Genomic DNA, 72,089 nt, shown 5'->3' on the forward strand with positions numbered 1-72,089 from the left:
AGGGCAGACAATGTCATAATTCTAGGAGTTGTATCATTGACAAATTGTATAAAGTAGAGTTGCAGGCTATGAAAGCCAACACTGTTAAGAGGCGTTAAGTTGCAAGAGAATACTCTAACTTCGAGTTTGTAACAAAACAGTTGTAATATTTCTTGTATTAATGATAAATTGGCCTTCTGAGTATATCGTGATTCTTTGATCTCGCCATAGCCCTGATCAGGGAGTTGGGCCCACTCTCCTGACCAGGTGCTATTGGATTAAATGTGTGTTAGGTTTATTTCTGTAAGTTTATTATTTCTATGAATGTTTATAAGTGCATTGTTGTGAGTCTTTATTGTTGTTACTCGTATTTGTTGTTACAGTTATTACTTGTTGTTACTCTTATAGTTAATGTTCATTGCTGGGTAGGGAAATTGTGGCCTGCACATACAATGGATGATAGCCTTAAAACAAATGGTAGAACCATGGGTTGACAATTAAATGTGGTTTGGGTGAATTGCATGATTCATACTTGGACACCAACAAATATGTCAAGCCAAAGGGGCCACATCACTCCATGACAACTCCAAATCAAGGGACCACAGTCGCAACAAGAATCCCGAGGCTGTAGGAACCAAGTAAACCAGCATAAGAAATCTCACTAGAACTCAATAGTGACCACCCGCACCCACAACTCGAGATACCCTTACAAGGATAAATTACGAAGGAAAAGTAGTGCCCCGTTGTTTCGTGTTCCCACTAGAGAAGAGAATTTCAAACCACAACTCCTCATTGAAGGACAGTTGCCATTGCCACCACCACATGTATCGCCTCTGCCATCATATGTCTAGTGACTAAGCTTTGTCACCCATTTTTTTCCTGCATCTTCAGGCTCCTCGCTTGCTGCCACAACAGACCCTGCTACCTTTGGTATCTCCGCCACAACTGAAGCAATAACTGAAACCACTTCCTCTGATGACATCGTGTTGGAAAAACCCTCCCTGTGCCGCTATTTCGATATCTGTTGAAACCCTAGTAATCCTTGACCCTCGCAGAAAACTCTCTCCATCTCCCAAAGAAACAAGCCCTAATCATATATAAATATCAACCTTTAATTTGTGTATACTATGATAGTTATTCCAAAATATTATGTGAATGTCAAATATCTACCATTGAATTAATAATTATTCATAATTAAATTAAAATTTTGCAAGCCTTATTCTAAAATAGACACACATATTGACATAAATATCATAGTTATTTTCATCTTTGTACTATTTATTACTTCAATTTAATTTATATTTTTATGTTCATAATTTCCATTTCTCTTATACTATTTGTTATTTTTATTTAATTTTATAATCTTGTTTATTTAATTATATATATATATATATATAATATCCAATTTTAATGTCACAGCCAAGCCAGACACCAAATTGGTGTATAAGACTCCATGTTTATAGGACAAGAAACCCACTTCCGCACAACGATTTGACTGCTAAATCTATCAAAGCATACATACTACCCCTCTAGTTTTGAACATATAACTTCTTAGAAAAAATACATTCTTAACTATTTTTTTCCGAAGGTGGCAAAACCTATCAAACTCAGGGTCAAACCAACAGTGAGGATAGCCATCTCTGGCTGCTATCCGTGAATGTTGGTTTGACTCATCACTGTTATCAAGGAAAACCATGCCACCTGTAATAACCCGCTGGTGGTCCGTAAGGGAGCAGGCTTTCACTCTTGCCAGATGCCTCTGGGTCTTGGGCCGTTAACCTGTTTCCTTACGTCCGAGGAAGACGAGCTCTTATTAATCCCACTCAAACTTTATATATATATATATTATAAAATATTTTTTATAATTTTTTAACCCTAATAAATCAATTAAAATTAATATCTTTTATAAACCACGAATTTCAAAAAGTGAGTTACTAATTTGAAATCACTTACGCTTCCTAATTTCGAAAGATTTACACTGTCACGGGCAGAACATAAAGAGTCTCTATAGGGCTTATGAAAGTAAAGAGGCTTAGCATTATGACGTGTTGAGGCTTAGCTATTTGTATGGTTTAATTAATGTTTCTCATGATCATGTTATAGCTTCGAGGGGATTTTAAATATGTTTTAACACTACAAAAGCAGCCCAATTTTATTAAATTTGGCATGTCAAATTTATAATAAATAGGGCCACAATTTTGATTTCTTTGTTATATTATTGTCACGGTAACAATTGAATAGGATTAATAGTATATATGTTATATTGTCCATATCAGAAGTACTTGTTCTGGTAATGAGTCAATAAAATGCAGTTGATATGGGAATGGTTATTTTTTTTTTATAATTTTATTTTAATTATTAGCTTTATTAATAATATATAGGAAAGATAGAGTCATGTAATATTTTAAATCTATTTCATAAATTTAAAGTTTTTTAAGATTTGACCAAATTTTTTTATTATTGATATGCAATGTAAATTTAGATTACAATTGAGATGTTTTGGATTGTTTCTTCTTGAAACCTCCATAAATCTAGAGTCTCAAAAATAGACTATAGTTACCTTATTTAAACTAAATAAGTTTGGATATATACTAACAAGACTATTAAACATAGATAACAAAACCTGGAATTAATGATTCCATGTCCTTAGAGCCTAAGGTAGAGGCAAATTTAGTGAAAGTGGGAGGTGATTCTCCTTTCTTATTTATAGCTTCACTTATTTTCTCCATTGTTTCTATTCACCCTTTTAGGGCCTCTACATTTGTTGTAGCAGGTCTCCCTTTTTCCCTTGTCCTTATCTTACTACTTGAAATCCCTAAATTGCATGTATTAGGTGCTCATACTTCTTCTCCAATTCATCTAATTTGTTGATAATTTTAGACCTCTAAGAGCTTCCAACTTCTTATTTATTAAGAATTTCATAATATTGACTGCCTCTAGCTTCAAATTTCATGGTGATAAAAAAAATTATGTGCTAGTCCAGGTCAATAAACATTAGAATTTCTTGTCTCTTCTTTTTTAAAATCTAGTGTTAACTACCTATTGAAACATTTGTTCATCTACTTTGTCATTGGAGGCCATGCCCCTATATTTTCTTACCTTAATTTCTATTTCTTCCAATTCTTTCCTAACAATTATCCAAGATTTTCCTATTGCAAACTTCTATTACAATAGCCATTATTGAAATTTGAAACCTATTCAACAATGATTTCAACTGAAAATTAGAGGTACCCTTTCATTTCTAGGCCTACCTCTAAACAAGTCATGGCTTGGTTCCTTTGGTTCCGTGTCTTTGTTTTTAACTATCCTCCAAACAATTTCCTAAATAGAGATCCAAGCTGAGTTTATATGCCTCAAACTCCAACTACCACCCTAACTTCTGATGAGAAATGTAATGAAAAGAGATGTGAATAGAAAATTGAACTAACACCCAAGAAACTTAATTTTTGTAACACATGAATGAATCCTTGCTCGTTGTATTCCTCTATTAATGTTACCGCTATAAAACATTTCCATGATGAACCATGTTTCCCCCATCGATAACCAAATCGAAGAAAAACCCTAAATAGGATATAGTGAATCAATGCCTGGGAAAGGGGTAATGTTGTAATCGATAATTGCCATTCCCATCTCATAACTCACTCCTTTACATTCGAAATCATCCACTACCAACTATTATTCAAGTACACACTTTCCCTTATACACACCATTCCTCCATAACACTCTATCTAAAAGAGTTGACATTTTATTTTTAATAATTATTTATTCTTTTCCATCTAAATTTAAAATACTACTCAATATTATTACTTTCATTAAAAATATTTTATAAAATTAATATAAATTATATTACTTTTATCTTAAAAATAACACATGGAGAAAACTTCAAAAATGGAATTCTTATTACTTTTCCCCTCTTAAGGTCCTATAATTTATAGGATCAAATGATCATTGAATAATTGCTTTCAGTATTTCAGATTGTAAATAATATTGCTTTCTGCAAATGATTTCCAAAAAAGATAGAAAAATGAAAATAAAAAATGAAAAGAGGGTATAAATACAAAAAGTAAAGAAAAAGGAAAAAGAAAAGAAATGATAAATGAACCCCACAAAAAATGAATAAATGTGAAAGTGATGCTAGTTTAAGTGCCACTACTAGCCTTTTGGCTTTGTAAAGAATAAATTCATGAAATTGTGTGCAGCTTGTTTAAATGCCACAATCCCTTTCTACTTGAAACATACAGTTTAATCATGTTCAAGCTAAGTTTCAATTTATGTTAATTAGATTAGAGTGAATAACTTAGCCAAACAGTGTAATCTTGGCTAAGATTAGATAGGTAGAATAGGTGAATAAAGTTAATCCAACAGTTTAATCTGGATTAATGTAGTTGATTAGATTAGTTTAGTGAGTTGAAATAAACATTCTTAGTCTATTAAGAATGAAAAATAGATAGGGTTTTTTATTTTAAATGCGCCCTTATTTGCTTTTAAAAATAAACAATAGAATAGGAAAATAATGGTTTTTCAATGTAATAATATAAATGGTTCATTGTCCAAAGTATTGGACTTTGGTGTTATAATGCATATGCCTGAAACATGTTGTGGGGCCAATGGTGCTAAACCCCACCCATTTCACGATCTTCGATCATCCATCCACACTGATCCAACAACCCATGAGCATTTTTAGACCCCCCCCCCCCCCCCCCACAGTGATAATGTTTAATGGCAAGGGGGGTCTGAAAAGTCGTTTCCAACCCCCTACGTGTCAACACCATAGGATTTTGGACCCCAACCCTCGCTTACCAGATATCGTCACCCCCCTCTCCAAAAGCGGTTTCGCCTCCCAGCGCAACCCTCCTTCCCGCCAACTGTCGCTTCCACTTCTCATCTCAGCTACCATTCCCATCACACCATGTATCCCTCCTCCCGTCACTCCCGCCAACGGTCCCATACCATTCGCCTACGAATCCTCAGCTTCCACGTCCACGACCATCTCACCCGTCATTATGGTTCTTTTCATTCACCTGCGCCATTACAGAAATAAATGCAGTATCACGACCGTTAATCCAATGGTTAAGCCCGGTCCATGGCTAATAAAAATTGAATTTTCATTTGTTATTATACCTTTCTCTCTTTGCCTCATGAACATTGCTTCCATCCTTGTTGTGCTCTAATCTCATTGCAGCATTCTTGTTGCCTGTGTCTGATAAATCCACAGAGGAACTGTCACTAAAAGTTCCCACCAATTCCTGAAACTTGTTGTGAATTCCTTCTGTCAAAGTTCTTCCCCTATCCATTTTGTTACTACAATGGCACCCAAAGTCGCCCCTGTAGTGAATCCTATGCTCACTCCCCCTATGGACTTAGACCACATTCCACTCATTGACAGAGATTACAAGATAGCCGAAACATAGCGTGAATTTGACCTTTTCGAATTACGTTGTTGGTTTTAGGATTATCTCGATCAACATGATGAAATAAATCTCTGGCAGTCCAGACTTCCTCTGTTTGTTTTCCCCCAGTCCTATCATTTTCCCAAATTCTTTTTAAAATGCCAAGCCTCTTACCTTTCAAGTAGGAGGGCTATTATTTCTCCAAATGGTGAAATTCTCTTCACCATTACATCTGATAGCATAAATCAAATGCTACAGGTCCCCCACAGTGATTCCCTTACCCCTTTTTCCCTTGAAGCTCTCAGAGAAATTTATCAAAAATTAACCTTCCCCTAGAGAGCTAGAATTTTTGAAGTTTTCCTCCCAGAAGAGTCTCAACTCCCTAAGAAAATCCCCCTTATCCCTCTTCTATGTTCCCTCAAAGGACCATACATATTATCTATGTTTTTTCATTCATTCTTGGTTACTATTCAGATGAGTGGGTAGATGAGCCTATTCTAGGTTTTCTATCCACCTTTTCTTTAGAAGAAGGAATATCAATCACCTTTGACTATGGTCACTTCTTAGCAGATATAATTAATTAATAATTCCTTTAGTTTCTAACTGAAGGAATGTTCAGATATTCTTAAATTTTCATTTACATGTTCATTTTCTTTCAAACAGATAAGTTTCCCTTTGTAGTACAAAAGTTTGATCAACAAGGAGAGCCGCAGTCTATTGTCTTCTAGACTTCCTTAATCAGAAGACAATCACAGGAATTCAGCTTCACAGACTTCATTGATTAGTTTGTGTATCTAGCAACTTGTTTTTTGAGTGGCCAGCAGATTCCAAGGATAAGTGAGGACATTCAGAAGGTTTTACAACTCAATAAACAAGTGAAAACAGGGGACTGTTACCTTTACCAATCATTCACAGAAATTAGTGTATGGTTCCGAGCTGCCACCATATAAGCTTCATAAGTATTTTCCAATGAGAATATTTCCCTTGGAGTACATCTGGAAAATAATTCACTCTGACAACATTCATTTCATGGTAGCCAAGAAGAAATATAAGTTTTGAATCAAACAACAAATAGGACCTTTCATTTGCAACAATAGAGCAGTGGGAGAGGAAGCAAACCTCCTACTGAAACAAATGAATTTCCCTCTCAATTTCACTTGGTCTTATGACCCCTTTGGGGAAATTTCCAAGTTAAGAGTGGAACAAATATCTACACCCTATGTGCATACTCAGAGGCCAGAAATAGAGAAGTATATGAACCAACACACTTGGGTAGAGAATACATTGTAGGAGGCCGAGGAGCAGGTACTTTCCAAGATAGCTTTAGAGACTCCCATACCAAGAGAAAAGATAGATAAGAGACTGAGAGAGGATGATTCTCCATCAATTACAGAAGTCTCAACTAAAGAGTTCAAAATATACACAAAGAAGATTAAAACAGGCTCTAAAATAGACTTCCCATCACTGGAGGACACACCAGGCACTATTGTACTCTCAGGTTTTCAAACTTTTAAGTTGGATAGTGGTACCACAGAGTCCCCATCATCCTCGGCTACTAAATAGATTCCAACTACTATACCTCAGACACCAGAGTCATCTATAGAGCAGAGGAAGCTAGATATTTTTCAGAGATATAAAGAGATTAAATAGAGGAATGAAGCCATTCATGATAATATATCTACTCAATTCAGGAAGCAATCTTCCTCCATCCAGCACAGGCTTATTTCAGCATATGATACAGAAAAGGGAAGGATGCATATGGCATTCTTGCAAGCCTAGGTCCCTCAACCAAAGTCAGCAACAGATTTCAAACAAACTACTTTTGAATTTGAGGCAAAGGATGTCCATCCTTTAGATCAAATAGATATGCACAGGCAGGCTAGAGAAATGGTATACTCTACTTTCACACAGACTTCTATCACTTCTTCCAAACTACAACTTACTTTGAATAATGTGTAGTCTCAGCTTAAATTGGAGAAAGTGTCCTCACTTGCCAAAGATACTAGAATCAAATACTTGGAGGAAATGGTGATCAAAGTAGGCTTTGATCCAGACAATTCAAAATCCATGGAGGAGATAATCAGGAAGAAAAATGCTGACATAGCAGCCCTAAAGAAGAAATTGAAGTTGCCTGCAACAGAAGACCCCTAGGCCAAGGAACTTGGAGAGATAGAGTTACAAAAGGAAGAGATGTTGAAGCTTCTAATGGAACAAAGTGCACAAATCAAAGAAATGGAAGCAGAAATGGAAAAGATGATAAAAGAAAAGGAACAGAGTTCACAACTTGCAGTAGTTCCTCTTGATGCAGTTCCCATTGCATATCCACTTCAAACAGGTGTACCTAGAGTAGCCACGACAACAGGAACATCATCTTCTATTGTTCTTCCCACATCAGTTGCAAATGACTTAGTTAAGTTGGCTGAATCCATGGAAAACATGTATATACAGGGAGAAGATCTAAAGAAGCTGAGGCATGAGGTGAAAGTCCTATGGAATAGAGTACAAGATTTGAAAATGCCTTCATGACATAAACACAGAAGTCCCAAACATTGTCCCAGAGATTGCAGAAGATGGAAAAAGGTTGTGCCATTGGAAATACATTGTCACAAGTAAAAGAGAATATCTGGAAAAGGATCAGTGAAGACATGGAAGCCATTTGGCCTCCAATCCAAATTATTTTTGAGCAATAGGAGTTGATTGAATGATCAAATGAAGCCATCGACCAGGTCAGAAATCAATTAGGAGATAAACCCAATGAAGCCATTAAGATCATCAAGCTTCTTAACTTCAAGAACAGTCAGGAATTGGAAGAGTTGGAAATTCAAGACAAAACATAAACGATTTTGGAAGTCAGGAAAGTGTTGACTAAAAGAAATCTAATGAGACAGCTTGAAGAGAAGGGTCGAATTATGAACACTGGTATACATAAATTCTTCACCAACCTGGAGCCCCTCTACAAGAAAGGACTTCCAAACTTATTAGTTATTAATGATAAGCTCAGTGCATGGTTGGATTACATTGAGAAGATTATGACCAAGGCAAGAGACAGTTCAAAGGTTATAGCTGGAATATTCAGTATGACAGGAAAGGAATTCTTGGAAGCATTGGCATACGTTCTTGACATTCAGTATGCAATTAAAATTCTATTCATTTCCAGGCCGACATTTCCCAAATATATGAAAGTCGACGAAGTGTACAGAAAGTTGATGAAGATGAATATCCCGAGTGAAAAATGTTGAGATAAACTTTGTGAGTTACTGGAGTAAGAAGTAGTTTCAGGGTCACAACTCAGTGTTACAGCACATGTAGAATTTGAGCGTCATACAACTAGCTATTCCACCAATTTAATGCCACCACTTCAGACAGTTTGAATTTCGCTGATGTCATTGTAATAAGTTAGATTGATTCAGTTTTATTATTTTTATATACATTCTAGTCATTCTGACAAGATATTTTTTGTAAATTAATTATAAATACTTCATCTTCAGAAGTATCAAGGGTTTCAGGGTGATAAGAAGCATGGTTCTCAACTATGATTTTGAACAAAGCCGCCACCATGCCGTACTGCACTTAGAGACAAGGAAGCGCCATTCCCAGAACGCACAGAGTAATGGCAGGGGGGGTCTGCATGCTGCAGATCTTCCCTCTCTTTCAAAGCAGTGGCAAAAACTTTGCAGATCCGGCCCAGATCTACCAGATCCAACCAACATTCGAGACCCCAGGCAGTCGATCGGTGGCACCAAGCACAGATCGAGCAGAGGGGTTGTAGATCTAGACATGCACAAAGAAAGACGACCCAAAACGAGGCCAGATCTGGAAGATTGTTTACAGCCAGAGCAGGTAAGATCAACTCGTTTTCAGATTTTTATTAAATCCCCTGTGGGGAAAACCCGATTAGTGTGGGTTCATGCAGGAGGCACCATCTTGCAGCTGAAACAGCAGATATGGACAGAGATGGGATATCCAGTCCAGATCCAACATTTGGTCAGTGGTAGGTGGTCCCTCCAGGACTGTAGAACGATGAAAAGCTATGAGATCAGCCCAGGAACAATCATTGTTTTAAACCTGAGGCTGAGAGGAGGGGCTCTGCCTCAGGGACAGCCAAGCTCATCAGGGGGAGTCAAGGGGAAAACAGCACCCCAGCACCAACCCAAGGGAGGCTTATCCTACAAAAACATTTTACAAGGCAACAGAGACTCAGGGCCCTCGACAGATCACGACGGAAATAAGCCCAAGCCTTACATTGTAGAACAATTGGGGCAAACCCCAGCTCTGAACCTTGACTCTACAGGGCTTGATGATTTTGTTAAGTCCTATGAAACGCAGGCCCTAATATGCCGTTTTAACAGTTTTTGGCCTAAACCAATGGATCTATTCCACTGGATCTTCACCAATTGGACCATGGAATGTGACATACATCTATGCTCTAAGGGGTTCTTTATAGTAAGATTCACATCCAAGGAAGTCAGAGATACAGTCATCAGCGCTGGGCCGTGGTTCTAGGGAACAACAGGGCTGTTTATGACCTCATGGTTTCCAGATTTCGATCCAAACAAGATGACTGTATCCATAGTACTGGTGTGGGTGCGCCTGTACAACCTCCCCCTTCACTTCTGGAGTGAACAAGTCCTGGAAGGTATTGGGAACAGCATAGGGAAGTATATCAAAACAGATCTGGAAAGGATTGATGAAAGGATCTACACCTTCGCACGCATTTGTGTGGAAGTAGATCTAAGCAAAGGGTTGCCGGATAACATAAGGCTGATCTACAAACAACAAAATTGGTTACAGGCAATAGACTATGAAAATACAGCTTTCAGATGTAGGCTCTGTAGGCAGACAGGACACCTGCAAAGCTCATGTCCAGAAGCCAAGAAAGTAAACAGTAAAAAGAAGCAGAAAGGGAAGCAGAGGAAAGGATGGCAATTCTCCACCCCAGACTCAGAGGATGAAGAATCAGAAGCAGAGGAGGAAGAGCCCACTGCAGAAAATGCCGAGGTTACTCAAGAAACAGAGACTCAGAAGGGTACCACATCAGTCACCAAGGACTCACAGTTTCACTCAAATCAGGCAGAGAAGAATCAGGCAGAGATGACAAGTGCGGACCAAAGCATGGGAGGCATTAAACGGCATCACCAATCAGATTCTTCAGACTCAGACAAAGAACCAGGCCCACAGAATGCAGAAACACAGTTAGTCATTGCTTCGATCGAGCCCACTCAAGGAGAGTGGCGCAAGGTCGAAAAGAAAAAGGGGAGAAAAACTTGAAGCGTGAGTTTTACTCACTGCCGGAATTCAGTTTTTCTTTTCTTTCTCTCTTTCTCTTTTCTTATTCTTTGTGCACGTTAGTCTTCTAACGTTGCGTGGGGTGCGGTAGCACTCGAGCCCATGTGGCTGTTTACGGAATGCTTAAATGCATCTGCTAGTGTAACTTTTCATTAATTTTTTAATAAAAGGTTACCGTTTTTTCCTTTGGAAAAAAAAGAAGTATCAAGGGTTGGTTTTTGTACAAAGAACATTATTGTATATTTTTGAAGCATCAATAGATTTACCAGTAATACAGAAGCTCTTTCACAGGATTCTTGTGTCAAGTTGTTGGTGAAATGCCTCTATCGTCTTATGTGTTTATATTTCTTTGTTCATAGCACATATTGTTTTCCAAATATGAATTATTCAATACATAAGTAAAGGGAAAAAATTGTTTAAATCTACACTCTGCACCCGACTATGAATAATTTCAATGTTTTCTCCTGATATTTAAATATAGAATTCAGGTAACAATGCTCTATATTTAAAGTGAATCTTAATATGTTCTTCCTTCCCCATTTCAAAAACTAAAAGAATCCATTCAATTTGGCTACCCTGCCTTGTGAGATCTATCTGTAGAAACTACTATCAATCTGTATTTTCTGTAACAGAATCCATAACCCAATGGTAATCTAGTTATCAACCAACCATTCAAATACAAATCAAACCTTAAAATTCATAACTATCCTAATATTCAATCCAACAAAGTTAAATCTTACCGAGAGAGCCCTCTTTGAAGCTTGCAAGGCTAGATCCGAGCTTCCAAAGTTGGTTTGTGGTTACCTTGGTGATTTTATTCTGCAACCTCATAAAATTACTGAGTGCTAACACCCCCCACAAAAAATGGTAACTTTCATTTTGTGAAATAGTGAAAATTACATGTTGTAGATGCATAAGGCATATCAAAATTGGTTGTTTGTTCACTCAACAAGCATCAGAATGACACAACCATGCATGATTCTGTCATGAAATTGTAATATAACTAATCTAGAAATACAAAAATTGCATAAATATGTCACTATCCATTGTGCATAGTAAAGTTGTAGTACTATCAATATCAAACGACACATATTGTAACTATATACATATCAAAAATCATTTAGTATCCGTGTATGAAAACAGTGGGTCCATAAAGGGGCGATGATAATATTAGTAATGTGCATCCCATTGTGTTCATTGATCAACCATGTCTCGCGCACCTGCTGCACGCCCACCTTGGATAACTGGTCGAAAATATTATTCCTTTCCCTATAAATGTTCTGAGATGTGATTACATCAAATTGAGATTTAATCATGAGAAATTCCTCCAATAATGTCATGAGTGTGTGCATGTGACATGTCGTATGAAGATAGATCCCTCCAATAAGGTCTCGAGTGTGTGCACGTGACATGTAGTATGAAGATTGAACCAATCAATAACAACATGTGAATCACCAAAGAGCTGTAGTTGTTGGTATCCTTGTTTAAGTGCAAATAACATAAGTAACTTTAAACTGTAAAGCTCGGAAATGTTATTTGTGTCATTGCCCAAACTAGATTGTAGCTTGTAGAAATGTTCATTATTGAGGTACAAAACTGCCCCACCCCCGCACTGCCCAATTTGTGTTGAACCGTCGAAATAGGCCCAAGGGAGAGAGTGATCAATATTCTCAAATTAAATATGGCAGAATCTATTCCGAGTCTCCTCCTCAAGTAAAAAAATTGCGTATAGCCAGAACTTGTGCTCCAATAAATTTGAGATTAATTTCAAACTCTGAGAAAATCATTACTATTATAGAGCAACCTAAAACATTATCCCCAAAACCAATTTCCATATTAAGTCACATGAAAATGTTGTTACCATTGGTAAAAACATAATATCTATGCAAGGTACTTACAAAGGCATCATCGTAATGTTGATCCGATCGATGTACCATGTGTATACACTTAAAAGCTAATTTTTGACATTGGTGTCCTATTTAAGAGGACTATTTTGTTGTATTTTCATATTGTATATTTTGTTGGAGGAAGGCTTTAAAATTAACGCTCATTTGCCCATTTTTTCCGTTTTTAATCGTAAAATACAGTTAATTCTAAAATAAAAACGTCATTGTTAGCTTGCAAATACTTTTTAAAAAAGTAAAAATGATGGGCATATCAAAAAGTAGGAAGTCTCAAATTATAATTATATATATATATATATACACCAACTGGGATGCAACTGTAAATGCTCATGAGATATTTTAGTCTTTTGATCCATAACAAGGAAGTACATGAATATATTTATACATAGTTTTATCTCCACATGGAAAAATTAGAGTATAATGTCACATGACATGACATGCATGTCCGATACTTGATATTCAAGTGCATTTAATGTGATTTAGACATTTGAATGTAACTCGGCAATGAGAGATGCCACGCATTTGAAAGGCTAGTCGATTTCCTTCATTTGAATCGAGCAAGCCTACAAATCTGCTTTTATGTTGGATTGTTATTATGATATTAAAGAATTTTTTGTCTATTATATGATATTTATCTTAGCAAGTTTAATGTCAATAATTAGAAAAAAAATTTAGGAGTCATGTTGTTTTATTATCACAAATGCAGCATTGGATCTTGTTTGGATTGGAATTTTTGCATCTGATAACACACAATGTTCATATAACGCAGTAAGATCGAAGAATTTGTTTCAAATCAAAGCAAAGCTGGTCGATATGGCCATGTTTATCATAGCTCTAGCTTCTGTTATTCTATGTGTGTTTGTAATCTCTCCTGTGGCGAGTCTTTCTTGGACATGGTGGCACTGTCAATTCTCGTCCATTTCCCGTCGTGAGTCTTTCTTGGACATTCTACAACACGAGTTGCCCGTCATGAGTCTTTCTTGGACATCTACAACACGAGTTGCCCGTCGTGAGTCTTTCTTGGACATTCTACAACACGAGTTTCCCGTCATGAGTCTTTCTTGGACATCTACAACACGAGTTGCCCGTCGTGAGTCTTTCTTGGACATTCTACAACACGAGTTGCCCGTCGTTTGAGTCCATGGTGTGGCAGTGCATGACTATTTGAGTGCAGACATCACATAGGCTACATGATTGTTGAGGCTCCACTTACACGACTGCTTTGTCCATGTATAACTATACTATGGCCAATGTCAAATTCATTAGCAATTACCTGTACCTATTTCTCATATATTGAGTTTCGACCAGTTGCACTTTCCCTTTTTAATCAGGTTAAATCTTGTTACATATTATATTTTAAGAAGGGAAAAAAATTGAGTTTTTTTAATCAGGTTAAATCTTGTTACATATTACATTTTAAGAAGGGAAAAAAATTGAGTTGAAATCTCAAAAGTAGGTAAAAAATATACCAACTTGTAAAATCTATTAGATTTTTTTTTTACATTTAAGGAGGGGGGGAATTTTTTTATAAAAAAATGGGAATTTAAAAAAAATTAAAATAATTAGTGTACAATATTTATAGCATATTAATCATTATATTTATTGATTAAAAGTTTGGTTTTTTGACATAAATAAACATGTTAATTGCTTAAGAGATTTAGGCATCTTTTAGGATTGAAAACCCTTTACAGGCAACCAACTAGTAATTCCATGTGGAATGGTTTTCCTTGAATTACAATGATGAGTAAGCCTACATTTGTAGAGCCAATGATAGTTTTACCTTTTTTACTTGACAAACTTTAGGCTTTCTCTGTTGTTTTCTTGCTCATTGGTTGGGTGATTTTCCCCTTGATATATGGCATTGGATATTTTTTGTATCTCATGACAATGTTTTTCCCTGTTCTTTTGTCATATTATGAATGAAAAAGACTTTGACTAATATAACCTCTTTTGTTTTGATAATGAAATAAGTTAATTTTTCTATTAAAGTTAAAACCTTATTTTACCTATAAAAATAGATATTAAAAGTGATGTGAAAAAAGGTTTGAAAATAAGACCGTCATTAGAAAATTCCATGATAAGTAAAGTTACTCATCAAATTTAACCCCTAATTGAAAGCCTAATTTAAATTTCATTATGTCAACATCTTTTTCGCATTATCCCACGTGCAGCTAAACTTCTTTACACGAAGTACCAAAAAAAAAGCACCCACTAACTTCACTTTTATATTAAGCCATATGCACCACAATACTTCAAAAAAAAATCCTATCCACTTTACTTTCATATTAAGCCACATGCAACTAAGGTTTTTTTTTACATAGGAGTACAAAAAGGATAAAACCCACTCACTAAAATTGTGTACATGATAGTACCATTTGCGCAAAAGATGAGCAACCATCATTCTTAAAATATAAAGATAAAGCAACTATCATTGTAAGATATACTTGAACTTTATTGTGACGTAAAATAAAAGGGAAAACTTGTACTTTTATATCAAAATCAAAACCCTATCTACACTTAAACCTAATTTTGGCATACTTGTTTATTTAAATTATAACTAAATTTTAGGCAGAGATTCTTATGGATATGTGATAGGCAAATCATAACTTCAATCTATGATGTCATTATCGAACCTCCAGGTTGATCCTAAGCCATAAGTGCTTACCCCACAGGGTTGATCTTTACTCTTAAGAGTTTTACTTAATTGCACTAATTTTGTAATATAGTTGTTTTCCATGATCACGAAAGAGTTTATTCAACTCCTTACTCTCAAGAGTTTCCCTTAATTCCATTAATTTTGATTTATAGTTCTTCTCCATGTTCATGTAAGAGTTTATTTAAAGTATATGTTGTTATGTTAAAGTAAATATGGACGGTACGATATTAGCCTCCCCACTCGGGATCGACTCATCGAACATATTGCGTCGCTATTTTTGACACAGCTATTGTAATTATAGGTCGATGTAATATATTGTGAACATTGTATATACTGGGGTTAATATAGCTTCTTCAGAAAGCCTTACCCCCCTCATTCTTAAAAAAATATAGTTAGAATATGAGGTAGTTTGGTATATATATATATTTTTTTTCATTTACTGGTTCACGGATACCCGGGTCAGTGGGTAGCCGCTACGTCCAGGGTTTTAAACACTGAGTGGACGCCACCCGAAGGGCATCAACACCCCTCGGTCTATTTACTAACCTAACCCCAAGAGCTTTCGGGATTCGACCCTGTGACCTCCCATTGGCAAGGCACTTGATTTGACCGATTGAGCTAACTCTTGGGGCTAGTTTAGTTTCGTATATTTATTATTATTATGAATGATGTTTTTGTTTTTTTGGAAATTTATTAGTGATAAGAATTTGAATATAGTTGAAAACTGTATGATTTTTATTATGGGTTTTATTAATGGATAATTTAAATCAATAATGAAGGAATTTAAAATTCTGTTTTTTTTGTTGTGCTTTATTTTTTTATTATATTATAATTATAATTATGATTTAATGATATATTATGAAACTTAATATAATTAATGGTTTAGGAATTAGATGTGGTTATTGTAGACTTAGATTAAAATATGGTAATTAGTAACAATGTAATTTTTAAGGATAAGGAAGTGTAGGGGAGACATTAGTTGAGGGAAAGACATTGGGAGGAAGTGGAAGTACACATTTTCACATTAATAGAGGAATAGGTTTGGGATGAAGAGCTTCTTGTAAGATTGTTGTTAAATAAGTGATTATCATCAATTTACATAAACATGTTTCAAAAGATAATTTTTTTTAGAGATACAACGATCCTACTTAAATGCATTCAACGTAATTAATAAATTTAATTAATTCAAATAAATCCTAATTGTATACTCTGTTTTATAGTTAATTTACATAAATTGAAATTATATAATAATAAAAATTATTTTAATAACTCAATAATTTATACTTAAAATTTCTTTATCTAATAAAATTATATAATTAATCATAATAAATGATATTTTAAATATTTTATTAAATATATATATATATATATATATATAAACAATTTTAATTTTAGTTTAGAAAAACTAACAAAATTATTAACAACCTTAAACATAAAATACTTTACTTCATTTACATTATCTCCAAAGATAAATACAATTTAAAAAAAAACATTTTTCCTTAAACATCTTTGTAAGTCACAAAAGTTTAACGATATTTAAATTAACTTCTTTATATGCTTTTTCTATATACTCATTGAGTATGTATTACTGTCCCTCTATTAAAATTTAAGCATCAATTTTATGATAAAAATATAATTTTCTTTTAAAATATATTTTATATATCATATTGGTCGTGAGGATTAGTGTGCGCTAATATATATTTCTCAATATATTACTCTTATCTTTATGAATATAGTTATAAAAAGAGTGATGTCTCTTCGAATAATAGTTGATATCTCTTCAAATAATAGTTAATTGATTGTGAAATGAATAGGTTTATTTGCGTGTTTTTATTTCTTTTTAATATAATTAATAAAAATAAAAATAAATAAATAAATCTAATTATTTTATTGTATTGATATATTATTATTTTGGATTTTTTTTACAATATAATATTTTTTATCTAAAAATATCTTTTATTTCATATTGATTATAATGAAAGGTTTACTTTAATATATTGAGTTCATAATCTCTTATTAAAGATTTCAAGGCAGTAAATTTTCACTTTTTTAATTGAACTTGAAACTCTATTATGAGATTTCCATCACCTTCCTTGAGATAAAAATTTTATTAAAATTTGAGTTGGGTCATTAAGATATGATATTTGAAGATTTTTATCCTTGGCACTACAAATGAATAATCTTACATTTAATTCAAATAATATTTAATTATCAACTTAATACATCTAAATTCATAATATTGATTAAAAGTAATATTTTAAGTCGCTTTTGCAATGTCAAATCTTTCTCTAGGACCTTAATTTTCTCACCCATCCTTAGGGATTTCTATGTTTCTTCTCTTTGTTGAATTTGGGAAAGCTTATAGTCAGTTTCTAAGCTTGCCACTTTCTCCTTTAGCCTTTTGAGCTCTGTTGCCTAGATGGAAATTTCCTCCATGGCTTTTACTAGCTCTGTTGTTTTCTCTGTAGATGTGCCTGTTGTTGTAGACTCAGTTGTGATTGGCAGTGTTGTGGCAGGTGGAGCTGTTGGTGCCAAAGATGCTGCCAATGTAGAAGGAACTACAATTGTTACTGTGGGAATGGCAGTTGTGGAAGTTGTTGCCAGGTCACTTTGCTTGGACTGAATTAAGATGTCCAACTCTTTCTCTGTCTCTTTCAGTTGGTCATTTAGCTTTAGGACCAAGTCCATGAGCTCTTCATGTCCTTTTTGTGCCTCCAGGACTTTTGTTGTTTGTGGGTGATGTAATTGTGGAATCTTGAGTTGCTTCTTCAAAGCAGCTATGTCATCATTCTTCTTCTTTATCAATTTTTCAGTGGCCTTTACATCTTTGGGATCGTGTCCCAACTCAATGACTAAGTCCTCTAAGGACTTGATTCTGGTATCTTTGGCCTGTGAAGAGGCCTTCTCCAATTGGAACTGAGCTAATATGTTATTCAGGGAATTTTGCAATTGGTGGGCTGTGATGGATTTCCTTGTCAAGGTGGAGTAAATCATCTCCCCTATCTTCTTGTGAAGCTCAATCTGGTCAATAGGATGTATAACCTTTGCCAATATCTCGAAATGTATCTTTTTGAAGTCTGTAGCTATTCTTGGTTGTTGAGTAGTGGGCTTCATAAATGACATTTGCATCTTTTCTTCTTTTACATCATAGGCTGACATAAGCCTTGTTTGATTGGTAGGGGCCATCTTTAAGTACTGTGCATAATTTTCGGCTTTTAACCTCTGATTTATGGCTTTTATGTCCTTGTATCTTTCTATGATGTCTTGGTCTCTATCAGCTGAAATCTTGAATGAGGACACTTCAACACTCTACTGCCTTTCCAACATCTGAGTGTGTGATGTGGAAGGTTCTAGTGTGCCCCTAGAGGGAGTGGCATGCCTGCTTCCTTCTCTTTCTGTGCTGGTGGCCCCAACTGTTTCTTCTGTGAATTCCTATTCAGAGACAGGATTTATCCTTTTCCTTTTAACTAGGTTGGTCTCTGCATAGGCTTGTGATGTGGCTTTGCCTGAAGTAGTGGCCTCTTCCCTGTTTCTTTTGAGGTTTTTCTCCTCATTTAGAGGAGTTTGCAAGGCTAGGGGAGTACTCATGATGGGCTCTGGTACACCTATTTGAGCTAGATCCTCTGATAGGCCTGGTTCTTTTGACTCTTCCTATACCTAGGATTCTTCTTCTACATGTGATTCACTTTGTGCCTGTGATTCTTCTTAGGCTTGAGATTCTCCTGGTACCTGCAAGAAAGAAATGTCATCATGCTGTTTCTCTAGATCAATTAGAGTATTTTCAACAACAACTTCAATGCTATCCTTGTCCACTAAAGTATTCTCCACCCATTCCAATTGATTTTCATATTTTTCTATTTCAGGGATTTGGTGGTGAATGTAGGGAGCCATCTTTTTTTTCTGTCTTCTATGGCAGATGAAGTCCAAGGGATCATATCTCCACATGAAGCTCTGTTTTAGATTAAGTCTCTGAAGGATTTTTTTTGCTTCCTTTCCAGCTTCTCAGCTATTACACACAAAGGGACCTAGTTGATCTTTGATTCTGAGTTGGGCCTTCTTTTTGGCTTTGACAAAATGCACCTCATCTGAATTGATTATCTGGCTGTAGTACTCCAGAGCAAATAACCTCATTGGGAGGTATCTAGGTAGTTTATATGGCACCAACTCACAGCCATAAATCTTAATTTTAGTGTGATTTTGGTACAAGTACCAATCTCCCACTTTGTGTTGTTCTGAAAGCTGCAGGATCCTCCTGATATCTGAACTGATTCTTGGAGGAGGGCTTCCTAGTAGCATTGTAATGGGGTGTAAATCGCACTAGGGCAATAAACCCCTCTTACCATCACTCAAGCGTAGACCTGCAGTTATAAAACCACATTCTATTGGAAGCGTTAATTATATGCTTTTCCCTTAAAACCCCGGGACCACACATCTTATCGGAATACACGGAAAATATACAAAATCTTACCTTTTTCAATAGCCCTTCCACATTTCCCGATATATACCTTTATCGCTATCGCAATCGAGCGATAACATGCCTTCCCTTCTTTCTACCGATATGTGATAATACACAAAATACATATAGGAAACATGGAAACCCAGCAGTCAACGCCTAAGCCAGACTTCAAATATTATACACCCATATTCAGAACTCCGTCGGGTCTGTTGTCAGCTTCAATCCTTTCCTCCTTCTCTGATCACCGATCATGCCTCATCGCATATTGGTGATATCACTTAATCGCATATCGGCGATATCACTTAATCGCATATTGGCATTTCACCTGTCCGCCAGCCTTAACTCCTCTAGTTTGCGATTAGCGATTAAATCGTGACCGTCGATCTGGGACTTGATCTGATGGTCTACACTTGATCTCCTGATCGCAATCGCTTTCTCCTATAGCCGGGTCCAATAACACATAAAGGTTCCACCGATGCAATATATCGGCAATCGCTCATCGACATTTCTTGAAGCTTGAGGTCTACCCTTTATAAACTATATTTGCCGATGTGATATCAAGTGACTCTGTCCTCAGCGATATGATCCTATCCATTGATCATATTGATCCAAAAGACCCTATGCATCACTCTTCACTTCTCGTTCTATTGATGGACTTATGTTACACTCGGGTTTCCTCTGCCATACTCTGGTTTTAAACACGATATCCATATAACAATCATTCATTTAATCAATGGATCACCATCGATCCTTCTAGTGATCGATTGTCGATCAACATGCCTACTAATGGGATTTTAGTCATCAACACATATATACATCATAATTATTTGAAAAGGAAAAATACACAGTTCCTCTGCCTGCACACTCCTTTCTGTGTTCGCGAATTCTGCCTGGATACATATGTTAAACAAAATCACTAATACAAACAGAATTTATCATTTCATAATGAATCACACTATTCCACACGTAGAATCAAGTCTCTGTATATTAACATACAAACACATTATTGCATATTGAGGCCTTCTGTCCCTTTCTCGCCTAATTCTTCTAATTAAAGCCTCTGTTTCCTAAACTTCCTGTAGGCTTACGATTCCATCGTGAATCCTCTCGAATCCCCTCTCTCTCTGTCTGTCTCTTCAGAAAAGATAGGAAAATACATATATGCTCTATCTAATAGTCTCCTTCCACATATGAAGGAATTCACTATATATTTAGAAATCATATCCTACCCTAACTAATCAATATAACTGCTTGGCTTGATCTCCATGCAGGGAGGATCACTTGCAACTTATTCTCGAATTTCCTTAGTATTTGCAACGATATAACTACTTACATACTTTGAAATTAATAAAAATTAAATATCCAATTCTTCCTCCAAACTCTCATTAGCCACAACATGTGACCACACCATCACATTGTTGGATAGGCCTAGATGCTCTTGCATCAGACTCCCAAGGTTAAAAATAATCATGATCTCCTGGTGCTTCTGATCTGTGTCCTCCTGGATCCCATACTTTTTTTGGTAGTCTGTCCTTGGTTACTGCTGTTGTTGGTTGTTGTTCTCCAGGTCTCCATATTTTATGCTGCATCACCCCATTAGCTATGCTCTCATTGTCTGCTGCTGTCTTTTTCATATATATTATTGTTTTTTGCTCATCATTACAATTTATGCCAGGCTTCCACACTTTAATTTGCAGTTTACCATTACCTTCACATGTAACATTCTTTCCAACCCTTCTTCCTTTCTTCTTCTGTCCTTTATATATTTATTGGAATGTTATTTTATGAGTTCCCACAAATCATTGATTTCTTTGTCCACTTCACTTCTTAGATGATGAATACTATTCCCCTACAACTAGATGTGTTCTTGCATAAGAACATCATAATCCATGTGCCAATACATTTCTAAAACATACAAATTCCTTCTCCATTGATCCCCTGCAACAATTCCAGTTCCTTCTTCTGGTTTCTCACTCATGGCTTCATCACTTCTTACTTCAATTCCCAGTATACCTGTAATTCCACAAATTTCTTGAAAACTAAGAATTCTTCCTGCTTGTTTAGGTACTTGGAATACCTCTTCTTCTAGTAACTTAATTTCTGCACCCTTAAGGATTATGGCATCATATTTTTCTGCTTTTGAAATGTCATTTTCAGCCTCTTCTTCATCAATAACTCCCTGTAGTACAATAGTAATCCTGTTACTATTATCTCTTGAACTCATCTCTAGTTCAACAGTTCCATACTGTAGATTCAACATCATTCCATCTTTCTGAGACATTCTGATCTCACCCTTCCTTACTTCGATCTAATCTTCAGAATCAATTCCTTTTTTTGAATTGACTTCACATTATATAAATATTCACCAGAATCAATCAATTCATTAAACACAAATTCTTTACCCTATTTCCTCATTATGGAAACATTTCTGACAACTTCTTTTCCATATTTGTCATCCATGACAACTTCTTCTTATTCAATTATGGTTGTGTAGTCTGATCACTTATTCCTTGGTTTCCTTGTATTTTCACCAAAATACTAGACTCATGCCACAAATCTGTCATCTCATTTGGAATTTCTCCCAAGAGCTCTGCACGATCTTCACTAACTTCATTGTCTGCAACATCTGTCTTTAGTCCTTCTTTACTCTGGCTTTCTTCAAGGTCAATAATCTTCAATAACTGTTTAATATCTACAAAGTCTTCTATATCAACCTTCAGTAGTTGTTCTCCTTTGGCTTCAGTCCTCAATAGTTTTCTAATATCTGCATAATTCACTATAGCTATGTTTAAAAACTGCTCTTTCCTCTGCATCACAAGATTATGTGATTTTCCTTCTTCTAACTTCTGAAAAATCATATCTTTGCTTTTCCTTTCCCTTATGAAAACCTTAAACAGTTTCCTTACTTCAGTGTATCCTGTATTTACACACAAAATATTAGTTTCAAAACTATGAGGCACCAAGGTCTCCTCAAATAATTTCATCATCAATCCTTCCAGTTGACTCCCACTTCCTGAACACACCATAAGATTCTCCATTTGCTTTGTATTAGATTCATCAGTTTTCCTGAGAAAACTCTTTGTTCCATATTCGTATGAATGGATCTCTTCCTTTCCAAACACTTCTTTGATCTCAATAATTCCTTTGCCATCCTCCTTCTGACTTATCTTTTGGATGTCATCTGACTGGACATCTTCCTTCACTTGACTGTAACTTTTCTCTTTATTCTTCATATGGCTGTGGGTAGTCATCTTTCCACCTGTTGGTTTGACAGTTTCCAATAACTACCTGTCTTTCCCCAAGTTTACATGACTTGCAAACATACAACAATTATCAGTTTTAAAAATACAATACCTTTCGTCCTCTTTTGATGCTTCAAGCACCAATCTTCCATCATAGATCTTCTAGATTTCAGCAGATCCTCCTTGCTGTGACTCCATTCCTTTGAGTCTCTTCTTCTCTAACAAATCAATATGAATTTGTTCAAGTTCCCTGAACTCGTTCATCAGCTTGCCATTCCACCTCTGTTGCAATAGCTTCCACTTGACCCGTTTCTTCATTCTCCATCTGTATCTTTGGTCTTCATTTGTCTTTCTTTGTACTTCCAGACTAATCTCTTGTTCTTCATTCTGTTGCCAGTTTCTATACTTTTGCAATCTAATGCCTTCCTCAAATTCATTCTCATGTTGTTGATCATCTCTTTTAAATTGTTGGTTCCTTCCATCTTTATCTTGTTGGATTAATACTTTTGTCTCCTTCATGTCTCTAAGGACATAACTTCCTTGTTGTTCTTGATCTTTCATCTCACCTTCAAATAATCTCTACTCAATTTCTCTGATTTCCACATTATGTTTGCTAAATGTTTCCACATTGAAGTCATCTATTTCTCTAGATCTCCAAAAAATCTTGGACAATCATTCCAAGGTATTTGAGACTCCCAAAGGTCTCCCACCTATTCGTGATCATGATCATGCTATTCATTTGATTCCAGGAAGTGTTCCTCCAAACATCAGGTCGTACAGATATCCCTATGCCCAAAAGAGTGAAATTGAACATATGGTTGCAGAAATGCTAGAGGCTGGTATAATTCAACCGAGTCAAAGTTCTTTCTCTGCTCTAGTAGTATTGGTGCACAAGAAGGATGGATCATGGCACATGTGTCCGGATTATAGGGAGCTCAACAAGCTCACTATTAAAGATAAGTTTCCCATTCCTGTCATTGATGAATGAATTGCATGGATCAATTTACTTCACCAAGTTGGATCTTCATTCAGGATATCATCAAATCAGAATGAAGACTGAAGACATTTCGAAAACAACATTTAGAACTCATGAGGGTCATTATGAATTTTTGGTCATGCCTTTTGGCCTTACCAATGCACCTTCAACATTTCAAGGTTTGATGAACTCCATTTTCAAACCATTCCTTAGAAAATTTGTGTTAGTATTTTTTGATGATATACTAATCTACAACAATTCTTGGAAGGATCATGTTGAACATGTTGACAGGGTGTTACAACTATTGGAGGAGAAACAATTATATGCAAAAAGATCCAAATGTTTCTTTGGAGCACAGGAGGTGGAATATCTGGGTCATATTGTATCTCATGAAGGAGTTAAGGTAGACCCTAGAAAAATTAAAGCCATTAAGGAAAGGAAAATCCCCACATCCATAAAGAATCTGCGAGGATTTCTTGGGTTGACAGGGTATTATCAAACGTTTGTTAAGAATTATGGGAGAATAGCAACACCTCTAACAACATTATTGAAGAAAGATGCATTTTCATGGACTCTAGAAGCAAAAAAGGCCTTCGAGCATCTTAAAGAGGAAATGTGCCAAGCACCGGTCTTAGCTACACCAGACTTCACAAAAACCTTTATTATGGAATGTGATTCTTCAGGAAATGGAATTGGTGCTGTTTTAATGCAAGATGAAAGACCCATTGCTTTCGAAAGTCGTCCAATCAAGGGAAAGCTTTTACACAAAGCTATTTATGAGAAGGAAATGTTGGCAATACTCCATGCACTTAAGAAATGGCGACCCTACCTAATGGGAAGACACTTCAAGGTAAAAACGGATCATGATAGCCTTAAATACTTTCTAGAAAAAATATTATCCTCTAAAGAACAACAAAAGTGGGCCACAAAGATGTTGGGTTATGACTTTGAAATCATCTACAAAAAAGGGAAGCAAAATGTGGTGGCAGATGCACTCTCAAGAAAGGATGAGGATGTGGAAGCATTGTTGTGTGCCATTTCTATTATCCAACCAGATTGGATAAAAGAAGCAAGGGAGGAATGGAAGAATGATGAAGAAGTGTGGTGACTTATTCAAAAGTTACAACAAGACTCCAGTACGTTGTTGGGTCCCTATAGTACTAGTGATTACCCCATTACTATTGTAGTTATACCCCTTATTTATATTGTTGTGCCCCCATTGCCCCCATATTGTTATTAATGTGCCCATAGAATCCCTCAATTTTTATTTTTGTGGTTTTATATTATTATTGTTAGGTCGGCTGGATTATATTGTGACTCCTTAGACTCCTATATATAGAAAGGAGGTTTTGTCATTTGAATCATTCAAGAATTGTTCATTTATGTAATGTAAAGGAGGTTTCCCCCTCGAAGAGGCTGAATTCTAAGGCGTTGATCTATCTTTTCTATCTTTTCTTGAGCTGGTTTCATAACATTTGGTATCAGAGCTTTGGATTCTAGGGTTTCGCTGCTCCAAACAGGTCATCGTGGAATTTTCACTATAAATTTTTTTCTGTGACGTTTCAGAAGTCGCAAAAAAAAACCCATTTGAGAAGAAATCGCGCTGAACCTTGAGTCCGAATTTCAGAGCTTTTTGTACGATATTTTCGGAGATATGATCTGAGGAAGTTGGTATTTTTGCAGACTCCTGAATTACACTCAAAACAGGTGACCTGGGGAAAATCGTCATAACTTTCTTTCTGAGCATCAGATTGAAATTTCGTAAGAAGGTCACTGCGGGAGATTGTGCCTAAATCTTTCTTGGAGAATCCAATTTGGATCAGACTAGTGGCATTGGAAAGAGGACATAGAAGGCTACTACAGGTCACAATTTCAGAACTGGATGATTTTAAATTACAGAGATACATCAGATTCAATATCAGGCTTCTACAAAGTAAAAAAGGTGTGTAGTTTTTTTTTAAATTTTTGCATAAGCTTGGTTTGAAGGAATTCAAAGGGCATAGTAAAGCATTATTATCGGTAACTGATGCCCCGAGGAAAGAAAATGCAAACACCTAGTAAGGAACCTGAAAGCTCTAGCATGACTCATGAAGAAGAGGAAGAAATGCTACATGATATATCAAAATTACAAGAACAAGTGCAACAAATGTCACGCTCACAAAAGCTAACAGATGCTAAGATAAATGGCGTGGAATCTAAGATAAAGGGCATGGAAGCTAAGATGGATGATCTGAAGACAGATTTGAGGACAGATTTGAAGACAGACATGGCAGATTTGAAGACAGATTTGACAAATTTTCTACAAGAAATACTTACTAATGGTGAAAAGGTAGTAAAGGAAACTCATGATGAGAACAAAAGAAATGTTAATCATGATTCCATAGACTCTAATGTTGGATCAAAGACCCACCATATTCCAAAAATCGATATGAGGAAGTTTGATGGCAAGGATCCCGCCACATGGATATTACAGATGGAGCAATTCTTCGATCTCAATAATGTGCAAAACACACAAAAGGTACGTATGGCAACTTTATATTTGGAACCAAATCAGTTTGTATGGTATCAATGGCTTTGCTCTCGTAAACAATTTATCACTTGGGCAATTTTTACGGAAGAATTGATAGCACATTATGAGGATACAAAAAGCAACACTTTTTTTAGCCAATTGATAAGTCTCAAACAAAAGGGTTCAATAATGGAGCACATTGAGGAGTTCCAAAAATTGAACATAAGGGTAAAAGATATTCCAGAGGAGCATAGGATTGATGTGTTCATAGGGTCTTTAAAGGATAATATCCAACATGATGTTCGCCTTTGGGAACCTGATTCATTAGAGAAGGCATTCAGGTTAGCAAGAAAAATGGAAAGCAAAATTATGGCAACCAGGAAGCATACCACTCACAACTATAAAGACGGAAGTGTTGTTGCCCCTAGTCTTCCACAACCTATAAGGTTGACACCACAACAATTGGAAAAAAAAAGAGCAAAAGGGCTTTGTTACAGTTGTGATAGCAAATACACTAAAGGTCATAAGTGTGCTGAGAAGAAATTATTCTACATAGATTGTGAAGAGGAAGAAGAAAAGGAGCAAGAAAGGTCAAAAGAAGAGGATATACTCCAGGAACAAAGCCTAGATGAAGAACAAATAAATCCGACCATATCTTGTAATGCATTGGCGGGAATTACCACTCCTCAAACCATCAAGATAGAAGGACAAATCAAGAAGAAAAAGGTAATAGTGTTGATTGATTCAGGAAGCACCCACAATTTTATTCATTGTAGGGTAGCAAAAGAATTGAATTGCTTCCTATATCCAGCACCAGAGTGTCAAGTGATGATTGCAAATGGAGGAACAATAAATTGCTCTGGAAAGTGCCATAATATCAAGCTATCCATGGGAGAATATGTATTGACTAGCCCAATGCTTTCCATTCCAATGGGAGGTGCTGATGTTGTACTAGGAGTCCAATGGCTACAATCCTTGGGTACAATAGCTTTTAATTTTCAAGAACTTTTCATCAAATTTTCTACGGAAGGAAAGGAAGTTGAATTAAGGGGTATTGCAGGGAAACCAGGAAAGATAATCAGCTCTAATGGTATGACAAAGCTTCTAAAAAAGGAGCAAAGAGGTGTAATTGCACAATTATGTTCGCTAGATGTTTCCACATTGGAATCATCTATTTCTCCAGATCTCCAAAAAGTCCTGGACAATCATTCCAAGGTATTTGAGACTCCCAAAGGTCTCCCACCTATGCGTGATCATGATCATGCTATTCATCTGATTCCAGGAAGTGTTCCTCCAAACATCAGGCCGTACAGATATCCCTATGTCCAAAAAAGTGAAATTGAACGTATGGTTGCAGAAATGCTAGAGGCTGGTATAATTCAACCGAGTCAAAGTTCTTTCTCTGCTCCAGTAGTATTGGTGCACAAGAAGGATGGATCATGGCGCATGTGTCCGGATTATAGGGAGCTCAACAAGCTCACTATTAAAGATAAGTTCCCCATTCCTGTCATTGATGAATTACTGGATGAATTGCATGGATCAATTTACTTCACCAAGTTGGATCTTCGTTCAGGATATCATCAAATCAGAATGAAGATTGAAGACATTCCGAAAACGGCATTTAGAACTCATGAGGGTCATTATGAATTTTTGGTCATGCCTTTTGGCCTTACCAATGCACCTTCAACATTTCAAGGTTTGATGAATTCAATTTTCAAACCATTCCTTAGAAAATTTGTGTTAGTATTTTTTGATGATATACTAATCTACAACAAGTCTTGGAAGGATCATGTTGAACATGTTGACAGGGTGCTACAACTATTGGAGGAGAAACAATTATATGCAAAAAGATCCAAATGTTTCTTTGGAGTCCAGGAGGTGGAATATTTGGGTCATATTGTATCTCATGAAGGAGTTAAGGTAGACCCTAGCAAAATTAAAGCCATTAAGGAATGGAAAATCCCCACATCCATAAAGCATCTGCGAGGATTTCTTGGGTTGACAGGGTATTATCGCAAGTTTGTTAAGAATTATGGGAGAATAGCAGCACCTCTAACAACATTATTGAAGAAAGATGCATTTTCATGGACTCCGGAAGCAACAAAGGCCTTTGAACATCTTAAAGAGGCAATGTGCCAAGCACCGGTCTTAGCTACACCGGACTTCACAAAAACCTTTATTGTGGAATGTGATGCTTCAGGAAATGGAATTGGTGTTGTTCTAATGCAAGATGAAAGACCCATTGCTTTTGAAAGTCGTCCAATCAAGGGAAAGTTTTTAAGCAAAGCTATTTATGAGAAGGAAATGTTGGCAATACTCCATGCACTTAAGAAATGGCGACCCTACCTAATGGGAAGACACTTCAAGGTAAAAACGGATCATGATAGCCTTAAATACTTTTTAGAACAAAGATTATCCTCTGAAGAGCAACAAAAGTGGGTCACAAAGATGTTGGGTTATGACTTTGAAATCATCTACAAAAAAGGGAAGCAAAATGTGGTGGCAGATGCACTCTCAAGAAAGGATGAGGATGTGGAAGCATTGTTGTGCGCCATTTCTATTATCCAACCAGATTGGATAAACGAAGCAAGGGAGGAATGGAAGAATGACGAAGAAGTGTGGGCACTTATTCGAAAGCTACAACAAGATTCCAGTACGTCTGATACATTTAGCTGGAAAAATGATTCGTTATGGTACAAAGATCGCTTATACCTCTGTAAGAATTCCCAGCTAAAACAAAAGATTCTTATGGAATTGCACACTTCTCCCTTAGGAGGGCACTCAGGATTTTTAAAAACTTACCACAGGGTTAAGAAGGAATTTTTTTGGGATGGCCTTAAATCAGATATTCAAAAGTTTGTGGCGGAATGTTTGGTTTGCCAACAAAATAAAGTTGAAACAATTAAGACACCGGGTCTATTACAACCTTTATCCATTCCAAGCCAACGTTGGGAGGAGGTTTCAATGGATTTTATCACAGGTTTACCCAAGTCTGAGGGAAAGAGTGTCATCATGGTGGTAGTTGACAGACTTACCAAGTATGCACACTTTTGTGCATTATCACATCCATTTAAAGCCAGTACAGTTTCTACTGCATTTATGGAAACAATTCAAAAGCTACATGGAAACCCAAAGATTATTGTAAGTGACAGAGATCCCATTTTCACTGGAAATTTTTGGACAGAATTATTTTCTTGTCTTGGTACTCAGTTAGCTCATAGCTCATCTTATCATCCTCAATCTGATGGGCAAACTGAGATAGTAAACAAATGTTTGGAAGGATATCTTCGTTGCTTTGTATCTGATAAACAGACACAATGGGTCAAATGGTTGCCTCTGGCTGAATGGTGGTATAACACTTCCTTCCATACAGCAACAAAAATGACCCCATTTATGGCACTTTATGGGTATCAACCACCATCCATCACATCATATTTAAGAGAAAATTCTAAGGTTCAGGCAGTGGAACATCACATCGAACATCAACAACAAGTCCTCCAACTCTTAAAGGATAACCTCGTGTTGGCACAAAATAGAATGAAACAACAGGCAGATCAACATCGCAGTGAAAGAAGTTTTGATGTAGGTGATTGGGTATTCCTACGGCTACAACCATATAAGCAAATGTCCCTCAAGCAAGCTAAGAAGGATAATAAATTATCACCAAAGTATTATGGTCCGTACAAGGTGTTGCAAAAGATTGGTACTATGGCATACAAATTGGAGCTTCCTGCAGCTTCTCGATTGCACCCAGTTTTCCATGTTTCATGTTTAAAGAAGGTTATAGGTGACAAGCTCCCAGTTCAAACAATATTGCCAGAACTTGACGAGGAAGGAAAAATTATATTGGAACCGGAAGCAGTCACAGAAACAAGAACTCGACAGCTACGAAATCGATCAATTTCAGAGTATCTTATCAAGTGGAAGAACTTATCCGCTGAAGATTCCACATGGGAGGATGAGAATTTTATGCAGAAGTATCCAGAACTACTCAAGCGTTGAGGACAACACTTTTTTGAAGGAGAGGGGCATGTTGGGTCCCTATAATACTAGTGATTACCCCATTACTATTGTATTTATACCCCTTATTTATATTGTTGTGCCCCCATTGCCCCCATATTGTTATTAATGTGCCCATAGAATCCCTCTATTGTTATTTTTGTGGTTTTATATTATTATTGTTAGGTCGGCTGGATTATATTGTGACTCCTTAGACTCCTATATATAGAAAGGAGGTTTTGTCATTTGAATCATCCAAGAATTGTTCATTTATGTAATGTAAAGGAGGTTTCCCCCTCGAAGAGGCTGAATTCTAAGGCGTTGATCTATCTTTTCTATCTTTTCTTGAGCTGGTTTCATAACATACGTCTGATACATTTAGCTGGAAAAATTATTCGTTATGGTACAAAGATCGCTTATACCTCTGTAAGAATTCGTAGCTAAAACAAAAGATTCTTATGGAATTACACACTTCTCCCTTAGGATGGCACTCAGGATTTTAAAAAACTTACCACAGGGTTAAGAAGGAATTTTTTTGGGAGGGCCTTAAATTAGATGTGGTGGAATGTTTGGTTTGCCAACAAAATAAAGTTGAAACAATTAAGACACCGGGTCTATTACAACCTTTATCCGTTCCAAGCCAACGTTGGAAGGAGGTTTCAATGGATTTTATCACAAGTTTACCCAAGTCTGAGGGAAAGAGTGTCATCATGGTAGTAGTTGATAGACTACCAAGTATGCACACTTTTGTGTATTATCACGTCCATTTAAATCCAGTACAGTTTCTACCGCATTTATGGAAACAATTCAAAAGCTACATGGAAACCCAAAGATTATTGTAAGTGACAGATATCCCATTTTCACTGGAAATTTTTGGACAGAATTATTTTCTTGTCTTGGTACTCAGTTAGCTCATAGCTCATCTTATCATCCTCAATCTGATGGGCAAACTGAGATAGTAAACAAATGTTTGGAAGGATATCTTTGTTGCTTTGTATCTGATAAACAGACACAATGGGTCAAATGGTTGCCTCTGGCTGAATGGTGGTATAACACTTCCTTCCATACAGAAACAAAAATGACCCCATTTATGGAACTTTATGGTTATCAGCCACCATCCATCACATCATATCTAAGAGAAAACTCTAAGGTTCAAGCAGTGGAACATCACATCGAACATCAACAACAGGTCCTCCAACTCTTAAAGGATAACCTCGTGTCGGCACAAAATAGAATGAAACAACAGGCTGATCAACATCACAGTGAAAGAAGTTTTGATGTAAGTGATTGGGTATTCCTACAGCTACAACCATATAAGCAAATGTCCCTCAAGCAAGCTAAGAAGGATAATAAATTATCACCAAAGTATTATGGTCTGTACAAGGTGTTGCAAAAGATTGGTACTATGGCATACAAATTGGAGCTTCCTGCAGCTTCTCGATTGCACCCAGTTTTCCATGTTTCATGTTTAAAGAAGGTTATAGGCGACAAGCTCCCAGTTCAAACAATATTTCTAGAGCTTTAGGAGGAAGGAAAAATTATATTTGAACCAGAAGCAGTCACAGAAACATGAACTCGACAGTTACAAAATCGATCAATTTCGGAGTATCTTATCAAGTGGAAGAACTTATCCACTGAAGATTCCACATGGGATGATGAGAATTTATACAGAAGAATCCAGAACTACTGAAGCGTTGAGGACAACACTTTTTTTGAAGGAGAGGGGCATGTTGGGTCCCTATAATACTAGTGATTACCCCATTACTATTGTAGTTGTATCCCTTATTAATATTGTTGTGCCCCTATTGTCCCCATATTGTTATTACTGTGCCCCATGGAATCCCTCTATTGTTATTTTTGGCTTTATATTATTATTGTTAGGTCAGCCGGGTTATATTGTGACTCCTTAGACTCCTATATATAGAAAGGAGGTTTTGTTATTTGAATCATCCAAGAATTTCTCATTTGTGTAATGTAAAAGAGGTTGGCCCCTCGAAGAGGCTGAATTCTAAGGCATTGATCTCAATTTCTATCTTTTTGTGAGCTGGTTTCATAACATATTATTAGGGAAAATGAATGAACTAAAGGGGGGAATGAATGTTTATGAGGGGGTTTTAGTACTTATTGCCTATAAGTCATTGAGCCAAGGGTCCAGTCCCTTCAAAATTAAGAGAAATGCTCTGAGCCTCTTTGACTTAGGGTTTTTAAGTACTTTGAACTTTATTGTGGGAAATTAGTTAAGTAAAAGGTGAAATGAATGAGGGAAATTAATTAATTGAATTTGATATCCATTTGCATGCTTGAGTACCCATTCACATTTGAAATACATTTTGAAAGATGATAAATGTGCTTTTGCCTAGTCAATCATCACACTTTTTGCAACCTTTCTTCTACTTACCCACCTACTCATCCTACCATTTTTACTTCTCTTTATTAGGGTGCATTTGAGCTAGCAAACCCTTATCAAACATTTTTCTTTCTCTTTACAATAGTAAACTAACTAAATCTAACCTTATTACATCCAAGGGCTCAGATTAAACAATTGAGTTCATTTTATTTACTCTAACATCTAATTGTCTGCCAAGATTAAACAATTTGGTTAGATATTTATTCTCTATCTATAGACATGAAATTGAAACATGAAATATACAAGTTTAAACATTTTGACTATCATGGATTGTGGCAAAGATTACAAGTTGCACACAATCATTTATTATGCATAAAAGTAAATAGTAGTGTCACTTTGACTTTCTCACTTTCATGGTCTTTTCTTTTCTTGGGGTTCATATTTTTCATCTTTTTTGACCTTTTTGTTCTTTTTATCCTTTGATTATTCTTTTAGGACATACCATATATATATATATATATTTGAATATGGAAAACATTTGCAGAAAGCAAAGGTATGTACATATTACAGGTTTAATCTCAGTCATTAAAAAATTATGACTCCTATTGGTATAGGAACCTAACACAGTGCTGGGTATAGATGGTGCTATGTACATGTTGGATATGCGATGTTGTGTACATATCGTACTCTATGCATGTTGGATATGTGGTGTTGTGTGCATATGGTGTCGTGCACATGTTTGATATGTGGTGTTATATACATATGATGTTATGTACATGTTTTATATGCAGCGATATGTACATATGGTGTTGTTTGCATGTTGTAAATATGGTACTATGCACATATGGTGTTGTGTGCATGACTGTACATGTGGCATTGTGTGCACATGGTGCTGTGTACATGTTGTACATGTAGTGTTGTGTGAAAGTGGTGTTGTGTGCATGTCGTGCATGTGGCTTTGTGTACATGTGGTATTGTGTACATGTCGTGCATGTAGTGTTGTGTATATGTGGTATTGTGTACACATTGTATAGGTGGTTCGGTGTACATATGGCACTGTGTACACATTGTGCGGGTGGTGTCGTGGACATGTGATGTTGTGCACATATTGTGTAGATGGTGTGGTGTACAGGTGGTACTGTGTACATGTTGTATAGTGGTATTGTGTGCATGGCATACATGTCTTGTAGGCATGAGGTACTATGTATGTGCATTGTGCAGTCATGGTATCATGACATGTGTATTCATTGTATTGTACTCTGTGTACATATATGTATTGTGTTGTACATTGGGTCTAGGTGTATATATTGTGTTGTGGTGTACACCAGTTGTAGAAGTATGTATTTTTTGTGTTGTGCATTGGGTGTAGGTGTATGTGTTGTAGATCAGGTGTAGGTGCATGGAGTTCTATTTCATGTGTGGTTATATGTGTGTGATTTACACTATGTGTATGTGTACATGGTTGAAAAGAAGGAACTGGGTGTTTTTCGGGTGTGGAAACCGATTCAATGTGTGTATGGAATAAAGACAAAGGTAGAAGCTAAGGATTGATTCAAGGATAAGTATTAATATTTTACTTTAGTTTTATTATGCATGTGATTTATGATTCTGTTCTATGATGATTGCATGTGATCTATGATTCTGGTATATGATGGTTAGATGTGATTTATGACTTTGATCTATGATGGTTGTGTTTTGAGCTAGCCTGATGTGATATGTTTATACATGATGATTTGGTCAAAGATGATAGTTTGACTTGGTGTGACATGAAGCAAGTAGAATTGCAAGTGTACCTTATTGATGAACCACCAATGAGGTACGATTTTTATTCAATTTATTTTGAATCTAATGGAAATTATGTGCTTGGTATAATAAAACACGAAATACCCGGTTGGGTGGTCGAAACTTATGGTAACAATCAACAACAACAAGAAAACGAACAACAGTATGTTGGTAAAGTATTTAGGAGAAGGACCATGATGGGACACTAGTATCCAATAGTTTTCATTGATTTCCATGAGCATGTTGTGACCGGTATGATGGTTTGAGGTAGGGATATGCCTTGGTTTCGGGACCTTTCGATGCAAGGAAATCTTGTCTAGGGATGGACTGCCTAGGATGGGGGTGATAGTGTAACTTGGAAGGTGTGTGACTACATGGAAGGGGGTGACTAGATTGCCCGAGGGACTATGTAGCAGAGAAGGGAAGGTCGGGGATGGATTTTTTTTCCATTAGCATTGCTAGATAGAATCATATGCACATTAGGAGTGTTCCCTAGAACAAGAGTCGGTAACTGTTCTTTGAGAGGAAAAGTGGCACTGGGTTGTAGCATTGGACATTGGATGCATATTTGAGCTTGCAGTGGATTCTGGAATTCCTTGGAAGGAGGTTAATCTTGGTATTACTTTGAGGGTGGAGGTGTGAGCCTTTGGATTCCCTTGTTACAGATGCAGACATCATATCCTTTTATTTTCTGGTTGAGAAAATGTGCATATGTGTGTATGTATGTATTATTGTAAATATTTTATTGAGATATATTTATAAAGCTCCATAGACAGTATGGTTATTTGTTGTTTGAAGAAAATGTGCATGAGTATATGTGGTTATTATTGTAAATATTGTAATATAAAGCTCGAGTAAATGGTATGGTTGTCATGTTTCAGTATTGATCATTATAAATATTGCAATGAGCTAAGTTATAAAGCTCCATGGATAGTATGTTGTTCTTACAACAACCTTGTTGGTTGTGGATTTTTTTGAACACTGAGGACGATTTCCCCCCAAGGGGGAGGGTTCTGTAATAGCCCTGGTTAAAAATCCATGTAAAAATATATATTACCAAAGTCATGGGACACATATTCCAAGCTGAATGGTGGGAAAAACAACCTAGTTGGTGTTCATTACGGTTATTATGGCTAAAGGAATTTGGCAAAGGCTTTAGAAAGGAAAAGCAAAAAATTTGTCACATTTATTTATGAAAATAATGGAAATTAGGAGAAAATGAAATTGAAAGGTCACATGTTTCATGTGAGGAGGAAAATGAAGTAAAATAATGGAAATTGAAGAAAATAGAGGCATCATTGATAAAAAGGCTTCTGAGGATTTGTCAGCAAGATTTTTCTCAGGCTTGGTCAGTGCAACCTTTTGTCAGTTCATTTTTTAGCTCTCTCATTATTCCCTTTCTCTCACTCTTGGATACCTTCCTTGGAGCATTATACATTTGGAGAAAGGAAGGGAAAAGCAGGCAAAGGAAGGACAAGGAAAATAAAGGAAAGCAAAGCGCAAGCAAGGAAGAGTAGGATCAAGCAACTTCAACATGAATACTTGCAGGTAACATACTACATGTGTGATTTCCTAGCTAGTTTTGACATCCATGGCTTTTCATGTTGGTATTTGGTTCTCTGGTTGTCACTCACATGGTCTTGTCAGGTTATGACAGTGGTTTCCAACCTTACCTTGCATTTTTACGGATATCCATGGTGTGATGGATTGTTTCTCGATTTTTATCTTTGGAATTGATGGATGGTTTTGGAATTTGGGGTGAAGGTGGTCTCAAGAAAATCCCCAAAGGCTTAGGAATCCCTTGACCAATTTTGGCGGGATACACGGAAAAGCCTGAATGTGGAGTCTGGGTTTAGGGCTTAGTGATATAGTATGGAATGCGGTAAATCCTAAGAGACATGGAGATGAAAAATTCCTTAAGGATAATGATGGAGTCCAGAGGCATTCCAAGCTTGGTTTGGTTTTGTGCTTTTTGTGCCAGTTTTGGTGAGATCACGGTTTGATGAGGGTGGAGGTGGTTTAATCTCTGGAATACCTTGGTTGGTTTTGGATTGGTTTATCCATGAGATCCCAAATTCATGCTTGAAATATGGCACAGGAGTGACTAGCTAAAATAAATATTTGGTTCAACCATGTCTATGGTTGAGTGGTGTGTGTTAGTCCCAAACCTGTTTGGTTCTTGCCTATGTTTAATAAAATCAAAGTTCCCTTGCTTTTGTACTCGTTATTATGTGGCCTTAATGGTTTTTATCTCATTGTTATTTACATTGTTTAATGCTGGTTATAAGCATGGTTATATGACTAGTTATAGTCATGGTTATTTCATGTATTTACTTATAACTCAAAGAATAATGGATGCAACACCTAATTGATGTCAAAATAGTTAAGGGAAGAGGGTGGTGATCCTTCTTGTCAAGTCTCATATGAGTTATCAGCCATTTATGCTATGTCTTGTATTCATGTCCTATATATTGCATTGATGCCAAGTGTTTGATAGAATTTCAGTCCCGGTTAGGGATGGTCAGGCCTAGTCCTGGAGCTAGTTTTTGGTTTACAAGTCTTGTTTTCATGTAAATTATGGATTCTAAAAGCTACAGGGGTTTTTGGGCAGTGACCTGGAATATGGTCTTGAAAATTGGCACAAATATTGGATCCACAGGCACAACACTGGGGAAAAAAGTCCCTGGAAGCTTCCTTGCCCTTTTTGTGGGAGCTTTTGCACCCTTGTCCATATTAAGGGAGTGTCCAGGGGTTTGAAGCACTAAAATTGTAGTTGGTCTCAAGGGTTGGTTACCTGAGCAGTTGGGATGGCTCTTGGGAGTTATGTTGTTGATGTGGAAGGTCTTTTTGGTGTGTTTTTGTCAATTCCACTTCCTTAAATGACACATAGAGAGTCGAATCATATCATAGTAACCTCTCATCACATGTTTACCCCGTTTGGCTGATTATTTGGGTAGATGTGGGAGGAGGGTGTTACACTGGAACTATATTTCTGACTCCACTTGCAATACAAACCAGTCAATTACATGATCATCATCTTTAACAGACTTCTTAAGTAATGACACATGGAAAAAATCATGGACTTTCACTATCAGAGGCAGTGCAAGTCGATAGGCTACTGGTCCAATCCTTTCAAGAATCCTGAAGGGTCCAAAAAACCAAGGTGCTAGCTTTGAACATGATCCAATCCTCAAGGAGATCTGCTTGGGATTGATGCAAAAGTACACATGTTCCCCAACCTAAAACTCCTTAAACATCATGTTCTGATCTACATAAATTTTATGTCTATCATGTTCTTCCTTCATATTTTTCTTGATTGCCTTCATTTCCTATTCCATCTCTGCCAATATATCTGGTCCAATCAACACTCTATTCATTGGATCACTCTAGCTGATGGGAATATTACAACTTTTCCCATACAATGCCTCAAACAGACTCATCCTTAAAGATTCTTGTTACCTGTTGTTGTAAGAGAACTCAACTGGTGCAATATACTCTTCCCACTTTCACTATTGATGCATACCATACATCCTCAACATGTCCTCCAATATCCTATTCACCCTCTCTATCTTTCCATCTATCTTCGGATGAGAAGCTATGCTAAATGCCAACAATGTACCCAAACCTACAAATAACTCTTTTTAGAATCTAGAAGTGAACTTGGCATCCCTCTCTGATATAATCTTCTTTGGTACACCATGAAACCTCACTATATCTCTAATGAATAATTGTGATACATCATTAGCTAAATATGTAGACTTCATTGGAATGAAATGCACTACCTTAGTCAACCTATCCACAACAACCGTGGTAGAATCATTACGTCTAGATATCCTCAACAAACCTGTAATGAAATACATGAAAATGACCTTCCATTTCCACTCTGGAATTAGAATCGGACGTAGTAGACCACCTGGATGCTTACACTCTGCTTTTCCTGTTGAAAATCCAAGCACCTAGCCACAAATTCTCCTACTTATTTCTTCAGATTTAGCCAATAATAAAACTTCTTCACTGATGTCAATGGCTTCTAATATCCTGGGAAATCTTAATACTATTTCACATGAAAGTCTCTCAAGATAAGATTCTTGAGCTCACTATTGTCTGGAACATATATCATATCCTTCAATTTGACTAAACCATCTATTGTGAGATGATAGTCCACATCTTGATCACTTGTACCCTATTGTAACCTGTGCATAAGCTCCATGTACCCATCATCCTATTATCCCACTTGTAATATTTGATCCTGTAAATTTGTCCCATAAGAAATCATAGTTGCCATATGATTTACCTGTATCCGCCTGCTAATAGCATTTGCAATCCCATTCTCTTTACCTTTAATGTAGTTGATCTCAAATTCAAACTCTCTGATTATGGCCAACCATATAGCTTTCCTTACATTCAGATTCGGTTGATCAAATAGATACCTCAATCCACTGTGACCACTCATCAAAATGAACTGCTTGCCAAGAAGATAGTGCCTCAACGTGTTCAAAGCATGGATGATTGCTTCCAACTCAATATCATGTGTTGGATAATTATGTTCATTCTCAATCAATTTCCTTGATTCATAGCATACTAACTATCCTTCCAGCATAAGGACTCCATCAAGTCCTCTTTTGCAAGAATTTGTACATACCACAAATTCTTTGTCCAGATATGCAATCTTTAACATTGGAGCATTCGCCAACAACTGCTTCAACTGCTCAAAACTTGTTCCACATTACTTTTTCCATTCAAACTTCTTACCTTTCCTTTGCAAAAATGTAATTGGATAAGCAATCTATGAGAAGTCCCTGATAAACCTCCTATAATAACCTTCTAACCCCATAAAGGACCTTATCTCATCCCCATTCCTTGGAGCTGCCCACTCCATGATAGCCCTTATCTTTTATGGATCCACTGCTATGCCTTCCTTGGAAACCACATGTCCCATGTATGTACGTCTCCCTAGAAGAAACTGCATTTACTGAGCTTAGCATACAACTGATGTTCTCTTAGAAATCTCAATACTGCTACTAAATGTTCGGCATGTTCTTCCTCATTTTTAGAATATACCAATATATTATCAATGAACACAATAACAAATTTGTCCAAATAAGGACACAACACACTATTCATCAAGCACATAAAAGTAGTCGGAGCATTAGTCAAATTGAAAGGAACTACAAAAAGCTCATAATGCCAATACCTGGTTCAGAAAGTAGTCTTGTAAATTTCCTCTTCTTTAATGCGTACCTGATGATATCCTTGTCAGGTCAATTTACTAAGTAAACTAATGCAGGTGTTTTACTTGTCAATCTGGGTTTGTAGACTTGGAAGCACATCCAAAGTATATGTATTTAAGGTAAATTCAATTTCGGAAGGCAAGGCTCAAAGGTTAAAGCAAATGCATATTAAAATACGTTCTAAGTTCTAATAAAATAACAAAAGTCTCTGATTCAAGATGCAGTAAGCAAAGGAAGAGGCTCCTAACTTAGGAGGTCGTCGTTGTCCTTCACCATAGTGTTGTCCTCAAGAAGAGAAACTAAAGAGAAGCAGTTTGTGATGTATAGAAAGAAAGAGAAGAGGCTCCTAACTTACGAGGTCCTGGTTGTCCTTCCTCACAGTTCTACTCCAACAACATCACCATTACTTCAAATCGTAAACTGGAATTCAAGAAATAATTCAAGAAATGCAAAAGGATGATTTTTAGTTGTGATTCATAATTTAATAGAAAGAGAATTTAACTTAAATCCTTGGATGTCCTTTCGTATGAAAATTAGATTTTAAACCAAAATAATCCAGAAACCATACAGAAACCATAACACATCTAAGTAACTAAATCATAAAACTGAAACAAGAAGTATTGAATCAAAACTATGCTAATTTATACAAAATTTAACCAAAGTGTACTTAGCTTGGTATGGGGGCTCTCCAACCTTGCCTTGTACACTTGAAGAACTCTTCAAATATAGCTAACTTAATAAAACACTCACAACATGAACAATAATAGAACAATAGAAAATATTCTTCAAATTATCTCAAAAGTCTCCAATAGTCTCAATACAAAATTGCACACTTTGAATGGTCCATAAACTATGTGTAAATAGGAAAATCATAAACAAACTTTTCTATAATGGCTCTAACATCCTTATCAATCCTAATCCATCCATACAGGTCGAAATCATCAAGTCTGGTTCAAAAAATCAGGAAAAATCCCACAAAATAATAAATCTGCCCCTCTTTACTAGGGATTTTTAAATGACAGTTCAAGTTTGACCAGCGTTGACCGGTCATGTGTTTGCTTAGTTTGACTGAACCAATAGGCATTCCTTCATACTTGGTTCCCAATCTTTCCAAATATGTGCTCAGATATCGCTCACGTGTCTTGCACATATGACTTTAATGGAGCTATTACATGAATCTTTAATACAGTCCAAATTTACTCTTAAAACCCAATTTTTACAAAAATTTCCAAAAATTGAAAAACTTAATTTAGTTACCTGAATATGAAAACTAGGACTAAAATGAAACATATATAGGTGAAATAAGATGGATTATGGTGGCAAATATATGGATTTAGGATAGGCAAAAATGACCAAAATTGAGGGCCAACATCTCCCCCTTGCTGATGTTCAAGCATGCCCTCATGTTTGCTTCCTCCATTTGGATCTACTGAGTGATGATACCCCTGCTATTCTTGATCTTGTATCTTCTTCCTATGCATCCTAAAGGATAATGTAAATACCCTCATGTTTCCATTCTCTATAGATGGTAGTCTTCACTTTTGTTTCTCATATTTGTACTGCCATAACTTTTTTCTCCTTTAGCCATATGTAAGCTTGTTTGGAGATGAGGATATTATGAGTCTCATGCTTTTCAATATGCTTGCTCAATTTCTTGTTCTCCTTGCTTATGTTGTTGTTATTTTCTTTATACATTTTGTTCTCCTTTTTCAAACATATCTCCATGATCTTGTTGTCTTCCAGCTCACTTGTCAGCTCTACTATTTTCTTGAGATATAATTCATTTTGCAACAATTTAGAGTCTTCCCTGGTCTCTTTGGCACATGAGTGAGATAAGGTGGCTCCTACTCAATCATCCTAAAAATAGGAGTCTTTCTCTATGGGATCTTCCCAGACTTTCTCCTCCAATCTCTGTATAATCTCATCAATTTGCTTTGATGTTTGTGGAGGCTTAGTTTCAATAACTTCAATTTCTGGATATTTTCCTTTGTTGCTTGGTTCCTCTTGTGATTTTCTTCTAGGCCTCGTAGGAATGACAGAAAGGATTTCTCTTTTTCAATCATAATATTATCTTACTTTTTCTTAAATCTTCTCTTAGGATATAAAGGAGAATGCATGATACTTCTTGTTACAAGCAACTCGTCAAACTTCTCCTCATTCCCTGTTGTTTGTTCTTCAAAATGATGTGTAGCAAAAAACTCCTTCCAAAGTAACCCCTTATTCCTTACCTGATACTCAAAAAGTATCTTGATTAGCCCATGATGATAGATATTGGCTTCCTTATCTTCTATTTTGTTTTTGACATGCTTTATCATTTTGGTTAGACTTTTTGAAAAGAGGTAGGGTAAGTTGATTTTACAATCTCCCTTCACATGTTGAAGTAGTTGGACATGATAGAGGTATACCACACTATACCGATTATCACAAGTGAAGTACTTCTAGATAATCAAAATCAACTCTAACCATGTCTCTCTCATCCAATCTCTTCGAATCCCTTTTTTCCTGTCAAAGGACCCCTTCCTTGGTTTCTCCAGGAAGAAGGTCCATCCATTCTCCTTAAAATGCAGACCCTTTATGATGCTCTTCTCCTATCAAAGGAAGGTCCAATGCCTGAGAAAGAAAGGTTGGGTTCAATGGTATATAAAGTTCACCAATCTGGTTTGTCCATTTTCAAAATTTTCTATGAAATCATGTGTTATTTTATCATTGTGACCACTGAACTTTTTAAGAAACTCCATTAGCCCTTCCTGGTTAGTTTCTCTACTGCATCCTTACTCTAGTTTTCTATCTTGAAGTCTTTAGGTTCAATTTTGGTTGCCATTTGCTTATGCTCTGTGTACTAATTAATATGGCCATGTCAAGTAAATAACCTCATCATGAATCTCTCTCTCTCTCTCTCTCTCTCTCTCTCTCTCTCTCTCTCTCTCTCTCTCTCTCTCTCTCTCTATATATATATATATATATATAGATATGTATTTATATATTTATATATTTATATATTTGACCTTCTCATTCATGCAATTTTTGGATAAAAATCATGGAGAATGTACTTACTGGACTTCTATAGCTTTGAAAAAATGATATTACTTCTTATGCCTTTAGATCTTCAATATCTTTGTCTCCTACTGCAAATGGTATTCAAAACAAATCCTATGTTTGTAAAATTGGGTAGAAAAACTCTTCACTGTGCAAAAATGTAAAAACATCTCCACTGCATTCAAAATCTCTCATTGTTTGCAAAATCATTTTAAAAAAAATCCTCATTTTTTGCAAAGTTTCCCATAAAAATCCATGAAAAACCTTCTCTGTTTACAACATTTCCTTCCAAACTTCTCACTGTGTATACAGAAGGATGCTCACTGTGTTTTTTGTATGAAAAATTTGGCAAACTGTGTTTTAAAATGCATGAGGAAATCATTTTTGGAATCATACCTGAGCTGCAATTGACTGTTGAAACCTTGTAGAGATGATGTTGTTAAGGTTTGTTTGCTTCCTGTGTAAACATATAGTCCTAATTAACTCTTTGTCTCCAACAATTCAAAAAATCTTACTCTATAGGTGGCAAAGCCTTTTTAGGGTGACAAAGCATTACTAAAGTCATGTTTCTCTCATAACATGACACATTTAAACTACAACTCAAGTTGAACCCTTCTCGAGAGAATGATGCAATATTTGAAATCTTTTAACTGTTAGAGAAGAGCCCGAGATCCACTCTTACCTGATCACTGCGTGATTTATGGGATTTGATTGAGGATATGTCCGCTTAGCACAAATGAAATCTTAGTTTGGTGCTCTCCTATCTCTCTTCCTTATTTCTCAATGCAATTCTTCATGCTATCTCTACTGCATAGGGTTCTCCTTTTTCATGCAATTCGCTTTCAATCTCTTCGTATTTCTCAGTCAAACAAGGTTTTTTTTATCGTGTTTGTTGTAGGTTGTAGATAAACAATTAATATGCCTTTGATTATGAATTGGATTATGGTGAATTTTGGTTGGGATGATGAAGAAAATGCTCAGGTAGTGTTCAACTGTTTGCACAACCCTTTGAACCAATTTTTGACCATTTGCTGCTGTGTTTTTCGATTTGACTAGCTTCCTGTCACTTTTTACCTTTGGTTGCCACTTGTCTTATTTGATGCATCGTGGTTTTATGCACATGATATAACTCTATTCCCCTTTATACACATCTTACCACTTGTTTAAACTTGTACATAACTTGCATCGTGATTTTTCATTCTTATCACTGCTTTGTAACACAAGTGTTGTCCATTGTACATGTCTTTGACATTTGTTTTGCTTCTTAATGCTGCATCATAGCTCATGACTACTTGTAGTTTAGAGCTTTCACTACTCATCACTATTAGGACTAGTCTATGAATTTTTCATTGCATGATTTCTTGATTATGCATTATGCTTGTTCATTATGCATTTTTAGATCCATTATACTTGCATTGCATGTTGCATATCCATTATTATGCCTTTATCATTGCATATTTTTTAATCATTTACATATACTTATGTATTGACTTGTTTTGAAATGACCATAATCTTAGGTCATTTCAAATCAAATTCCTTTTGAAATAAGATATTAAGTATATTTGTAATGATACTAACTCTCTTTGTTTTTGTTTTGTAGGCATATGAGACTAATCCTTCTTGTTTTGTAGGCAATTTTTCATGAGGCAAAAAATTTTTGGCCCAAAAAGGAGATGTGGCCAAAAAGTTTGGTCAAAAATGCAAATGAATGTGGTTGAGTGAATGATGAATTGATGAATGTAAGGTTATAATAAGGTTAATGAATGTAATAGGATGAATGAATAATGTAAGAGGTAAATTTATATAATGTAGGGTGATGTAGGATAATGTAGGATGACATATACATGGATAGGGGTATTTCATATTCAAGTTTAAACTAGTTTATCAATCTTAGAAAATCGAAGGCATTAAGAATACTTTAAACTTACAGTACTTTCCTTTCACTTGATAGCTCATTGTCAATGCTTTTATTTTGCTGATGATGACCTTAGCTCTTTTGTCAACACTTGAGCTAATGATGATGATACTTTGACCTCAAAATGAATTCTGCTGAATGATTTCGCTGGATTGTAGATGCTTGTAGCTGCTTCTCAGGTCCCTTTTGTGTTGATTTTAAGATAAATAATCAGGTCCCTTCTGCAATAACATATGACATTGATCTTGTTCAGGTCCCTTACTAGTAAATATTGATTATGATATCTTAGGTCCCTTTTGAAATACAACTTATTGATATTAAACCAATTGCATAGTTTGTTGGTTTATTATGAATCTTCCCCCTTGTTGATCTTTAAACTTGTCCTCAAGTTTTTGAATTTTGGAGGTTGAATCTACAAAATGAAATTGAAAAACATAAAAGAGAATTAATATTGGCCAAACAAGTTGGTTTTCCGATAGGAATTCGATTTTGTATTGTGCTAGTATCCTGGATTTTCACACCAAACTCTTTTATTATTTTTTAACTTTTTTATTTTATTTTTTATTCTATAAGTAGGGAAGGCATATCACTATGCTGTTCCAATACTTCAATATTGTTTTCTACTGAGACTCTGTTTAGAAAGTTTTCTTTATTGATAGGTTTATTATAAACTTTGAGTATATGACCATTAATTAGAAATGAAATGGCATCTTCATCAATTGTCTTGATCTTGACTGCTCCATTGTCAAAGATTTCTTCTATCTCATATGGCCCAAGCCAATGAGTAGCAAACTTAGATTTTAAATATTTGTACTTGGAGTCGAAAAGAAGTGCCCAATCTCCCTTATGAAAAAAGTTCTTTTTGATAAATATGTCATGCCATTTGATTCTCTTTTGTTGTACTAATGATGTATGCTCAATTGTTTGTTGCCTGACCTCGTCTAATTCATTCAGTTGTATAATTCTCTGTTGTTGAGCTTCTCACAGGTCCAATCCCAATTCTACTGCAATTTTAAATGGATGAATTTGAAATTCAATTGGTAACAAAACTTCTTTACCATATACCAATTGATATGGGTTGAATCCAATTGTATTTATCCATGTAATTATGTATGCCCATTATGCATATTTGAATTTGTCTGACCAATATTTTCTGTTGATTTGTACTGTTTTTGTCATGATGTTTTCTAGAGCCTTATTAGTAGATTCTGCTTGTCCATTTGCTTGAGGATGATACGAAATAGACTTTCTATGCTTGATTTTGTATTTTTTTGTAAGATATCAGATAAGTTTAGAAGTGAAATGTGACCCCTGGTCTATAACAATATGCCTTGGAACTCCAAATCTTACAAATATTTCTTCAAAAGGGAATGAAAACATTGTTTCTTTTGTTGCTCGTGCCACTGGTTTTGCTTCTACCCATTTTGTAACATAGTTTGTACATACTAAGATGTAATTCTTTCCATTTGAAGACAGGTTAATAGGTACCACAAAGTCAAGAGCCCATTGTTCAAATGGTTCTATAAGAACTTTTGGTTTCAATGGCATCTAATATGATACTACAAGTCTTCCAGTTCTTTGACAACTATCACATCTTCTGACGTAGGTCTTTGAATCCTTGAATATCGATGGCCAGTAGTAGCCAAGCTTGAGCACCTTGTATGTTGTTCGTTTATCTGCAAAATGGTCACAACATGGTTCATCATGACATGCTTTTATAATATCAAGAATTTCATCTTCTCTTACACATTTTCTTATCAAAAGATCAGGACTAGTATAGAAGAGGTCACCATTTACCCAACTATATCTAGCACTCTCTTTGATTATTTTTCTTTTTTGCTTTCTAGTGAAATGAGATGGTAATATTCCAGATGATAAATAATTAGCTACATATGCAAACCATGGGGCTTTAGCTATTATAAAAAATAGATGCTCATCAAGAAGGTTGTCTGAAACATGAATAAGATCACAAAGAGAATGAAGTCTTGACAATAAATCTGCCACTAGATTATCGTTTCCTGGTCAATCTACAACAGTGATATTGAATTATTGCATTAGTAACATCCATCTAGTAATTCTTCCATTGGTAATTGTTTTTTCATAAAATATTTAATGATTGGGTGATTTGTATGAATAAAAACTTGATAGCCTCTTATATAATGCCTAAATTTATTGATTACATGGACAACAAATAGCATTTATTTTTTAATTACGGTATATTTTAATTCTGCATGAGTTATATTTTTTCTTATGAAATAAATTCCATAGTTAAAATGATTTTATTTTTGTCCTAGAGATGCTCCTATAGCTATATTTGATGCATCAGTAGATATGTGGAATGGAAATGACCAATTTGGTCCTCTAAGAATGGGTGCTATAGACAATTTTTCTTTAAGTTTTTCAAATGCATTTTGACAATCTGTAGTCCATTGAAACTCAATGTCTTTTGCAAGTAATTTGAACAAGGGTAAAGCTATTTTGCTAAAGTTTTCAATGAATCTTTTGTAGTAGCCTGCATATCCCAAGAAACTTCTTAATTCTTTCTCTGTTGTAGGTGGCATTAAGTTTAAAATGACTTATATCTTTGTTGGGTCTACCTTTATTCCAAAAGAAGAAATGTGGTGTCCCAACACTATCCCTCCAGTTAACATCATAAAACATTTTTCATTGTTGAGGGATACGTTTGTCTCTATGTATCTCTTTAGAAAATTTTCATGGTTATTTAAACAATCATCAAATGTACCTCCATAAACAGTAAATTAATGTTTAACATTTACTTATCTAAAACAATAAAAAAATTTAACCTATTATTCATGTAAATAATTATATTATTGATTATTAATTTCATTTAAATTTTTTATATAGATTCATAATATTAGTATTAAATTATTATATAAGATTCTATAATTAACTATTCTCAAACTACTATCATATAAACTTATAATAGCTTATCAGATTTTAGTTATTTAACTTAACAAATATGTTAGTTCTTTAGTAACATATTATTATATAAAATTCTAAAATTAATTATTTTCAAACTATTATTATTAGATAAATTTATAATAGTCATATGACATTATTATATGAATTTATAAGATTTGAGTTATTTAATTTGGTAAATATATTATATTTCTACCAACAAAAAACAAACTTTTACCTAATATTATTATAATCACTTATTATATTGACTAGTTAATTGACTAGGTCAGCCCCTGCTTATATTATTATTTTATTATTTAATTAATAAATTTGCGACTCGTTCGATAATAAGTAATTTATTTTTACATAATGGCTAGTTTCTAACTAAATAATATTATTTCACTAATGGCTAGCTATGAACGGCTAACACTGTGCAATGATGCATCCCTGCTATTTATTTTCTCAGATCGATCGATTTCTCACCTTGTCCTGAGGATGAACCACATTAGTTGGTTCAAAATTTCGACCCAATCCTTGCGATGTGAATAATCCGAAAGAATATCTCTCTTAAAATCATCCATGTAGACTTCAACACATTCATGTATAAGATCTGCAAAGATAGCTAGGACTGCGCTTTGAAATATAGTAGGTGCATTACATAATCCAAAAGGTAAAACATTGTAAGCATATGTTCCCCAAGGACAAGTAAATGTAGTTTTATCTTAATTCTCTAATGCTAGCTTGATTTGATTATAACCATTAAATCCATAAAGAAAGGAAAAAAAATTCCCTTTCAATGAGTCTAGTACCTTATCAATGAATGGTCATGGGAAATGATCCTTAAGTGTTTCCTTATTTAGTTCCCTATAGTCTACAAAAATTCTCCATTTTCCATTTTTCTTAAGAACCAAAACTAAGGGAGAATCCCATTGACTATCAGAGATGGGGTAGATAAATCCTACCTGTAACAGTTTCTACAATTCCCCTTTCACTATCTCCTTCATCATTGGATTCACTCTTCTTTGTGGTTGTCTTACTGGTTTGATTGTTTCATCTGTGTAAATGTGATGGATACATGTTTTTGGATGGATTCCTTTCATGTCTATATAATCCCACGCAAAAGATTTTGAATATTTTTGTAACAATTCAATTACCTATTGTTATTGTGATTACTTTAGATTATTACCAATATTTAGATTCTTTCCAAGATTGACTTCAATGGTTTTGCTTTGAGAATTAGTAATTGAGTTGATAGGAAAAATGCTTTTAAATGAATTATGCAATGATTGAATAGTACAATTTTCTTGAAATCGTTGATTTAAAAGATGATTTGAGGCTTCATAAAAAGTCTATTAAATCCTCATTTTATTCTTATCTAAAATTAAAGGTTTGATTAATGCTTAAAACAGGTTGAGTTTCTTCTTGTTGATCATAGGCCATGATAGTAAAGAAGGAGATTAAGCAGGAGGATAGAGTGTAATATGTTTCCTTTCATCTCCATGTGTTGTGATCATGCTTCCTGATCTGCATCCAATAAAGGCATCTGATATGGCTAACCATGGTTTGCCAAGACTTAAAGGATGGCCTCCTAGATTTGTTTTTGGTTGCAAGATTAGAAAGTCTATAGGGTATTCCCGTGAATCCAAAGAAATAATGATGTCCTCAAGTATTCCTTTCGGTACAATTTTAGATCTATCTTGTAGTTCTAAAATTGTAGTAGTAGGTCGAATATTTGGAAAATTTAAATACTTCATAGTTTATGTTGTCATGACATTTATAGCAACTCCTAGATCAATTAAAGTTTTAGGAGCTGAAAAATTATTAATTGAAATGGTAACCATAGGTATCCCAGGATCAATATACTTTTCAATTGTTGCTTTTGCAGACATGAGACTAGCTAATTTTCCAATGAGTTGGATTGTGGGTGGATCTCTTTTCTTTCTGCTAGTTTTCTTAATACATAATGCCTTTATTGTTTTTATATATATTGGAATATCTTTGATAGTTTGCAATAAAGGAATTTTGACATAAGAATTCTTTGATTCATCTAAGATATCAAATTCAAGAAAAGAAATTGAAATTTTCTGCTCCATTAACCTTTCTGCGAAAGGTGGTGTTTGAGTCATAATAGTTTTACCTTTTTGAATTTGATCCTTTAGATTAGATTTTTGAGATTGTTCTCCTTCTTCAATTTGTTCTTCTATGATTGGTGGAGAATCCTTTTGTAGAATTTTTCCAGACCTCTAGTGGATGTCTTGAATAGGAATAATAGAATATGTAGGAAATAATGTTGTTTCTTCCACATTATACGCTGGCATTTCCTCTCTATTACTCATATTTTCTACTGGCTGAGATGGTAATTGAGTTGTTCTGGGTGGTAGTTGGTTAGAAGGCAACCAAAGCTGCTAAGGTTGAGTTAGTGTAGACATTGATTGTTGTGAGAATGGATTTGATTGAGGGGATTGTTGGAATTTCTGATATGGAAATGGTTGTTGAGGATATGGCTGTTGATATAACTATTAAGGATAAGATTGATATTTTTGTTGATATGGTTGTTGAGGGTAAAATTGTTGGGGAGGTTGGGCTCCATAAGCATATCCTCACCAACTTTGTGAAGGTTGGTTTTGTTTTTGCTGAGGAGGCCAAACCTGCCATGGCATAGGATCATTCCATGAATTTTGATACTGAAAATTCTGGGGAATTTGTTGAGGAAACTGTTGAGATGTACCTACAAAACGTGGTTTCCAAGCACTTCTTGGTGCCATATATTAAAATCCTTGAGTTTCTTCTAATTGACATGCTTGCAAATTTTTTAATGTTGGACAATCATCTGTGACATGATTTTTTGTAAAAAGTCCACAAACATGTATATTATCCAAATGAAATTCTCGTAAAGGATGCTTCTTCCTACACTTAGGACAAAATATTGATAGTATTTGTTCTTCTTCTTGTTGTTTCTTCTTTGTTTTCAATACATCAACCTGTGTTCCTAAGGTGCTCAAAAGATCAGTTTTAAAGTTTTCTAACAAACTCCTATAAAAGCTCTTGTTACTCCTCCTATTGCTGATTTAGAAGCTCTTGATGTTATATATCTATTTTTTCTCTACCTCTAGAATAATTCTGACATAATTCAACAATTTCATCGAATGGTAAGTATGAAATACTCCTTTACCCATCACATTGAGAATATCAATATGCTCATTTCGTATTCCTTTGAGAAAAATAGTTCTAATAGTATAAGGATTTAGAGAATGTTGTTTGGATTTTTGTAAGTTATAAAGAAATCGTTTTAAGTATTCTTCCAAACTCTCATCTTCTAGTTCAGACATCCTAAAAATATATTCTTTTGAATCTCTAGGCCTGCAATAAGGTTGATACTTCTTAAGAAAAAATTTCCTCATGTCTTCCCTAGAAGTTATAGTGTGTCCTCCTAATCCCATAAACCATTTTAATGCAGTTATTTTAAGAGTAGTAGGAAAAAGATGAAGCTTATGTGTATAATAGTATAACCATAAGTATGACATAAGATATCAAATTCAAACACGAATGAATCAGGACCTTCAGAAGACATTCCATAGAAATTTGGTAAAACCGAAGGTGGAATATTCTTCATTTTTACCTCTTCTCCAAGAATTTCCCTAGTATCTGGAATTGGGAATCCAAAAATAGCTTCTTCATCATTCTCTATTTTTGCATCTTGTCTTATCTTATTATCATATTCTATTTTGGCATCTTCTTCTCTTTTCCTTTCTGCTTCTCTTCTTGTCTCTTCTTTCCTTTTTCTTTTCCATTCTTTTTGTTGCTTTTCATATTGTAACCTTTGTTTTGGAGTGATTATTGGGATGTTAGATCCTTTCCCTTCTACTGCCATATCTTTTTCAACAGTTTCAAATGTTTCAGTAACAAATTAAGATTGTATATTTTCAACTTGTTTTTTTTGTTCAGAAATAGTTTCAAGGATAGGTTGATCTAGTTGTTCAAGGTTAACTTGATTTAATTGTTAAAGAATAGGATGATCAATTGGTTTTATTGTGTCTCTTTGTTTTCCTATGGAAGATGTTCCTATTTGTTTTTCTTTTTCTTCACTTCATAAGCTAACATAGTTTGCCTTTCAACAAGTATTAACCTTTGTCCTGAACGTTGTTTTTCCTCTAACTCTTCCAAAGCTGGTTTTCCAGCAATTGGTGTAGTTAATTCAAATGGAGGTAGTCCTTCTTCTACCAATGGTTTGGTAGTTGGGGGGTCATTTTTTTTGTATATACCATTTTCATCTTTTTGTCTAGGCATAAATGACCATAATGAAAAATCCTAATTTTTTAATTTTATTTTTATTTTTTATTTTTTATTTTTTTTCGAAATGATCTTCCTATTTGAGTAAATTTAAATATTCTTCCTCGACAATGGTGCCAAAAATGTCAGGTCAATTTACTAAGTAAACTAACGAAGATGTTTTACTTGTCAATATGAGTTTCTAGACTTGAAAGCACGTCCAAAGTTTATGGATTTCAGGTAAAGTCAATTTCGGAAGGCAAGGCTCAAAGGTTAAAGGAAATGAGTATTAAAAATAAGTTATAAGTTTAAAGAAACTAAAAAAAGTCTCTGATTCAAGATGCAGCAAGCAAAGGAAGAGGCTCCTAACTTAGGAGGTCTTGGTTTCCTTCCCCACAGTACTGTCCTTAAGAAGAGAAACTAACAAGAAGGGGTTTTTGATGTTTAGAAAGAAAGAGAAGAGGCTCCTAACTTAGAAGTTCTTGGTTGTCCTTCCTCTCAGTTCTACTCCAACAACATTACCATTGCTTCAAATCATAAACTGGAATTCAAGAAACAATTCAAGAAATTCAAAAGGATGATTTTTAGTTGTGATTCATAATTTAATAGAAAGAGAATTTCACTTAAATCCATGGTTGTTCTTTCGTATGAAAATCATATTTTAAACAAAAATAATACAGAAACCATACATAAATCCTAACACATCTAAGTAACTAAATCTCAAATCTGAAACACGAAATATTGGATCAAAACTATGCTAATTTATACAAAATTTAACCAAAGTGTACTTAGCTTGGTATGGTGACCCTCCAACTTTGCCTTGTACACTTGAAGAACTCTTCATATACAACTATGTTAATAAAGCACTCACAACATGAACAACAAATAGAACACTAGAAATGATTCTTCAAATTATCTCAAAAGTCTCCAATAGTCTCAATACAAAATTACACACTTTGAATGGTCCATAAACCGTGTTTAAATAGGAAAAGCATTAACAAAATTTTCTATAATGGCTCTAATAGCCTTATCAATCCTAATCCATCCATATAGGTTGAGCTCATCAAGTCTGGTTCACAAAATCAGGAAAAATCCCACAAAATAATAAATCTTCTCCTCATTACTAGGGATTTCTGAATGACAGGTCAAGTGTGACTAGCATTGACTGGGCCTGTGTTTGCTCAGTTTGACTGAACCAATAGGTGTTCCTTCATTCGTGGTTCCCAATATTTCCAAATATGTGCTTAGATATCACCCAGGTGTCCTGCAAATATGACTTTAATGAAGCTATTACGGGAATTTTTAATGCAGTCCAAACTTACTCTTAAAACCCATTTTTTACAAAAAAAATCCAAAAATTAAAAAACTTAATTTAGTTATTTGAATATGCAAAATAGGACTAAAATTAGGCATATATAGGTGGAATAAGATGGAATGTGGTGTTAAATAGATGGATTTAGGATAAGACAAAATGATCATAATTGAGGGCCAACAATCCTGATCTCAGATCAATCTTTGAGAACACTAATTATCCCTTCAAGTGATCAAACAATTCATCAATTCTCAAAAATGAATACCTATTCGTGATGGTCACTTTGTTCAACTACCTTTAATCAATGCATAACCTGAGATTACCCTCCTTCTTCTTCACAAAAAACACTGGTCCACCCCAAGGCGACACACTTTTCCTAGTGTATCCTTTGTTAAGCATTTCCTTCAATTGAAACTTCAACTCCACCAACTCCATTGTGTTCATCTTGTAAGGTTCCTTTGATGCTAGTGTTTCCCCTGGTACCAACTCAATAGAAAAGTCTAATTCCCTGTGAGGTGGTGTTGATGGTGCTGGACCCACCAACATGTCAAGGGCTCTCCTCGGTAAGAAGTCCCAATTAGACTGTAGAAATTTCACTGTAGATTAAACTAATTATGTAATGTACTAAAGCAAAATACTTAATCTACTTCTACAATCAAACATGTGGGAACTTAATCGATTTTGAGCAAGATCAAATAGAACACATATAACAGAGAAGAAGATTCAATCACACATGAAACACAGAAGAATAATCTAGGGAAAGCCTCAACTAAAAACCCTGCTATTTGTATTATCATACAAGTGGAAATATCTCAGGATTACACAAAGCTTTAGCTCACAAGCTATCCAGCTCTCAATAAAATCCCTCACTGCTGCTCATAGATAGAATAAACAACACATATGCCTTCCTTCAGTCCTCCAAGCCTCCTATTTCCTTCCACAGTTTTCGTAGGTCCTCTAGCTGCCACTTGTGTGTAATAATCCCTCACACACTGCTCTGACCTCTGAAATAATTGCGCAATCCTGAAGGATTGAATTCCTTCTGCATGGATGAGTTTCCTTTATAGGAAAATTCCTCCAATTGATAGTACACTATCCCTTCCTTTAATCTCAACTAGGTCTCTATTTGAACTGACATGCATGTGTTATTTATGAGAGAATATTCAGTTATCTGGAGAACACTAGTTGCATGCATGCATGCATTAACTGACTGAACTCACAATTAGTTCCTCCAACTATTTGGAACTAATTTAACTAGACTTAACTCAGTTAACTGAGCTAACTAATTACAACTCAAATACAACTCATCCTTATCTCATTAATTAAGGGATAACTTCCTCAATCAAAGGGATAACTGTTGCATGTCTTCACAAAGACTTCATGTTTGATTTTCTCCAACTAATTAACTCAAGATGAATTAATTAATTATTTTTCAAATAGCTAGTGAGACTAAATTCAAATTTTAATTCTCAATTTTAATTCAGGGACTAATTAAAATTGGAATCTATCCTGAAAGGCGATTTATAGCAATTCTATTTTTAGCATTTCTATTTTATCATTTCTTGTTGCTATTTCCAACACTGGCACTTGAGATGCTATTTATAGCAATGCTATTTTTAGAATTTCTATTTTTAGAATTTCTTGTTGCTATTTTCAATACTCCCTCTGAACAAGAAAGGCATTCAACTCGAACATGATCCTGAACCTTTGGAATGTTCTGCATGCAACACTTCTCCCTAGTGTTGTTGCTCTAGTAACTCTAGAAACAAAAAAAAATATCCAACTTGAATCAGAATGATGCCTCCGTCATCAAAGTCTCTGACTACTATTGTCTCTGTTGACTGAAAAATCTGCACCTCTGTGCTCTTCAGTATCTGTCTGCTCTAGCCTCATTCACTTTGATCTCTGACTGCATCAATCACACTGATTCCTCCTGCTGCTTCCGTGCTGCTACTGGTCCTATCTCCCAACACTGCATCCACACTGCACCTCCTCTCATCATGTTGCATCGTGCTGCCCATTGCTACACTGCAACTGAGTTACTAAAAAGTAAGTAACTGATCTCCCAACTCACCTCCTTGTTGGGCTAGAAACACCCTCTGATGTTGAAGCTTCCACTACCGCTCCATCCGCATCTGTCTCTACCCACTTAGCCACCCTTGCTACTCCTCGTCGGGGCTCCCGTAGCAAGGTCTAATCAAAGAGGCTAGGTACCTCAAGGATCCTACCCCTATTTTAGCCTTATTAGGACTATCACTTCACATCACCCCACCTCACACCTAGAGGTATGGATTCATGTGATCCCTTTGCTGAGTGGATACCTCCACTCGGTCTCCTCTCTGCTTCTCCAGTTGTGGTTGCTCCACAACCTCTTGAAGTTGCTTCACCAATTATGGCTCCTCCACAATTGTCTGAGACTTCTTCTAGTGCTGCATGTTGAGAGGTAATGTACTCTCCCTCTCAACCACCAAGTCTCCAACATTTTCCTTGCTCCTCAAGGCTTTGCATGCATCTTGAACCTCAAGAGCATATAGGTTCTTGACTCGTGAACCAATCTACTTCACCTGTTTCATGGTGATGTGTCTAAGGAAAACCTTTCCCTTATTAAAGACTACAACATAGCCTTTGTCCTCCAACATCGTAATCGATACGAAGTTCTTCTTCAGTCCTAGCACATACTTCACATTTGTCAAGGTGATACGAGCTCCATGTTCCCTCTGAAAAGCAACGTGCCCACTCCTGAAGCACTATACCTTTCATCATTACCCATCTCTATGTGCATTTGGAGGTCTTTCTCCTCCAAGGTACTGAACAAACTCTTATCTCCGTTCATGTGGAATGAGGCTCCACTGTTAATAAACCAACCACAAACCATAATCATTGAAACCATGCATGCGATGAGGATAAAGTCCAATTTGAACTGAGAGGCCAATGCCTCACCTTCAGATCCTTTCGAGAATACCTTCTTGGATTTCTTCAATGGATAATTAGTTGCATAATGGCCCACCTCATGAAAATTAAAGCATCTCACTTTAGATTTTTCAATCTTCTTCCTTCCATGAGAAGAACTTGATTTGGGATGAGAATCCTTCTCCTTCCCTTTCCTTTCCTTACTCGCTAAGGGGAAATTTTCTTCATCCTCCATCAGATCCAACCACAGTCGTTCCCAATCTGGCAGTTTCTCTCTTCCATTCACTAAGTCCTAGTAGCTATGCCAGCTCTTAGGAAGACCGAGGAGAGCAAGACTCACCATTGTTTCGATACCTTGTAGAACTTTTTCTACAAAACCTCGCTCAGATACCATGTAAAAATTTCACCATAGATTAAACTGATTATGCAATGTACTAAAGAAAAATACTTAATCTACTTCTACAATCAAACTTGGGGAAGCTTAATCAATTTTGAGAAAGATCAAATAGAACACACATAACAGAGAAGAAGATTCAATCACACATGAAACACAGAAGAATACTCTAGGGAAAGACTTGGATAGAAACCCCGCTATCTGTATTATCATACAAGTGGAAATATCTCAGGATTACACAAAGCTTTAGCTCACAAGTTATCCAGCTCTCAATACAATCCCCCACTTCTTCTCATAGACAGAATAGAAAAAACATATGCCTTCCTTCAGTCCTCCAAGCTTTATATTTCCTTGCGCAATTTCTCCTAGGTCCTCTAGCTACCACTTGTGTGTAATAATCCCTCACACACTGCTCTGACCTCTAAAATAACTGCGCAATCCTAAAGGAGTGAATTCCTTCTGCATGGATGAGTTTCCTTTATAGGAAAATTCCTCCAACTAATAGTACATTGTCCCTTCCTTTAATCTCAACTGGGTCTCTGTCTGAACTGACATGCATGAGTTATTTATGAGAGAATATTCAGTTATCTGGAGAACACTAGTTGCATGCATGCATGCATTAACTGACTGAATTCACAATTAGTTCCTCCAACTGTTTGGAAATAATTTAACTAGGCTTAACTTAGTTAACTAAGCTAACTAATTACAACTCAAATACAACTCATCCTTATCTACTTAATTAAGGGATAACTTCCTCAATCAAATGGATAACTCTTGCATGTCTTCACAAAGACTTCATGTTTGATTTTCTCCAACTAATTAACTCAAGATGAATTAATTAATTATTTTTCAAACAGCTAGTGAGACTAAATTCAAATTTTAATTCTCAATTTTATTTAGTGACTAATTAAAATTGGAATCTATCCCGAAATGTTATTTATCACAATGCTATTTTTAGCATTTCTATTTTATCATTCCTTGTTGTTATTTCCAACACTGGTACCTGAGATGCTATTTATAGCAATGCTATTTTTAGCATTTCTTGTTGCTATTTTCAACAGACCTCAAACCATTTGGTGTAGGAGTCCCAATAGTGGGTCATAAGGTAATGCCTTGACCGCGGTTTCACATAGAGGCAAGTAATATGTCCCTATTGGTAGCAAGGGTGTGACATATGCAGTAAGTCAAGGAAGACGCATGAGCGGTTCTAACACATGGAGGGTGAGGTGAGTGTGCCCCTTGGAAACATGTGATAACATGGAGTTAAGAAAGGAACAAAAGAGCAAAGATGCATCACAAAATAGAAGGAAAGTAACCTAGCAATCGATAAATATATCATTTAGAGTACTCAAGATAACTAAAATACAACACAACATATGCATGAAACGTGATAGCTTTGTTATATTAAGAAGTGTAAGTTCCATTCATACAATACATCCATGTCCAACCACTAGTTCTGACAGCAGAATGTTACAGCCACAACTGCCTGCTCCTCCAATGAGATATAGTAGCTATATGTAGTGGAGAAGCCAAGGCTCATTACAATACTATCCAAGCTCTCTCTAAGAGAGTCCTATGGGAATCTTGGCTGACCAAAAGCCCCTACAATGAGTTATGAGAGAATATTTATAGCAAAGGGTGGGGTTTCCCTTGATATTCTACTTTGTGAAAGTCCATCTACTCTCATGACTTTTCATCTACTCTATGACTACTACATCCAACTATCAACACTTGAACTTACACTTGACAATACGTTACATTACAATGAACATGTACCCATGTGAGACAAAATGGCTTGAGAAAGTTATGCAAGACATCACTATGACTCGGACAACTGTTTGAAGACCAACTCTTCGACATCCTCACGGTGGTCGAGAGTAGTGAAATGATGCCAATCTCAGTAGTCCATGTGGTGTCTTTTTACTCTAAGGTGACATCTTTCTGCAAACGAACTCTTGCCTCCATAGCATTCGAGTACACTGCTATGGCTCCTCTGTCCAACTCGTCTGATAGCATGTGCATTATTGCCTTGAGTGCGGCCGGATGAGCAATATACTTGTGCATGGTGTCTGCACTGATGGACAAGTCTAGGCTAGTGGCTATGTGCATTAAGTCGTCAAAGTATGAGTCAAGCTCTAGTCGTACCTGTGCCTTTATCTTCACCTAGATGAGTGTGCCAATAGATGGAATCGCATGTGCACACACAACAACATCCATACCCTTGAATACACATGCATGGGAAGCCTGTAGACTAGTGATGAGCTACGGGAGTTATTCATAGTTCCAGATCTGAGTCTGGATGCGTGCCTTCAGCTTCACCGTTGTGGGTTTCATCATCATATGCAAGTGTAAAGGGGCTCCCCTGTATCTCATCATCCATGTTTGCTTGTAATCAACATCAGCATGCACGTTCGACAAGATACATGCTCTCCTAGCACATTGCTGCTACCACCCATTGAGATGGACTACTGCCTTATGCACGATAGCAAACTTTGAATACAATGCTCGCATGAATATGTCAAGGGACAATACTTCATCTAGTATTGCCTTCTTCAATTCTTCTCAGGTGGATGTTGTAACCAATTCTCCTTCCTGCTTGGCCGTCTGTAGCTCCTTAGCCATTCACTCATTCTCAGCTATTAGGAAGCGAAGACTCGAGCTAGTAGCTTCAGCATATGCTCTGGTAGCATCGTCCAATGCTCCTAGATGTTTGTACATATTAGAAATGATCACTCATTCCTCAAACTACGCAGGAGATGTATGATCATCTCGAGTTGACACTCTACGAGATTGCACAACTCTATGTTGGGACTCGTTGAATGAGATGTTGTGCATCTCTTCCTTTGGATTGTCTCCAAGGATTTCAATGTCTCCTTGGTCACTTAGGACTTGCTATTCTTATGGATGCGGTGAAGCTGGTGGGTCGACCTCTTGGTGGTGAGGCATGAGGTCAATGTCTTGCTCTAATTCTTGTTGCTCCATATCCATATCCATTTGTTCAAGTTCGATCTCTATCTCATCAGTGAAGTCCTACTCCTATGATGGTTCACCCAGTTTGCCTAATGCTAGCTGTTGTGATGAGTCTTCTACCTGTACGGGCGTAGTTTCATCTGTCTATACAAGTTACACCCCCTACTTTACCTATTCCTGTTGTGCTTCCTTCTCATGTCTAGGCAACCCATGTTCCTTCCAAAGTTGCTCCTTCAACTCATGCAACTCCTTCTCTGTTTCCTCCATTCTACATTTCTCTCTCTCCATTTATGCGTCTCTCTTGTCACGTTGTTGCCTCTTTGCCTCTATTGCCAAAGCTTTTTTCTGCAAAATTGGGTCTACTCAGAACTTGCAACTTTGCTCTTCCTCCATGTTGTCGACAATATTCCTCTTTCCCTTGTCACGCACTAGTATGTTTACCTTTACTATTACTGCTTCTCATGCTATCTGGGATGCTGCTTCACTATCCATTCCATAGTGAGGCCAACCAATTCATTGAGTCTGGAGGAGTTGTAACAATATCTCCATGGGTCTTCCTCCACCCAATGACATGCCCCATGGATCCAGTGAAACTGTACTCTCGTGCAGTGATCTTTCACAAGAAAATGTGGGTCATACAAATTATAACTTCGGGAATTGAATGAATATTTCTTCATCTATTTTGCTTCGACATCCACATGCTTGAAAGTCTATATCTTATAAAACCCAATCCACAACGAAAGAGTGAGACAAGGTTCCTTCTTCTTCCGGTGCAGCCTAGTTGATAACCATGCCGAGATGTGATATGCTGCTTCCTACATGAGGAGTTTGTCCAAGGAAAACTTTGGTAGAACATGTGGAGGCTTCTCTGCATTGTACATCCGTATGAAGGTGCCGAACGGTGAGGCATACCAATCAGTTATATTGATTAGTGCCTTCATTTCTGCCTTCAACATGCAGGGTGGATCCTGTTCAAATATCATCTTGTAAATCGGGGTGACAAAATGACTAGATAGATGTGTGATCACTCCTCTAAAGCTGCATTTGGACAACATCTTACAATAAGTGTTCATAGAGGTCTCCGCTAGTGTCCATGCCCACTTCAAGCCTAGGAACTCTTGATGGGCATAGATTGCATTTCAAGATGTAGGCGGACATGTAGATTCCTTCTTGCATACCTTTGGGCGACTATCGAGCCCTTGTTACCTATTCCTTTAGCTGATGAGACAACATGTTGGACCAATTGCATGCTTTTCCTTCTTTGCCCAGTTGGTCCAATGTGATCACCCAACTTTGTGGGAAGGTTTTTGTACTTTCTTGGCCAAACAAACAACATGTGAAGATGACCAACCATTGATATGCATTCCGCAGTATCTTCATCTTGTAGACCTGGTTGGGTGTCATCATGAATTTAGTCAGCTCCTTCACCAATTTCTTCAAGATATCTCTAGAATTGGCATTGCTGTTGGGTAAGATGAAGGGTGTCTCCATGGTGATCACGAGCTTCGACATCTGATAAATCTCATCATAATCCTGTGCCCTAAAGGTAGAAATCTTCGTCCAGCTGAAACTGCTCAATGTCATCGTCTCAGGATCAATGTGCGAGATGATCCAATGTGTCATGTCTGTGCATGGGAGCATGAGATACCTGCATGAAATATAGTACAAGACGGACTTGTGGATGTTCACATAGACTTGGTGATCTTTGAGGTCTTCCCCAAATGTGCCTGCAAATGCATCATTGATCTCTTGCCATTTCGACTTGATGTCCTTGTCTACAATCAACTGGGTATCTTCATAGATTGGCAGACTTGCAAAAACTCGCTCAACTACTTCTCCAATTGTACTTCCATCAATGTCCTTTGATCTTTCTCTCTTAGAGGCCATTGATCCTGAACTACTAAGAGGTGGACCAACACCTCCTATATTTGGATACAAAGAAACATGAATGGAAAGAAATATGTCAGTGAAAACCAAAGCAAACTTGAGGAATGACATGCAACATGCCTAGGGATTGAATGACAATGATTGCATAATTTTTCTTGGGAGGCTGGAAGAATGGCTACGAGAACTGCGCAAAAGGTAGTCTTAGCTATCTGAGGAGGCTGGATAGCTACTGGAATTGTGAAATGCGCATTCCAGGCTAGTCTACTGGCTGCTGGAACTGCACAATGCACAATTTCAACTGGCAATGGTTGCAGGCCTAGTGACTGCATTGCATAATTTTTTGGGCTAGAAGTTACTGTCCCTCAGAATTGTGCAATGCAAGACTCGAGGACAGTCACTGGGCAGAAATGTGCATTTCCTGAGAGGAAGAAAGAGCCTTCCCTCTCAGGATTGCGCAATGTTGTCTTGGTGAGGAAGAGTTCGGGCCAAGGCTGCCCAAACTCGTCGACGGGCAACTGAAAGCAAATGTGAATGCGAATGCATGGTGATACTGAATGTAAGTAGGAGTGAATGCTTGTGCATGCAAATAGTGAATGAAAGATTCAGAAAATGGAACAACATGAATGTGGGTGAAGTAAGTCACTGAATCGATGACCGTTCGTGCAAAATAGTTTCATGCATGCGACAACAGTGAGATGCTAACGACAACAGAAATTGTGCTAGTACAAGCTAGTATGCATGTAAACAACAACAAGCATTCACAAAAATCAAGAAAAAAACACTCACACAAGCAAAAACACAAAAAGCACTAGAAATGTTGCAAAAGACAAGTTAAGAGGACCTAACCATGAATAGATGAGTTGGATGTGTCGACGACTCCTGGATGTTTTTTGGGATGTCATAGCTCCAAGATCAATGTGAATAAGTGATTTCTAAAGCATCGATTCTAGGAAAAGACGACAATTGGAGGAAATATTCTAAAATTATCTTTGCATGTAACCTCCAGTTGCTAAAAATAGCTCCCTAAAAGCTAGGGATGCTTTCTGCAGATTTCTTTTTACTATTCTGAGAAAAATCAACCCATGCATGCAAGTCTAGTTTTCCCGGTCTTGGGTGGAACCGGTCAACTCAATGGCACATGCAACAACCTGCTCAGCTGAGGGGAAAAGATGTGCATTTCGTGGAGGGAGTTGGGCTAGATTCCGAGAAGGTTTGCGCAATTTTTGGGCTAATCAGCCCTGCTGGGAGGAATTGCGCAATTTTCTCAATGAAGCTTGATAGGCAGACTTGTGCAATTTTGGAGCCCAGCAAGTTGCCATACAAAATTGTGCAATTTCTGCAGGGAAGGTTGGTTCCCCTCCAGAATTTCACAATTTCTTAAGGGAGCTTCTCAACCTCTAGTTGGAAAAGTCCGATGAAACAACCCGTGAGGGGGGTGAAACAAGCCATCATGCACAAGCTGGCAATCTGCTAGAAAATCACTGAAGCTTGTGTACTTGACAAGGCACGACATGCTATTGAGGAAGGTTGGTAGGGAGTCTCCAAAACTAAGCTAAGGAAAAATTTTGGAGGGTGGTTGTAGCCACTACAAAACTTGGTGACACACTGGTAGAACTCTAGCTCTCTGAATGGACCTTGTTCGTGAAAAACAAGTCTAACACCTCTGGAAGATTTGTTCAATTCTCAGTCCATATTGGTTTTCACACTAGCTTGATTGTAAGATGTAGCATCTGCCAAGCTCTTGGTCGATTGACACACATTCCAAGCCAAGGAAACACAGTTGTTTTTATTGGGGTTGAGTAGTATACTGGTGCACAAGAATTATAGTCGTCAGAGTCTTAGTTTCATCTCTGGTGTTGCTGCGCTACTAGCAGGCTTGGATAATACCCTGACAGAGTCACGCAGGAACATAAGCATCACTCTGCTACTGGTGAGCCTGGTCAGTACCCCGGTGGAGTTACTTGCATCACCTCTCTGCGTTGGAAGCCTTTCTCTTCTTTTGCCTTATTCATTTTTCATTTTTCATTTTTTCGTTTTTCATTTTCCATAACTATCCGTAGCACTTATTCATTTTAGAGGTGAAAGAGGGATCTTGACCTATTGAGAGCAGAAGATGTTGTTCCTTTAGAGAATTAGTTTATTATATACCTTTGATGTGCCTGTTAAGGTTTCCCCCCTCACCTTATTCTACTTGACTGAGCTGACAAGGGTTAATCCAAAAACAACTGACTAGAGTAGGTGACACTAGTTAGTGCACAAGCGTTGTTTTTTCACCAAGGTTCACTTCGAATAGTATGTATTTTCCATTGATGCATCATGGACCAAAAGTATATAACAAAGAAGACAAACAAAGAATACAAACACACTTCATGTTTAAAAGTGTCCATAGGACATAAGTGAGTGTAAGTACATGACACGTGGTCAGTGGACTTGTCATGTTGATGTGCAACAATGCGTGTAGCTTTGAAGCATACGCATACTCTTCACTATGACATGCAAGCAAATGAAATAAGTAAAGACAACTTGTGTCGTGCATTTGTGATTGCAATGTAAGATTCCTTCAATGCATGAGAAATGGGATAGTGTAGTTCGAGTGGAGGAAGCATGATCTGTGTGTGAGATTGATCTTTAATGCATACAAATGAGTGATGAGGAGCCTCGGGTGATTCAACAATTTCTTGATTAGAAGCAAAACCAACCTCAAGATAGTGAGGGCCTAACATAACCATAAGCTCGGGCTGAAGTGCCTCAACAGTCTGGGGTGTTTCAACTTCATCGTAAGATATATCATTTAAAGAGTTCAGGCTTCTGTGATCCATATCAAGTTTGTGAGAGATTTTTCGGCAAAAATCACATGGAAAACCATTTGTCGACGCGTTTCGAACGAACTACTGTGGTTCATCGTCAGGACAAGTTGAAGAAACAGATCTAGCTTAGCATGTTAAATAGTCTGAGCAGAGCCTCCAACGGCTAACTTGACCAACGACTAGTTTGAATCTAGGACCGGGGTCAAAATTATTTTATTAAATTAATTAATAAAATTTAGGACCAATCCTTTAAAAATATATAAAATATTTTTAATGGGTATTTAGTTCAAAAAATATTATTAAAAATTATAAGTTAAACAATATTTAAAAGGAAATTTAGTTAAATAAAGGACCTTATACTATATGAATAAATTAAATGCCTATATACAAATATATAAAGTAATATATAAAATAATTAAAAATAATAAGTTAATTAATAATTAAAGGAAAATTCAGTTACATAAAGGACCTTATAAAAAGTAATATCAAAAGGATGTTTTTTTTTTCTCAGTAAGACTACTCTAGGAAATTATATTATATACAGAGAGAAATTACATGCAGTGAAACAAGTTTTCCAAGGCCAGCGATGGCACTGTGGTATAGTAGCTGACATTTGCTTGCATTGTGCTTTGGATGCCCCAAAACCTCATCAAAAGTCAATGTTTAGCTTTGACATTACCCACGCAGGGGCTGAGACTCAAAAACACTACCCACGCAGGGGCGACCTTGGATATTAGCAGACTTCCATAATAAACTAAGTGACATAATTGAAAACAGAGCAGGACCTACATAAACATTACCAGACCCATTCATAATAAGCGACCAAGACAGAGGACCGCAAAACAGGACCAAGCGACCGAGACAGAAGACCACACAACAGGACCTGAAAGGAGGATGGATGGTGGCGCTATTCTTCTGGTTCCAATTCTTCCGGCTCCATCTCCACGACCGGGTACCCAAAGCCCTCCTGGGGGTCTGCCTGGACCTCTTCCGCTCCCGCTCTGGACGTCGACGCCTCCTGCGTCTGAATATGGATGGGCGCCTTTCCTTTTGCATCGATTGCTTGTTCCTCGACCTTGTCCAACTGATTCGCAGAGGGTAATTCTCTGCTGCTTGCTCCGTCATGGTCCTTCTCTGCGTCTCTGGCAAAGAGGATTGAAATATGGGCATTAAGATTTCCCAACTTAAAAACGGCTGTGCCAAATGCTGGAAGCGCAGGCGGCCCTGGCGGTCCCTCATTCGGGACGGAGGTGTCCATGAATTGAGATACTTGCAGGCGGGGAATTCCGACTCTGCGAAAACAGTAGCAACAACAACAATGGTGATGCGCTTCTGCCGCTGCGGGAGGGCGAGAAGGTGCTCCACGACCAGGCCCTCTTCGACATGGTTGTCTTTCTCTTGTTCTGGCCATATGGATGGAGGAACTGACCAGAATTTCCGCTTCACTGATCCAATTCCCAATCTCCAGAGTCTCTAGAGGGCAGAGAATGTTCCAGCACTCCTGCGCCTCGGACTGGTCTTGCCAAGAATGTCGCAGCAACAACCTTGCTCCAGCCTTAATATCCATGGCTCTCTCTTGGAACCTGAGCGCCATGAATGCGCTCTTCTCTCACCGGCTGCCAACATTAATTCAATTACGAACTGGAGCAGGAGCTCCCTCATTTATTCCACCGGCGTGATGTGCCTCGTCCCTCCACGGGCTGGCTCGTGGCAGCTCTCGCTGGCCATGTGACCTTGCCATACTATCTGTACCTTCACCCGCATCTGGGTAATATCAAAAGGATGTTAGGTTAGTTAGAAAATTATTTAAAAAGTATAAGTTAATAAGAATTAGTTATATAAAGGACCTAATAATATAAGAATAAATTATATGCATAAATATAAATATATGAAGTAATATAATATATATATATATATATATATATATATATATATATATATATATATATATATATATCTATATCTATATATATATATAAATAAATAATAGAAAGGGTGTTTATTTAGAAGTATTACGCCAATTAGTATTAGTCATAAAATAATTGACATAATAAGCTGTTAGAATCAATAAAAATAAGAAATGAGAAAATTAACTCTAAAAAATAAAAAAATAAATAAATAAATAAATAAATAAATAAATAAATAAAAAACCTTAAGAGGAGGGCGGAAAAACGACTAGGAAGAGAGTGCTGGGACCCAACACCTACTGGTTTTCTAGCCATCCTCTCTATTGACAGGTAACTTCAAAAAGTCAATTACGATAGATCATGATCGTGATCGAATATGGGAGTAAATAGATCATGACAACTACGATCAGAAAAATAAATGATTTCATCGACATCCTCATGATCTGATAAATAAAGCAGAGGGGTAGATGACAAGTGAAAAAATTCATCCTCTGTGTTTCCAGAAAAGGCAGAAGAACGATCAAGTGGATTTTCAATGAATAATTTATCCTCTCCATTTCCGGATGATGGATTGACATCTGGGGTGTCATGAAGTGATCAACAATGGGTGCATCTGTAGATGAAGATACAAATGTGAAATCATGGATGGCAAGTTCCCCAAAGATTTAAAGAAAGAATGGAGGAGGCTCAGATAAAAGGGATTCATCCTTCGACGAGTGTTGAGGCTCAAGCTCCCAGTCATACTCTTCATGAATGACAACACATGTTGGTCATGAAACACCAACTTCATCGATGGCTTGATCCTCGTTCATAACAAGTGTAGAGTCCAGAATGGAAGAACACAATATAGTATCATCCGAAGGATCATCCGAGTACGAAGACGAAGGTTGTGGTACAAAATGCATATGACAAATCGATGGACTCACAACCAAATCTATGCGAAAATTAAGTGAAGTGATGTTGGGAGGATGTGACAACTGAACTGATGTATGTGCATGTTCTCTCGCATCACTCTGCAGTGGTGGAGATGTTTGATGAGGGGATGGCAGATAGTCTCATGTGACAGTGATCGTGTCTATCTGTGATTGCGCAAATCCATCATTGAAGTATGTTGAGTGAGGCTTGGGCTCAAACTTCATCTTGGGATGGACTAATTTGTTAAGACAATACTTGAATCTATACCAGAGATAAGAAAATTTCATCTGGCTCTTTGGAGCTTGAAACTGCAAGTCACAGAAGTGCTGCCAAAAATCCATAGGAAATTCATGCGGAGTCTTTCATTGTTGTAACAGTGTTTGGTCAAGATATTCTAGATCAAAACAATAGAAAGTATCTTCAATGAGATCACATAAGTGCTGAAGTGAGTGCATGTTGTGAGCTGGTAGGCTGCATAGTCACCGATGTGGGGATTCATGAAGTGTGTATGTAAGAAACAAACTAGCCTATTCATCAGAACACCCATCTTCCTTGGTAAGCATGGAAAGGAAGTCATGTAACAACATAGGTTAGGCCACTTCGCCTTCACCATCATACGTGTATGTAGACAAGAGATAAAAATACTCCCTCGAGATGGTAACAAGTTTGGCATGTGAAAAACATCGTGGAGGGTTGAGAGTAAAAGACTCCATGATAGATATGCAAAGTTTAAAAATAGGATGAGAGAACACAACTTGTCATTTGGCCCTCATTCTAGTGCCAGAAATGTTGACGGTGCTGGACCCGCCAACATGTCAAGGGATGTCCCCGGTAAGAAGTCCCAATTAGACCTCAGACCATTTGGTGTAGGAGTCCCAACAATGGGTCATATTGTAATGCCTTGACCATGGTTTTGCACAGAGGTGATTTCCCTGTTGGTAGCAAGGGTGTGACATATGAGGTAAGTCAAGGAAGGTGCATGAGCAGTTCTAACACATAGAGGGTGAGGTGAGTGTGCCTCTTGGAAACTTGTGATAGCACGGAGTTAAGAAGGGAACACATGAACAAAGATGCATCACAACATGGAAGGTAAGTAAGATAGTAATCCAAAGTGATGGTTAAACCAACAACACATTTAAGAAAGATTTATACACACATATACAAAAATAGCTACACATGCATGCGTAAGAAAAAGATACATATACCATTTAGAGTACTCAAGATATCTAAAATACAATACAACATATGCATGAAATGTGTTGGCTCTATTATATTAAGAAATGTAAGTTCCATTCATACAATACATACATGTCCAACCACTAGTTCCGACAATGGAATGTTACAGCCACAATTATCGGCTCCTCCAAAGAGATATACTAGCTCTACACAGTGGAGAAGCCAAGGCTCGTTACAATACTATCCAAGCTCTCTCTAAGATAGTCCTATCGGAAGCTTGGTTGACCAAAAGCCATTAAAATGAGTTATGATGGACTATTTATAGCAAAGGGTGGGGTGGCCCTTGACATTCCCCTTTGTGACAGTTCATCTACCCTCATGACTCTTCATCTACTCTATGAATGTTACATCCAACTATCGACACTTGAACTTACACTTGACAAAACGTTACACTACAATGCACATGTACCCATGTGAGACAAAATGTCTTGAGAAAGTCATGCAAGACATCACTATGACTCATACAACTATTGGAAGACCAGCTCTTTGACATGCTCACAGTGGTCTACAGTAGCAAACTGATGCAAAGCTTGGTAGTCCGCGATGGTGTCTGTGTACTCTAAGGTGACATCTTTTTGGAAACAAAATCTTGCCTCCATAGCATCTGGGTACACTGCTCGAGCTCCTCTGTCCAACTCGTGTGATAGCATGTGCATCATTTCCTTGAGTGCAGCTAGACCAGCAACATACTTGTGCATGGTGTCTACACTGATGGACAAGTTTGGGTTGGTGGATATGCGCATCAACTCATCAAAGTATGAGTTAAGATCTAGTCGGACCTGTGACTTTTTCTTCACCTCGGTGAGTGTCCCAATATATGGGATTGCATGTGTGCTCACAAAAACATCCATACTCTTGGATACATGCGCATGGGAAGCTTGTAGACTAGTGATGAGCTACGGGAGCTCTTCATAGTTCCAGATCTGACTCCGGATGGGTGTCTTCAGCTTGACTGCTCTAGGCTTCATAATCTTAGGCAAGTGAAATGGAGCTCCCTTGTATCTCACCATCCATGTTTGCATGTAATCAACATCATCATGCATGTTCGACAAGATACATGCTCTCTTAGCACATTGTTGTTGCCACCCAATGAGATGGATGACTGCCTTATGCATGACACCAAACTTGGAATACAACACCCGCATGACTATGTCAAGGGACAATACTTCATCCAGTGTTTCCTTCTTCAATTCTAATCGGGTGAATGATGTCACAAATTCTCCTTCATGCTTGGCCGTCCATAGCTCCTTAGCCATTCGCTCATTCTTAGCTATTAGGAAGCAAACACTCGAGGTAGTAGCTTCGGAATGTTTTCTAGTAGCATCAGCCAATGACGCTGGATGTTTGCGCACGTCAGACATGACCGATCATTCCTCAAATTGTGCAGGAGATGTATGATCATCTGGAGTTGAAACTCTATGAGATTTCACAAATCTATGTTGGGACTCGTCGAATGAGATGTTGTGCATTTCCTCCTCCAGATTGTCTCCAAGGATTTTAGTGTCTCCTTGGTCGCTTTGGACTTGTTGTTCTTCTGGATGCGGTGAAGCTAGTGGGTCGACCTCTTGGTGGTGAGGCATGAGGTTGATGTCTTGCTCTAGCTCCTATTTCTCCATATCCATATTCATCTGTTCAAGTGCTTGCTCTGTCTCCTAAGAGAAGTCCTGCTCCTGTGATGGTTCACCCTGTCTGCCTGATGCTAGCTATTCTGATGAGTCTACTACCTGTATGAGCGTAGTTTCATTTGTTTGTACAAGTTGCACCCCCACTGTACCTATTCCTCCTACACTTCCTTCTCTTGTCTGTGCAACTACTGTTCCTTCTGAAGTTTCTCCTTCCACTCATGCAACTCCTTCTCTGTTTCCTCCATTCTCCATTTCTCTCTCTACCTTTGCGTGTTTCTCTTGTCATGTTGTTGGCTCTTTTACTCTATTGCCAAAGCTACTTTTTGCACAAGTGGGTCTTCTCAGAACTTGCAACTTTGCTCTTCCTCCATGCTGTCGACAATCTTCCTCTTGCCCTTGTTGTGCATTGGTATGTTTACCTCTGCTGTTGCTACTTCTAGTGCTCTCTGGGATGCTTCTTCACGCTGCTTCATTATCCATTCCACAACAAGGCCAGTCAGTTCATTGAGTTTGGAGGAGTTGTAAAATTATCTCCCTGGGTCTTCCTCTAGCCAATGACATACCCCGTGGATCTAGTTAAACTGTACTCTCGTGCAGTGGTCTTTCACAATACAATGCGGGTCATACGGATTGTAACTTCGGCCATTTAATGGATACTTCTTCATATGTTCTACTTCGATATCTGCATGCTGAAGGTTTGCATCTCATAATATCCGATCAGCAATGGAAGAGCGGGTCAAGGTGCCTTCTTCTTTCGGTGAATCCTAGCTAATAACCCTGCCAAGATGTGATATGTTACTTCCTACATGAAGAGTTTGTTGAAGGAAAACTTCGACATAACATGCAGAGGATTCTTCGCACTACACATCCGTATGAAGGTGCTAGACGGTGAGGCATACCAATCAGCTATGTTGGTCAGTGCCTCCATAATTTCCTTCGACATGTAGGGTGGATCCTATTCGAATATCATCTTGTAAACAGAGGTGACAAAATGATCAGACAACTGTGTGATAACTCCTCTGAAGTTGCATTCGGACAACATCTTACAATAAGTGTTCACAAAGGTCTCCATTGGTGTCCATGCCCACTTCAAGCCTAGGAACTCCTGACAGGCACAGATTACATCCGAGATGTAGACAGACATGTAGATCTTTGCTTGCATACTTTTGGGCGGTTGTCAAATCCTTGTTACTTGTTCCTTTAACTAATGAGCCAACGTGTCAGATCAGTTGCATGATTTTCCTTCTCTCGCTAGTTGGTCCAACGTGATCACCCAACTCTTTGGTAAGATTTCCGTGATTTCTTGGCCATACAGATGACATGTGAAGATGACCAAGTATTGATACACCTTCCGCAATATCTTCATCTTGTAGACTTGGTTGGGTGTCATCCTGAATTTAGCTAGCTCCTTCACCCAATTCTTCAAGATATCTCTAGAGTTTGCATTGCTATTGGGTAAGTTGAAGGGTGTCTCCATGGTGATCACGAGCTTCGAAATATGATACATGTCATCATAATCCTATGCCATGAAGGTATCAATATCCTTCCCGTTGACACTGCTCAATTTCATAGTCTCAAGATCAGTGTGCAAGACGATCCAATGTATCATGTCCGTGCATGGGAGCACGGGATACCTGCATGCAATAAAATACAAGCTGGACTTGTGGATGTTCACATAGACTTGGTGATCTTCAAGGTCTTCCCCAAATGTGCTTGCAAATGCATCATTGACCTCTTTCCATTTCAGCTTGATGTCATTGTCTACAATCAACTAGGTATCTTCATAGATCAGCAGACTTGTAGACACTCACTCAACTGCTGCGCCAGTTGCACTTCCGTCACTGTCCTTTGATCCTTCTCTCTTGGAGGCCATTGATCCTGAATTGCTAAGAGGTAGATGAACACCTGCTAGATATGGATACAAAGCGACATGCATGGAAAGAAATCTATGAGTGAAAAAAAAAGCAAGCTTGAGGAACGACATGCAACATACTTAGGGATTGATTGGCAAGGATTGCACAATTTTTCTTGGGAGGCTGGAAGAATGGATGCCAGAACTGCAGAAAAGGAATTATGCACTATCTGGGGAGGCTGGAAGAATGGATGCCAGAACTACACAAAAGGAATTCTGCACTATCTGGGGAGGCTAGGTGGCTGATGGAATTTCACAATGCACAATCCAGGCTGGCTTGCTGGCTGTCGGAACTGCACAATGCACAATTTCAGCTAG

Source organism: Pinus tabuliformis, chromosome 4_2 (genome assembly GCF_031772625.1).
Source record: "Pinus tabuliformis cultivar Carrire ecotype Pingquan chromosome 4_2, CPIR1, whole genome shotgun sequence".
NCBI classification, from domain to species: Eukaryota; Viridiplantae; Streptophyta; class Pinopsida; order Pinales; family Pinaceae; genus Pinus; species Pinus tabuliformis.